Source organism: Chelonia mydas, chromosome 1 (assembly GCF_015237465.2).
Source record: "Chelonia mydas isolate rCheMyd1 chromosome 1, rCheMyd1.pri.v2, whole genome shotgun sequence".
In the NCBI taxonomy this organism is placed as follows: Eukaryota; Metazoa; Chordata; order Testudines; family Cheloniidae; genus Chelonia; species Chelonia mydas.
Window position 1 is genome coordinate 7,103,703 of NC_057849.1, and position 71,828 is coordinate 7,175,530.

Consider the following 71,828-nt stretch of genomic DNA (forward strand, 5'->3'; position numbering starts at 1 on the left):
CTCATTGTTAGAAAATATTACACCTTAGTTCCAGTCTGAATGTGTCTTGCTTCGGCTTCCAGCCACTGGATCCTGTTATTACCTTCTCTGGTAGATTGAAGTACCCGTTGTTCAATGTTTGGTCCAGATGCAGGTACTTACAGACTGTGATTAAATCACCCCTTAACCTTCTCTTCCTTATGCTAAATACATTGAGCTCCTTCAGTCTATAACTCTAAGGCTGGTTTTCTAATCCTTTAATCATTCTCATGGCTCTTCTCTGAACTGTCTTCAATTTATCAACGTCTTTCTTGAACTGTAGACAAAAGAACTGGACACAATATTACAGCAGTGGTTGCACCAGTGCCAAATATAGAGGCACTGAGCCCCGGGTTAGCACTTTAACCCTGAACCATCCTTCCTCTCTGGGGCAAGTGACTGAGTGGGGGCAGCTGGCAGCTCAGCATGCTGCGATTTCCAGAAACTCATGCAATTACACTCCTGTGACAACACTAAACAGGAATCCAAGAACAATTCCTTTTCCAGACAATAAGGCTGAGTCATGCTTTCTCCTGAATCTCCTGAGGGACAGATCCATCGGCCAGGGCACAGAGCAGTGTCACAGTGGACAAGCAATTCCACAGGAGCTCCCAGTGTGACTCAAAATGGCCTAATGTGATCCATAGGGGCATGAGACTGGAAGGGACCTCCTGGGTCAATGAGTCCAGTCCCCTGTTATGGCAGGCGACCCCGCCATATCACCCAGTGCATAAACCTGTCAAGCTCTATCTTCAAACGTTGTTTCCCCCCATTTCTGTTGGGCAGCTGTTCCGGAACCTCCCTACTCTAATGCTCAGAAACCAACTTCTCATTTCCAGCCTCAGTTGGCCCTTGGCCAGTTTCTCCTCATTTGTTCTTGTGCCAATGCTCTCCTTTAGCTTCAGGAGCTTGGCTCCCTCCCTGGTGTTTCCCCCTTCCCTGACCTGATGTATTTATACAGCAATCTGATCCCCAGGCAGCCTGCATTGTCTTATGCTGAACCAGCCAAATTCTTCCAGTCTCTTCCAAAAGCCAGGCCCTCCATTGCCCTGACCATCCTAGGAGCCCTTCTTTGCACCTGTTCCAGTCTGAATTCTTCTTTCTGTAATACGTGTGACCAGAATTTTACATAGTTTGCCAGAGGAAGTCTGACCAGTGTCAGTTATGAGGATCTTACTACTTCCCTATCTCGCCTCACACATTCTAGGATCTCATTTGCTTTGTTCACTCCTGCAGCACACTGGTGGCTCACAGTCATCCTGGGACTGACTAATACATCCTCCTCGGTCACTTCCAACTTACCCTTGGCTGTATAAACTGGCACGTAGTGAGTCGAACTCGGGAAGATTCAGAACTGACTTGATAACAGTGTGCAAGCCCTTTTACAGGAATGAAATACCAGGTACTAATGGGCTCTTTAACCTTGCCGGGAAAGGTATAACAAGGACCAATGGCTGGAAACTGAAGCCAGAGAAATTAAATTTGGTAATGAGAGACACATATTTTTGACTGTGTTGGTCATTAACCAGGGGAACAAACTCTCAAAGCACGTTGTGGATTCTCCTGATATCTCCAAACCAATATTACATGCCTTCCTAAAAGATACGCTTTAGAGGAACAGAAGTGATACTTTAGTCAGATACAAGTCATTGGGCTCAGTATGGGGGTAAACTGGGAGAAAGTCTCCAGGAGGTCAGACTCGATAATCTAATGGTCCCTTCTTTCCTCAACTTCTATAAATTTCTATTTTGGATGCAATTGGAGAATGTAAGCATTCAGAATAGCAACTATCACTCAACAAGAATATATGCTGGCCTAGAAGACTCAAGACTGTCACAGTGAAACCAGGATTTATGGTCTCTTTACCCTGTAAACCAGATCCTTTCCTGTCATGAGAGGAATCTCACAATGTAATCATGACAGGTGTGGAGAAAGTACATAGAGAAGTGTTATTTATTCCTTCTCATAACACAAGAACTAGGGTCACCAAATGAAACTAATAGGCAGCAGGTTTAAAACAGCAAAAGGAAGTATCTCTTCACACAACGCACAGCTACCCTATGGAACTCCTTGCCAGAGTATTTACTGAAGGTCATTATTTTAACAGGGATCAAAAAAGAACTAGATAAATTAGTGGAGGAGAGGTCCTTCAATGCCTATTAGCCAGGATGGGCAGGGATGGTATTTCTGGCTTATGTTTCCCAGAAGCTGGCAGTGGACGACAGGAGAAGGATCACTTGATGATTCCCTGTTTGTACATTCCCTCTGGGGCACCTGGCATTGGCCACTATTGGAAGACAGGATACTGGGTTCCCTAGAGCATCGTCCCATCTGTCTTTCCTTTTCGGGTGGAACCAGCCTTTGCTGAAACCTGTGTGAGCCTGGGCACAGCCACCATAGTGCTCAGCCGCGTCTGTGTTACAGGCCTAGGTGTGAAGCTGACCTTTGCCCTCAGACTGCTTTTCTTAACCAGACAATCAAAGAGGAGGCCCCCGAGGCCATTGATCCATAGTTTGGCAGTGAGACCCATTTAGTCTCAATGGCTTACAATCACTAGTTCTGTGACTGTGCTGAACCTCCCTGCGACACTCCAACATTACCCTCAGAAATCCACTACTTAACCTTCACTCTCGCCCCCACATCTGCCACACACACTAAGGGGCTGGAGTCAGGGGACTTCCCAGAAGCCAGCTGTCACAGGAGGCTGTAGTAAGAGGCCTTTTATAGACAAATGTCAGAGGTGTTGCTCTGTGGAACCCTGACACCGCCCTGATCTTAGGGTCTCAGAGTATCGAACTGCATCAAATGTATTTATCCTCCCACCAGCGCTGTGAGGCAGGGCAAGACTCTATCCACCTGTGCAGAGATATCCAATGGCTTGGCCACAGTCACGCATGGCCTGGGAATCAAACGCAGCTGTCTGGAGTGGCAGAGCCGTGCCCAGACAACAGGACCAGCCTTCCAGACACCTGAGTGGTGACAGGCCTGGTTGCATTCTCTGCTGTGCCAGCAGACCTCCCCTCGGCGCTGTATAGAGTGGGGATGGCCATGTGCCAGTTTCAGGGGTTTGATTCACTGGACTGTTTTCTCCCTCCCTCAGCAGAGTTTAGAGCAGCCTGGGGGATGGGATGACATCTGCCCGTTGGTAAAGGCTTCCAAGAGCACAGCCCACTTTGGCCAAGTCCCTGAGGATGGAACCACCCCAGAGTGCTCCCTTGGGGTCTGAGGTGGCCCTACAGGAACCCTGCCCATCCCTCTATGGTCCTTGCAATCACTTACTGTCAGCCTCGGATACTTAAAACAAGAGCCCCCTTTGTGGGGTTGCATTTATTTAGTCTTCTCCAAAACACAAGGTCTCTTACCCTCCAACCCCAGCCTTCTCCTTCACTCAGGATCACCCCCACGGTCCTGATTACTGCAGACAGCGTTGGTTCAGACTTGGATCTGTTTTTATAATGAACAGAATGACTGAATTTCCTACGATTGAAAGAACATACATGAAGCAGAAGGGGATAGAAATCCAGAGGTGGATGTCTTCCAGCCCAGGTATCCCAGTGAGAAGGGGTATTACAGAGTTGAATTTAGTGTCATTGACAGCCGACATAATGTATTGGGCAGGTCTGGGGACTTTTGAACTTTTCTTCATGAAAAGAAATAGAAGAGGTGACTAGGTGATAGTTAGCGAGAAATCTTTCTGCTCTCAGTCCAAGTCGAGAGATTCTCAGGATCTCTAGGGAAAATCAGCAAAAACATTCTCTTGGATTTATGCCCCCAGTAGGAAGGTAGGCACTGCTGGACTGATCAGACCTACAGTCTGTCTAGCCAAGTCTCCAGTAGGCGTTACGAGATTCCACAAAGAAAAGTGGAAGAAGCCCTGCAGTAGAGAACTAAGAGAAACTCTGATCCCAGGAAAAGTTTCTCCCTGACACCCACTAGTTAGACATATTTTGTCATGTAAATCAAGAAGGTTTAAAGTCCTTACAAGACATTTTTTAAAAAAATTCTCAGTACTGTAATAAATACAAAGTAATGACAAATGCAAAGTAATGCACATTGGAAAAAAATATCACCAAGTCCACACAGTGTGCAGCGGCAGTCAAAAAAAAAAAAGCAAATGGGATGTTAGGAATCATTCAAAAAGGGATAGAGAATAAGATGGAGAAGATCTTATTGCAGTAATATAAATCTCTGGTGCTCCCACATCTTGAATACTGCATACAGATGTGGTCCCTTCATCTCAAAAAAGATATACTGGCATTAGAAAAGGTTCAGAAAAGGGCAACTAAAATGATTTGGGGTTTGGAACGGGTCCCATATGAGAAGAGATTAAAGAGGCTAGGCCTTTTCAGCTTGGAAAAGAGGAGACTGTGGAGAAAGTGAAAAAGGAGAAAGGAAAACGTTCACTTGTTCCCATAATATAAGAACTAGGCGCCACCAAATCAAATTAAGGGGCAGCAGGTTTAAAACAAAGAAAAGGAAGTTCTTCTTCACTCAGTCAACCTGTGCAACTCCTTGCCTGAGGAGCTTGTGAAGGCTGGGACTATAACAGGGTTTAACATGAATCCATTCATGGAGGTTAAGTCCATTAATGGCTATTAGCCAGGATGGGTAAGGAATGGTGTCCCTAGCCTCTGTTTGTCAGAGGATGGAGATGGATGGCAGGAGAGATATCACTTGATCATTACCTGTTCGGTTCACTCCCTCTGGGGCACCTGGCATTGGCCACTGTTGGTAGACAGGATACTGGGATGGATGGACCTTTGGTCAGACCCAGTAAGGCCATTCCTATGTTCTTATGTAACTGGATTTGCTGATTACCCACTTAAACATCCCATCCCTCTTTGAAGCCTGAGACGCTCTTGGCCACATTGACATCTTGTGGCTGCGAGTTCCATAGCCTACTTGAGCTCTATGTAATTTTACAATTCTGACCTTCATACAGACACTCTTTCTGGCCATCCACTTCTGAGTTGGCCCATTGTATCATGATGCCCATAAACACAAGGCAAGTGCATGGCGAAGACGGTCATTTTATTTATCTGCCCTGCATTGAAGCTATCTATAAACATGTTTCATTGCCTCACAGATATACGTTTTATTTTCTCCACTCCTGAGACTTCAAATTATTGCACTCTCTCTTTCCAGCACATGGGATAAATTCTTAGTGCCAGGTTCTTAATTCAATAATCATGACTTCTACTGGGTTGCTCCAGATTTACATGTGTAAATTCAGTCACAACCGGGCTCTGTTAACTTCCCTTACCATATGCTCCCGGTGATACACTCTGACCCCCAAGAATCCCCCCAAGGGAAGCTGAAGTGCTTTGCCTGGCCAATGTTAACTGAAGCCTGAGCATTCGATCTTCCTCACAGGACCTGCATCCTCTCCCCATGCTCGGGTCTATAGATACTTGGCAAGTTACAAGCTAACACAGGCAGTTACTTCAGCTGGGTGGGAGAAGAATTGGCATCACAAATGGGTGAATATGCAAACACTACGTTTGCACTAATATCCATTTACACATCTGTAGTTTAGCACACACCTGTCAACCCATTCCTTCCCCTCTGATCTTCTTTCAGACCTGATTTCTCAGCTTACAGTGGGACTTAAAATGTAGGGTTTGTCATCTAGATTTCTTCAGAATCTGAAAAGATTGCAGTGTTTCAGCCCTCATTCAGTCCCTTGTCAGCAAACAGAAGTCTAGTAGCTCCTTTGTCCCTGGGTTAATAGCTGACTGGTTCTCCTCAGGTTCTCTTCTGTCAGTCTGTAGCCCGTATCCAGAGTGGTAACAAGCCTTGGAGTCAGGATAGAAAATATTCATTCCCTGAGCTCTGACTCACTCGTACATCGTAACCCCAGCACCGGTTATTCATCTACGATGAGGGTTTGCAGGAAGTGGATTTCAAAGTCAAATGCATGAGTATTCATGGAAATGAAACTTTATTTGCCACGTGAAAGTAGTTAATTGCTCTCTCTCTCGCTTGCACTTTGACTGTCTCTGTACTGTATTCGTAAAATACATGGCATCTGGGAACAGCACTGTGACAGACATGGAGCTGAGCTGCCATAATGAATGTGTATGTTAAACCCAGTTCTTGGGATGTTTGCTGCAGAGCTATATTGGGTTAACATTTGGGATGTTTATGTTATGACTCTATTGGGTGAAACCGACATGGATCTTCCTAGTTTCATAGCAGGCTGCTGGAAAACAAGCAAGAAGGGAAGCAATAGCTCAGGAAAAGCCATCACTCAGCCACCACCCCAGGGAGGACAAGAGACAACACAGAAGCTACAAGCTGGGAAGAGCCCGTTTCTGAGTTCCAGCCGCATTCCACAGCTTGTTTGGCCAGTTCTGTCAGTCTGTGCAGAGGTGGGGCAGCTGTTGTGAGAATCTCTTCAGACTGACAGGCACAGACACCGCTGGGAAGTCTGAAGGCCCTCAGCCTGCCTCGGTCCCCATCAGAGCAGAAGGGCTTGGGGTCAGAGATCTGTACAGATTGCTGTATTAAAACCCTCTGATTCTCCCATCTTCCACTTTCTTCCTGCTGTTTGGATTCAACAGTATTTTCGTTCTGGAAGGCTGGTTGGTCACTCGTCTCATCACTGGACACAGACTCCCAGAGGGGAGAACCACAGACACTCGGACCTGCTCGGCAAGCACAGTCGACCCGCAGTGTGTTGTAGCCCAGGGCCTAGACTGAGGGTGGGAGAATCGTGGGATTCCACCCCATGAGAGGGAAGACTACAAGGCCTGACATCTGGCCCTCAAAGACCAGATCAGGGACAGAGATATTGGAAGCCCTGTAACTCTGAGGGGTAGGCTATACTTGTTCTTCTTAAACTTTAAGTTTCAAAGGAAATAGGCGAAGCTTGGTTTCCCTAAGTTTTTATTCTTTGTGTATTAGGTTTTGATTTTAAGTTTAAGTTAGTCAAGTAAACCCTAAATTTGCTTCAATAGCTTGTAGCATTTGTGTCTTCTACGCACTGCATCTCTCACTCAAGAATTGAGAAACCTGAACCGTGTGGCGGTTCAATGACAAGACGGGACACAGCTTTTAGCAAGCAAGCGGCTTGTCTGCTAACCAGCTTCTGCCTGTCAGCTTTCCACCCTCTCCTTTATTCTTTTCTCTCCCCCCGCGCGTTACGTTCTCCAACAGATAAAAAGAATACACTGGCTTTGTTTAACATTCTTATTTACCAATTTCTATCTACCGCATTCCTTGCTCTCGGGTCTTGAGCCCAGTCCTGGGAGGCTTCCCACAGTTCATGTCATCTGGGCGAGATTCCAAGGTTCATTCCCTTGAGAGGAGCTGTGTGTGCACTGTTCCTACGCAACACTCCGGGTGTGCCCTGAATGTTGCCAAGCGCATGAACCTTGTATGAATCCTACAGAACCGCAAGGCTGTTCCTGTGTCTCTTACCACCAGGTTATCAAGGAAGGGTGTGAGTATATTAACCAAAGCTTTGTTGCATTTAATACCATATTATCATATGTATCATCTGAATAGCAGTAATTCAATTGTAACTTTGAAACTCTGAATATTTTACCATTTAGTTATATTATTGATTTTAAGAAAAAATCTTTAAGGCTATATCTGCCTCAGCGTGAGTTTCCCGTCATACCCCGAGGGTCCTTTGTAAATTCTGTGGAGCCTGATTTGGGACAAGAGCTTTTATCTTTTGATCAAACAGATTGGCAAGCCTAAAATCCATACTATTAATATTTGTAATTAATTAGTATTAATATTATTAATCAAATTCAATTCAATTACCTTAAATAAAAATTGATGAATTATATTAATATTATTCATGCACCCTAAATCAGGCTACAACTGAGATGATTTGGGAACTAGTCACTGGTCTTGCGTGGGGTTTCTTCTCACTCAGCCCCTGGCAGAATCGTCCCAGAGCACACGGCACCTCTAGAAATGGGACCCCTTGAAAAATCCTGACTCGGGGCATCGGGGTTTGAACACTTTGAAATTGTTTTCAATGTGAGACTTCTGTGTTGCTTGAACAGTCCACCATGAACAATGGGCAGATGTGGGGGAGGGGTTCCCAAGCTACCTAGCGCTGCCTGCCCTTCAGCCCCGTCACTGAGTGACCCCGACAGCGCAGCTGAGTTCTCTGCCGCTGCACAGAACATCTGCCAATGGAAACAGCTCCCAGCCTTTCCCCTTCACTTCACATTTTAAAGACAGTGAAACCTGCCAACGTACCCAGTCCCTGCTCGGCGTGGAGCTGCTGACACCAGAGGTCTTCACCCAAAAGGACACGGAGTCATCGGAGAGGGGGCACAGGCAGCAGGCAGTCTCTGTTCAGACCGGGAGGCAGGTGTCTTTATGAAGATGCCGGCACAGTCCCCTGGGGGCCACTTGGCCATCAGGGAACCTCAGCTGCTTGGTTTCATGCGCATCAGCTTTAACCCCGTCATGGCCAATGGCAAACTGCAGGAGGCCAAATGACAGGGGATTTGTGGTGATGCTACCCAACTGGACTGCAGTGCCAGCCCTGCTGCGGGCTCTGCTCCTGGACCCCGGGCTTGTCATCACGGTTTATCCCTGAGTGCTGAGTACTCAGCACTGGTGAGGCCACACCTGGAGTATTGCCTCCAGTTTTGGTCCCCCTACTACAGAAGGGATGTGGACAAATTGAAGAGTGTCCAGAGGAGGGAAATGAAAATGATTAGGGGGCTGGGGCACATGACTTATGAGGAGAGGCAGAGGGAACTGGGGTTATTTAGTCTGCAGAAGAGAAGAGTGAGGGGGGATTTGATATCAGCCTTCGAATACCTGAAGGGGGGTTCCAAAGAGGATGGACCTCGGCTGTTCTCAGTGGTGGCAGCTGACAAAACAAGAAGCAATGGTCTCAAGTTGCAGTTGGGGAGGTCTAGGTTGGATATTAGTAAACACTATTTCACTCGGAGGGAGGTGAAGCACTGGCATGGGTTACCTAGAGAGGTGGTGGAATCTCCATCCTTGGAGGTTTTTAAGGCCTGGCTTGACAAAGCCCTGGCTTTCATGATTGAGTTGGTGTTGGTCCTGCTTTGAGCAGGGGATTGGACTAGACAACCTCCTGAGTTGCTTCCAACCCTAATATTCTATGATTCTATGATAATTCTCATAGATTGGTGAGGCATGATTTCCCTTTACAAAAACCATCTTTACTCTTCCCCCCCAAATTATATTCATCTAAATGTAGGACAATTTTGTTCTTTACTAGAGTTGCAACCAGTTTCCCACTTCTGAAATTAGTCTTACTAGCCTGTAATTGCTTAGATCACCCCTGCAGCCCTTTTTAAGAATTGCCATCAAAATTAGCTACCCTCCAGTCTTTTGGTACAGAAGCTAAGTGATAGGTTCCAAACCATAGTTAGTAGTTCTGCAATTTCACATCTGAGTGTGTGGTAGGGTGCCCATTGGTCCCACTCTGGCTTGTACAGTCCCTTAGTTAAGTCCTGTCACAGCTGACCTGACATTTTTTTCCAAAAGAGGCTTTTGTCCCATATGCTCTTGCTGACTTCGTAAGCGCTAACAGGAGAAATGTCCATTCCGGTCAAAACGGTGGGGAGCAGAGGAATGTTCGTTGGAGATGAATGGAGACGCCAGCTCCCCGCATGGGGTAGGCAGAGCTGGAGGCATGGTTCCAGCCACAGGTGAGAAGACAGGGTTCCAGCCACAGGAGACAGCCTTGCACAGGTGGGGACGGGGGTGGCCTCTGGCGAGCAGCTGGGTGTCTCCTGTTTTTCCTTAGGAAATATGGTCACCCTAAAGGACTGCCCAGTGTGGGAGTGCTGCCACCCAGGGGTGTGTCCTATAGCACAAGGGACAGAGGCTCATGCTGGGCTGGAAAACAGACACCGTAAATAACTGAGATTCAAACTGAAATGTTCCCCTTTCACCTATTTATTCAGGAGGAGTTGTCATCGGAAACGGATCATTTTTCTGTGAAAAAGCTCAGCTGCCATGATGCTGCCCAGCTGCAGCTGCCTGCATCCCCAAGAGAAATTGGAAGCTTTTCATCTGCCTGGTCCTTATAACGTCAATGATGGTTGTACTGACGGAATCTATGGCTGCACTCTGGGTATGGAAATGTCAGAACCTCCTGACCAGTCTATGGCTGGGGTACTGTGCCCCTCAGCTACTCTCCCCAGCCCTCCCATCTCTGTGTAGCCCCCTCACCCTGTACAACGCCCCTTCAGCAGATCCTGCGGGCAGTGGCTGCTCTGACAGGCCCTGGTAGCACAGGGAGAAGGGAAGGAAAGCCCTCCACAGACCAATCCGAGGGAAATTTCCCTGTACGGAGCCTTGTGGAATCTCCCTTCCATGGCCTGCACCCTGGGTTTGTAATGCAGGAGAGGGGGCTCCCGGGGAGAAATCAGGTCCCATATTATTATTCTATTTTAGTTTATTTCAGCACCATCACACCTCTGACAGCACCATCAGTGCCACTTGGCCACCCTCGAGGTAGCCATGTGACAAATCGGAACCATATGAAGAGTGATGACCAGGAGTGGATTAACCATGAAACAAACCGTGTGGTGACATGGATCCCCCAACAACAGGAGGGGGTCACAAAATGCAGGAGAAATCTCATCTGACAACCTGTCCCCGAGTCCTGGCTGGCGGCGTAGCAGGCCTCAGGCAGGCAGACTGCTTGCATGTTGCGACTGGTGGCCCCATGCCACGCCCAGTAGCAGCCGACTGCTGGCCCGTCTCTGTGCACCCCTGGAGTGGAGTGGGAGGTGTGACGGTGCCCTCCCTAAGGCTTTATGGAAATATGCTTATAAATATCTATGACATAACTTGAATATATTCTATGCTGCATATGCCGTGTAATATATCTACGTAAAGGTTATGCTCTATTGAATATATTAATCCTATTTGTATGCATGTCTCATTTCTGTATTCGAAGTTATCAATATTGGCCATGTACTGGCTTGATTTCTAAATAACCTTAGTAGAGCATTTGGTCAGTCCCTGGAGAAAGGAATTCGCAAAGTTAAGTGCCCAATCAAGAAGCACTTAAGGAACAATGCATCTTGGAAGGCTCCAGTCCACATAAGAAGTCTTCCTGGAGATATTCAAGATGCCATGTGGGCAATGGCTACTGCCTGTAAAAACTGAGAGTCATGCATGGACATGTGACTGGCCCAGGTGACTCCAGAACTCCATCTTGGAGCTGGACTCTGCATAGGCGAGAGGAGGGGTTCTCCACCCACAAGAGAAAGTCGAGTTAAGCCCGTGGGAGACTCCTCCATTTTGTTTTCTGCTGGCTAAGGACATAGCGTCTCCACCCCCAAGGATACCTGAATGCAACTGGAACAAAGGACAGTAACTACAGGGGGTGTGAGTGCTTGCTGGACCCAGACTAGAAGGAGGCTGGTCTGTAAAAGAGAGCTTACGGGAACTGCTGAGGTTTTTGTCTGTATTCTGTTTGATTCGACACAGACTTGCCTGTTTTATTTTATTTTCCATGGTAATTCACTTTGTTCTGTCTGTTACTACTTGGAACCACTTAAATCCTACTTTCTGTATTTAATAAAATCACCTTTTACTTACTAATTAACCCAGAGTATGTATTAATACCTGGGGGGGGGCGGTGCAAACAGCTGTACATATCTGTTTATCAGTGCTTAAGAGGGCGAACAATCTATGAGTCTATTTACGGTTTGGACCCCACTGGGACTTGGGCATCTGAGTGTTAAAGGCAGGATCACTTCTGTAAGGTGCTTTCAGTTAAGCCTACAGCTCTTAGGGGATGTAGTTCAGGCCTGGGTCTGGGTTTGCAGCTGGCTAGCAGGTTTGGCTCAAACCAGGCAGGGCACTGAAGTCCTCAGCTGCCAGGGCAGGAAAGCAGGATCAGAAGTCGTCTTGCACATCAGGTGACAGCTCTGAGGGGGTTTCTGTGATCCAACCCGTCACAGGAGGCATTTCTATGTGCTCCCCCTGCCCCGCAGACCCACTCACCCGCTCCCCTCCAGGGGCACACAGAGATGTTCCAGCAGTCGCACAGCAGGCCGGGGTGTAACGATGTTGTCTCTGGCGGGACAAAACTGAGAGTGTCAATTCAGGACAAATTGCTTCGAGCAGGGCAGTCACAGCCCAAAGCTGGGGGTCCTTTACATCTAAGGCACGCCAAACCAGCAAACAGAGAGGACTTTGGTTTTACCCCACTGGCTAACCAGAAGTCACACAAGCAATTCCCTTAGACACTGCAGTTTCCCAGTATCATCACCAGTGACACTCGTTATGGGGGTGAATGGTTATGAAAACCAATGCCCCCGTAAAAGAAAAAAGGTTTCCCCAATCCCAAAGACCCAGGTCAATATACAAGTCAGATCTTACCCACAAATCACGCTGTTGCCAATTCTTTAGAAAGTAAAACCTAAAGGTTTATTCATAAAAAGAAAGAAATATATAGATGAGAGCTAAAATTGGTAAATGGAATCAATTACAGACAGTTCTTGGTTCAGCCTTTGCAGCAGTGATGGAATAAACTGCAAGTTCAAATCAAGTCTCTGGAGTCCATCCACAGCTGGGATGGGTCATTCAGTCCATTCTTCAGAGCTTCAGTTTGTAGCACAGTTCCTCCAGAGGCAAGAAGCAGGATTGAAGACAAAATGGAGGAATTTCCAGGGCCTTTTATAATCTCTGCCATGTGGAAGGACACCCCTTTGTTCTGACTGTGGAAATCACAGCAGCAAGATGGAGTTTGGAGTCACATGTCCATGCATGACTCAGTTCTTTGCAGGCCAATGCCATTGTTTACATGATAGTTTGAACGTTCCCAGCAAAACTCAGGTGTGGTTTGGAGTCCCTCAAAGTCCATTGTGAGTTAAGTGTTTCTTGATTGGGCACTTAATCTGCAGAGTCCCTTCTCAGGAAGCTGCCAAATGCTTCACTTATGCTACATATTGAGATACAAGTACGTAGCCAATATTCATAACTTCAACTACAAAATGATACCCACATACAGATAGCATTATCATAACCAGCAAATCATAACCTTTTCATAGACCCCTCATATGACAACCTTTGTACAATATTTGCTGCAAATATATAACAGTGGTTGCAACAATGATCTATACGGTCACAGTTTTTGTCAATAATATCACACAGGGCTAAGGGGGCTCCCTCCCCACTCTGCCTCCCTCCCTCCACCCCGCTCCCAGAAGCGGCGGGCATGTCCCTCCAGCCCCTGGGGCCAGGGGGGTGTCACTGTGTGCTGCCCTCACCCCGAGCGCTAACTCCACAGCTCCTATTGGCCAGGAACTGCTGCAAATGGGAGCTGCTGGGGTGGCGCCTGTTGCCACCGCCACGGCCTAGAAGCTGCTGCCAGAGGGGTGTGAATGCCAGTCACTTTGGGAGCCGCGCCACCCTAGGTAAGTGCCACGCCCCTGACCCCCTCCCGCACCATAAGGCCCTGGCCCAGCCCAGAACCCACACCCATCACCCAAACTTCCTCCCACAGTCCGACGCCCTCACGGCCTCCCATACCCCAACCCCCCTCCCATACCCCAACCCTGCCTCAGGCCAGAGCCTGCACCCCAACCCCCTGCCGCAGGACAGAACCTGCACCCAAACTTCCTCCCAGAACCCAACCCCCCACACCCCCTCCCATATCCAACTCCCAGCCCCAGGCCAAAGCCTGCACCCCAACCCCCTGCCCCAGGACAGAACCTGCATCCAAACTTCCTCACAGAACCCGACCCCACACACCCCGTCCCATACCCCAACCCCCTGCCCCAGGCCAAAGCCTGCACCCCGCACCCAAACGTCCTCCCGGAGCCCAACCCCCACACCTCTTCCCACACCCCAACCCCCTGCCTCAGCCCAGAAACCGCACCTAAACGTCCTCCCAGAACCTGACTCCCCACACCCCCTCCCATACCCCAACCCTCTGCCCCAGGCCAGAACCTGCATCCCGCACCCTGACGATCTCCCAGAGCCTGACCCCCACACCCCCTCCCACACCCCAACCTCTTTCCCCAGGCCAGAGCATGCACCCCACAACCAAACGTACTCCCAGAACCTGACCCCCACAGCGCCACCCATACCCCAACCCCCTGCCCCAGGCCAGAGCCTGCACCCTGCACCCACACCCCCTCCCACACCCCAACCCCCTGCGCCAATCAAGGTACCTCACTTTATTTTCATTTACTTCCTATTACTTATAGTAGAGGAGGAGGAGGAAGAAAAACAGAATGAAAAATGGGAGGGGCAGATAAGAGAGAATGTTCTTTTCTTGGCTGGGTCCCAAAAAGGTGGTGGGGGGGAACCCAAAAACAAACCTACGCATGGGGCCCCACTAACTCTAAATCCCCCACTGGTAACGACAAGCCCGGATTCCAGGAATACAGCCTGTGGCAGGGCTGGAGCTGCCGTCCAGTTGGGCAGCATCACCGGGCGTCCCCTGTGAATTAGCCTCCGGCAGTTTGCCTTTGGTCACGGCAAGGGTTAAAGCTGGTGCGTACAAAGCCAGGCAGCTGACATTCCCTGATGGCCAAGTGGCCCCAGAGGGACTGTGCCGGCACGCTTCATAAAGACAGTTGCCTCCCTATCTGAACAGAGACTGCCTGCTGCTGATGCAACCGCTCCGATGACTCCTTGTCCTTTAGGGTGAAGACCTCTGGTGTCAGCGGCTCCCTTCTAGCAGGAATTGGGTACGTTGGCAGGTTTCACTGTCTTTAAAACGTGAAGTGGAGGGGAAAGGCTGGAAGCTGTTTCCATTGGCAGATGTTCTGTGCAGTGGCAGAGGACACAGCTGGGCTGTCGGGTGACTCAGTGAGGGGTTTGGAAGACAGGCAGCACTAGGCAGCTTGGGAACCGTGCTCCACGGTGGGCTGTTCAAGCGACACACAAATCTGACATTCTAAGTGAGCTCAGACTATGCCCTGCATCAGGATTTCTCAAGGGGTCCTATTTCTAGAGGTGCCGTGTGCTCTGGGCCCGATCCTGCTTGGGGCTGAACGAGAGGAGATCACACCGATTATCAGTGACTAGTTCCCAAATCGCCTCAGGTTTATTTGCTCCTGGAATTTTATTCAGTAAATGCATTTTGAAAGGTTTTATTGTCTGGCTCAATTGTGAATGCAGGAATTCAGAACTGCAGATTCTCCGCGTACAGGCTGCAGACTGACAGAACAGAACCTGAGGAGACCCAGTCAGCTGTGAACCCAGGGACAGGGGAGCTACTAGACTTTTGCTTGCTGACAAGCGACTGAATGAGGGTTGAGACACTGAGATCTTTTCAGATTCTGAAGAAATCCAGATGACAGACTCTCCATTTTAAGTCCCATTCTATCCTGAGAAATCATAGAATATTAGGGTTGGAAGAGACCTCAGGAGGTCATCTAGTCCCAGCCCCTGCTCAAAGCAGGACCAATTCCCAACTAAATCATCCCAGCCAAGGCTTTGTCAAGCCAGGCCTTAAAAACCTCAAAGGAAGGAGATTCCATCATCTCCCTAGATAACCCATGCCAGTGCTTCACCACCTTCCTCGTGAAACATTGTGTGTATGAAAGTACAGATGTGTAAATGTTATGTCAAAACTTCTCATTGTAATACAAATACTACAAATCAAACTTTCTTGACATGCCTTTATATTGAAAGCCAGCAGTAGAGTTGTTGGAATCTCTACAGGAAAGAGTAGTGGAAACTTTACTGCTTAATGGCTTTTGCTTTAGAAAGTATTCGGAAATACTCCACATACTGGTTGCAATGGGTTTCTGCTATGGACTCTGTCCAGTGAACAGTTGTATGATACTGTCTCCTGGTAACTGACCAGAAGCTGTTTCTAACACTTACATTCAGGGTCATGAACACAATCCCTCTGCAAATCTCTCTTTCAGCAGTAGAGAGCTGAGGTGCAGGAAAGAGGAGTGTTATAGAGGTTGTATGAACTTTACAAATATCACCTCTTACATGAGCATGACAGAAGTAACTTGGACACTCGACTGGATATTAGGGGAATCCTAGTGTTTGCAGATGTCACCCATGTCTGACGCCAACCCCTCCCCCATCCAGCTGAAGTAACTGTCCATGTTAGCTTATAACTTGCCAGATAACTACAATCCCTTGCATGGGGAGAGGATGCAGGTCCTATGAGGATGAAGAGAAGGCTGTGGGATGATCCACATCTCTGGATTCAGACAACACTATTCAGGCAAAGCACTTCAGCTTCTCTTGGAGGGATTCTTGGGGCTCAGATTGTATCACCGGGAGCATTTGGTAAGGGAAAGTTCATAGTTCCCAGTTCTGATCAAATTTACACATTTAAATTGAGAGTGATGCAGTTGAAGTCAGTATTATTGAAGTAAGATCCTGGCCCTAAGAATTTATCCCATATACCTTAAGAGACAGTGGCATAATTTGGACTCTCAGGAGGTGAAAATATATACAATATACATATATATATATATAATGAGGCAATGAAACAGGTTTATGAATAGCTTCTATACAGGGCAGATAAATACAATGACCATTTTCACCATGGACTTGCCATGTATTTACACACATGTCATGATACAATGGGTCATACTCAGAAGTTAAGAGCCAGAAAGGGTGTCTCTGCGAAGGTCACAACTGTAAAATAACAGCGTTCAAGTAGGCTGCGGAACTCAAAGCCACAAGATATCAATGGGGCAAAGAGCTTAAAACCTCTCAAAGAGTGACTGGATGTGTATATGGGTAACCAGAAAATACAATTCCAGTATTGAGGATTGTTTTAAAAAGTCTAGGCAGGGCCCACAACCTTCCTGATTTATACCGAAAAATGTCTTACTAGTGGGTGTCGAGGGAAACTTTTCCTGGGAGCAGGTCATCTCATAGCTGCCTATTATAGGGCTTCTTCCACCTTCCGCTGAAGCATCGAGAACTGGTCACTGGATACTGAGCTAGATGGACTGCAGGTCCAGTCTGGCAGTGCCTATCTTCTTATCCGTGGTGTAAATCCAAGACTATGTCTTTACCGATCTTCCTTGAGATCCTGGGAGTCTCTAGGATTGCACAGAGAGCAGAATGATGTCTCATTAAATATCACCTTGTCACCTCTTCTTTTTCCTTTCAGGAAGGAAAGTCCAAAACTCCTGGGACCTGTCCTGTACATTATGTCAGCTGTCAATGACACCAAACTCAACTCTGCAATGTTCCTTCTCACCGGGATACCTGGGCAGGAAGACGTCACTCTCTGGATCTCTATCCCCTTCTGCTTCATTTATGTTTTTTCAATATTGGGAAATTCAACCATTCTGTTCATTATAAAAACAGATCCAAGCCTCCATGAGCCCATGTACATTTTCCTTTCCATGTTGGCCATCACAGACCTTGGCTTATCGATATCCACCACACCGACAATACTGGGTATGTACTTGTTTAACTCTAGGGAGATCAGCCTCGATGCCTGTTTTGCCCAGCTGTTCTTCATCCAATCATTTGTATTAACTGAATCCTCCATACTCTTGTTGATGGCGTTTGACCGCTTTGTTGCAATCTCTAACCCACTGAGATATGCTTCCATCTTAACCCTGCCGAGAATACTCAAGATGGGATTGGTATGTGTGCTAAGAGGGGTGGCCGTATCATTCCCATTCCCCTTTCTCCTGAAACGGTTCCAATACTGTCGAGTCAATGTCCTCTCCCATTCCTACTGCCTGCACCAGGATGTCATGAAGCTGGCTTGTTCGGATATCACAGTCAACTACATCTATGGCTTGTTTCTTATGGTCTCAATCGGGGGGTTGGATTCACTGCTCATCTTCCTCTCTTATGTGATGATCCTCAAAACAGTTCTGAGCGTTGCATCCCACACGCAGTGCCTCAGGGCCCTGAACACCTGTGTCTCCCACCTCTGTGCCATCCTGCTCTTCTACATACCAGATATCGGCTTGTCTTTGACACACAGATTGGGGAATGACTCTTCTACCTTACTACAGATTGTCCTGGGCTACATCTACCTGCTTGTCCCACCCCTGATGAACCCAATCGTGTACAGTGTGAATAGCAAACACCTTCGTGGGAGAATAATCAGAGCGTTCATCAAGTGAAAGGTCAATGCTGGCTCCAGTGCTGCTGACCTGGGAGATGAGAAACATGGGCCACCTATTCCTTGCTGGACCCTTACATCTGAGATGACATGAGCTACTGATCTCCACTCTGTAGAGAGAGGTTCAGACAGTGTTTAAGGCCTGAAGCAATGGGAGAGGGGCTGGTGAGGGAGGACAGCTCACTGGGGGATGGAGACCAAGGCAGTCAGCAGCATTTACAAAGGGCTTGTCTACGCTGCCAAGTTTTGTCAATGAAACTTATGTCGACACGAAAAAAGCAAAGTCACCAAAGCGAGTCTACATTTGCTCCCTCTGTCAACAGATTGTGTCCACATTTGGGGCACCATTGTCGACAGCGTGAGCGATGCATTGTGAGTATGTATCCCACAGTGCCTGGGGTGACACCATTGTGACGTTGCACCCTATAATGCTTTCTGGAAATATGCTCATGAATGTAAATATGACATAACTGGGATATGTTTGATTCTACGTATGCCATGTAACATAGCCCTGTAAAGGTTCTGATCTACTGAATATATTCATCCTATTTGTATGCATGTGTCATTATTGTGTTTGAAGTTATGAATAGTGGCTGTGTACTTGTTTGATTTTAAGTAGCCTTTGTAAGGCATTTGGTCAGCTTCTTAAGAAAGGAATTTGCAAGTTAAGTGCCCAATCAAGAAACACTTAATTGACAATGGAACCTTGGAAGACTCCAATCAACATAAGAAGTCTACTTGTGATGTTCAAGGTAGCATGTGAAGAATGGCTGCCACCTGTAAAGTTCTGAGTCATGCATGGACATGTGACTTGCCCATGTGACTCCAAAACTGCAGCTTGTAGCTGGATTCTGCATAGGAGAGAGAAGGGGTTTCCACCCACAAGAGAGAATCTATTTAAGCCTGGGGGAGACCCCTCCATTTTGTCTTCAGCTGGCTCAAGAGATAGCCTTTCCATCCCCAAAGGATACCTGAAAGAAACTGGAACAAAGGACAGGAACCACAGGGGTGTGATTGATTGCTGGACCCAGACTAGAAGGAGGCTAGTCTGTCAAAGAAACCTACTGGAACATCTCTGAGGTTGAGATTTCATCTGTAATCATTTTCTTACTGTACTAGGTTTAGACTTGCGTGCTTTATTTTATTTTGCTTGGTAATTCACTTTGTTCTCTCTGTTATGACTTGGAACCATTTAAATCCTACTTTCTGTATTTAATAAAATCATTGTTAACTTGTTAATTAACCCAGATTGTGTATTAATACCTGGTGGGGGAGGGGGGGTATTTGAAATACAGATATATAGTCCATGTTGATAACTTCAGGTACAAAAATGAAACATGCACACAAATAGGATAATAATATTCAGCAAATCCAGTGACACATCACAAGACCTATCTTATACCAGATGCATCATAATTATGTTATAATCATGTCATAATCATACCACTATTATGAATATGGGGTGTAGCGTCACAACCTCCTTTACTGACACCTCGATGTGGGACTCAATTTGTCTCCTAAAAAGAGGGACTCGGGTGTAGGAATCTCCCTCACATCCTCTGCAGTGAACACCAATGCAAAGAATTCATTTAGCCTCTCCGTAATGGCCTCATCTTCCTTGAGTGCTCCTTTAGCACCTCAGTCATCCAGTGGCCCCTCTCAAGGTTCCTTCCCCACTCTGAACTCTAGGGTACAGATGTGGGGACCTGCAGGAAAGCCTCCTCAGCTTACTTTTACCAGCTTAGGTTAAAACTTCCCCAAGGTACAAACTATTTTACCCTTGGACTTCCACTGCCACCACCAAACTTTATCTGGGTTCCTGAAAAAACCTAGTTTGGACACGTCTTTCCCCCCAAAATCCTCCCACCCCTTGCACCCCACTTCCTGGGGAAGGTTTGGTAAAATCCTCACCAATTTGCATAGGTGACCACAGACCCAAACCCTTGGATCTTAGAACAATGAAAAAGCATTCAGTTTCCTTACAAGAAGACTTTTCATAGAAGTAAAAAGAAAAGAATCACCTCTGTAAAATCAGGATGGTAAATACCTTACAGGGTAATTAGATTCAAAACATAGAGAATCCCTCTAGGCAAAAGCTTAAGTTACAAAAAAGACACATAGACAGGAATAGTCATTCTATTCGGCACAGCTATTTTCTCAAGCATTTCAAGAAATCATAATCTAACACATACCTAGCTAGATTACTTACTAAGTTCTAAGACTCCATTCCTGTTCTGTCTCCAGCAAAAGCATCACATAGACAGACACAGGCCCTTTGTTTTTTTCCCTCCTCCCAGCTTTTGAAAGTATCTTGTCTCCTCATTGGTCATTTTGGTCAGGTGCTAGCGAGGTTACCTTTAGCTTCTTAACCCTTTACAGGTGAGAGGATTTTTCCTCTGGCCCGGAGGGATTTTAAAGGGGTTTACCCTTCCCTTTATATTTATGACAGCCCCACTCATTGTTTGGCAGGCTTCCTGCTTCTGATGTATTATAAAATATTGTTCCTAATTTTTATAACTTTTTCTAGTTTCCCTTCACATCTTTTGAACTACTTGCGCAGTATTGCCGAGCCCAATTCAAAAACTATGAGCCACACCCCAGAAAATCATCACATGGTTCAAAATAATGAGATTTAGAAATATACTTAGGAGAGCCCCGTTACGCCACAGACCTCCGGACATAACAGTGACTAGCTCGCACAGCTACTTGGTACCTGAGACACAACTCAGTCTCTCCCCTTCTTCAGCCAAGAGACATGCAAACACTGGGTAAGCAAGGCTATGTACATTCTGAATAGAAAGAGGCATGACCCAAAACCAGCTACAACTCTCTGTTGGACCCAAACAACCCCCTACCCCGATCCAGCTACCCCCAAACTGGGTGATAATGGAAATTTGGATGCAGAGTGTGAGGTCTATCACCAGCACTAGAGCGGCTCTCACTGATCATGGAGCAGCTGGGGGTCAGGAACAAAGTGAGGGGCAGCCCAGCAGGGCTCTGTTTACCCAGACAACACTCTCTAGACCCTTCACTCTCTGAAACCACGGCCTGATTCTCCCTCTTACTGCCGAGCTGCAGGAGGGGCCCAGAACTCCCTCATCAAAAGGTGCTGTGCTAATGACAGGCCTCATCACCACGGGGTGTTGGGAAGAGTTCAGGTTCTCCACCCAATACTCCAAATCATCCTTATGAGGCATAGAGCTCAAATCTCTCTAAAGCTCTTAGCTCCGGCCCCAATTATTGTAGCGTCTGAGCACCTGTCAAACTGTGACATATTTATCAGTACAACATCCCAAGCGGCAGGGCAGAGCTACTAACACTACTGGGCAGATCCCAAAGCCAGAAGGCACCATTGCTATCTCGTAGTCTGACCGCCTTTATAGCACATGGCAGAGACCTGCACCAAAATAAGTCCTTGAGCAGAGCTGTTAGAACCACATCCTGACTTGATGTAACAATTGTCAGTGACGGCAAATCTACTACGGCCCTTGGTAAATTGTTCCAATGCTTAATTACCCTCATTGTTAGAAAACATTACACCTTAGTTCCAGTCTGAATGTGTCTTGCTTTGGCTCCAGCCACTGGATCCTGTTATAACCTTCTCTGGTAGATTGAAGAGCCCATTGTTAAATGTTTGGTCCACATACAGGCACTTACAGACTGTGATTAAATCACCCCTTTACCTTCTCTTCCTTATGCTAAATGCATTCAGCTACTTCAGTCTATCACTCTAAGCCCTGGTCTAAACTTGGAGTTGAGGTCGAATTTAGCAGCGTTAAATCGATTTAACCCTGCACCCGTCCACACAAAGAAGCCCTTTTTTTCCACTAAAAAGGCTCTTAAAATCGATTTCCTTACTCCACCCCCGACAAGGGAATTAGTGCTGAAATCGGCCTTGCAGGGTCGAATTTGGGGTATTGTGGATACAATTAGAAGGCATTGGCCTCCGGGAGCTATCCCAGAGTGCTCCATTGTGACAGCTCTGGACAGTACTCTCAACTCAGATGCACTGGCCAGGTAGACAGGAAAAGGCCCGCGAACTTTTGAATTTCAATTTCCTGTTTGGCCAGCGTGGCACGCTGCATGTGAGTGCAGAGCTCATCAGCAGAGGTGACCATGCAGAGCTCATCAGCAGAGGTGACCATGATGGAGTCCCAGAATTGCAAAAGAGCTCCAACAAGGAGCGAATGGGAGGTACGGGATCTGATTGCTGTATGGGGAGAGGAACTCCTTTCCAGTTTTGAAATGCCAAAACATTTGTCAAAATCTCCCAGGGCATGAAGGACAGAGGACATAACAGGGACCCGAAGCAGCGCCGAGTGAAACTTAAGGAGCTGAGGCAAGCCTACCAGAAAACCAGAGAGGCAAACGGCCGCTCCGGGTCAGAGCCCCAAACATGCCACTTCTATGATGAGCTGCATGCCATTTTAGGGGGTTCAGACACCACTACCCCAGCCTTGTTGTTTGACTCCTTCAATGGAGATGGAGGCAACATGGAATCAGGTTTTGGGGACAAAGAAGATGATGATGATGAAGTTGTAGATAGCTCACAGCAAGCAAGCGGAGAAACCGGTTTTCCCGACAGCCAGGAACTGTTTCTCACCCTGGACCTGGAGCCAGTAGCCCCCGAACCCACCCAAGGCTGCCTCTCAGACCCGCCAGGCACAGAAGGGACCTCTGGTGAGTGTACCTTTTAAAATACTATACATGGTTTAAAAGCAAGCATGTTTAATGATTAATTTGCCCTGGCCTTTGCGGCTCTCTTGGATGTACTCCCAAAGCCTTTGCAAAAGGTTTCTGGGGAGGGCAGCCTTATTCCGTTCACCATGGTAGGACACTTTACCACACCAGGCCAGTAGCACCTACTCGGGAATCATTGTAGAACAAAGCATTGCAGGGTATGTTTGCTGGCATTCAAACAACATCCGTTCTTTATCTCTCTGTGTTATCCTCAGGAGAGTGATATCATTCATGATCACTTGGTTGAAATAGGGTGCTTTTCTTAAGGGGACATTCAGAGGTGCCTATTCCTGTTGGGCTGTTTGCCTGTGGCTGAACAGAAATGTTCCCTGCTGTTAGCCACGGGGAGGGGGAAGGGGCTAGCCACACGCTGGTGGGAGGCAAAATGCGACCTTGGAACGGAAGCACATGTGCTGTGTATGTAATGTTAACAGCAAGGTTTACCCTGAAAGAGTGTACCCATTGTTCTATAAAGTGTGTCTTTTTAAATACCACTGTCCCTTTTTTTTCTCCACCAGCTGCATGTGTTTCAAGGATCACAGGATCTTTTCCTTCCCAGAGGCTAGTGAAGAGTAGAAGGTGAAAAAAAAGCACTCGTGATGAAATGTTCTCTGAGCTCATGCTGTCCTCCCACACTGACAGAGCACAGACGAATGCGTGGAGGCATACAATGTCAGAGTGCAGGAAAGCACAATATAACCGGGAGGAGAGATGGCGGGCTGAGGAGAGTAAGTGTCGGGCTGAAGAGAGGGCTGAAGCTGAAAGGTGGCGGCAGCGTGATGAGAGGAGGCAGGAGTCAATGCTGAGGCTGCTGGAGGATCAAACTAATATGCTCCAGCATATGGCTGAGCTTCAGGAAAGGCAGCAGGAGCACAGACTGCCGCTACAGCCCCTGTGTAACCAACCGCCCTCCTCCCCAAGTTCCATAGCCTCCTCACCCAGACGCCCAAGAAAGCGGTGGGGGGGCCTCCGGCCACCCAGCCACTCCACCCCAGAGGATTGCCCAAGCAACAGAAGCCTGGCATTCAATACATTTTAAAGTTTTATACTTTTAAAGTGCTGTGTGGCCTTGTCCTTCCCTCCTCCACCACCCCTCCCGGGCTACCTTGGCAGTTATCCCCCTATTTGTGTGATGAATTAATAAAGGATGCATGAATGTGAAGCAACAATGTCTTTATTGCCTCTGCAAGCGGTGATTGAAGGGAGGAGGGGAGGGTGGTTAGCTTACAGGGAAGTAGAGTGAACCAAGGGGCAGGGGGTTTCATCAAGGAGAAGAAAACAGAACTTTCACACCGCAGCCTAGACAGTCATGAAACTGTTTTTCAAAGCTTTTCTGATGCGCACCGCACCCTCCTGTGCTCTTCTAAGTGCCCTGGTGTCTGGCTGCCCGTAACCAGCAGCCAGGCGATTTGCTTCAGTCTCCCACTCCACCATAAATGTCTCCTTCTTACTCTCACAGATATTGTGGAGCACACAGTAAGCAGTAATAACAGTGGGAAGATTGGTTTGGCTGAGGCCTAACCCAGTCAGTAAACTGCGCCAGCGCGCTTTTAAATGTCCAAATGTACATTCTACCACCATTCTGCACTTGCTCAGCCTGTAGTTGAACATCTGCTGACTACTGTCCAGGCTGCCTTTGTACGTCTTCATGAGCCAGGGGATTAAGGGGTAGGCTGGGTCCCCAAGGATAACTATAGGCATTTCAACATCCCCAACGGTTATTTTCTGGTCTGGGAAGAAAGTCCCTTCCTGCAGCTTTTGAAACAGACCAGAGTTCCTGAAGATGCAAGCGTCATGTACCTTTCCCGGCCATCCCACGTTGATGTTGGTGAAACATCCCTTGTGATCCACCAGTGCTTACAGCACCATTGAAAAGTACCCCTTGTGGTTCATGTACTCGCCGGCTTGGTGCTCCGGTGCCAAGATAGGGATATGGGTTCCGTCTATCGCCCCACCACAGTTAGTGAATCCCATTGCAGCAAAGCCATCCACTATGACCTGTACATTTGCCACGGTCACTACACTTGATATCAGCAGATCTTTGATTGTGTTGGCTACTTGCATCACAGCAGCCCCCCACAGTAGATTTGCCCACTCCAAATTGATTCCCAACTGACTGGTAGCTGTCTGGCTTTGCAAGCTTCCACAGGGCTATTGCCACTCGCTTCTCAACTGTGAGGGCTGCTCTCATCTTGGTATTCATGCTCTTCAGGGCAGGGGAAAGCAAGTCACCAAGTTCCAGGAAAGTGCCCTTACGCATGTGAAAGTTTCATAGCCACTGGGAATCGTCCCAGACCTGCAACACTATGCGGTCCCACCTGTCTGTGCTTGTTTCCCGGGCCCAGAATCGGCGTTCCATGTCATGAACCTGCCCCATTAGCACCATGATGCCCACATTGCCAGGGCCCATGCTTTGAGAGAAGTATGTGTCCACGTCCTCATCACTCTCGTCACCGCGCTGATGTCACCTACTCGCCCAGTTTCGCTTTGGCAGGTTCTGGTGCTGCATATACTGCTGGATAATACGCATGGTGTTTAGTGTGCTCCTAATTGCCAAAGTGATCTGAGCGGGCTCCATGCTTGCCGTAGTATGGCGTCTGCACAGGTAACTCAGGAAAAAAGGCACAAAACAATTGTTTGCCATTGCTTTCAGTTCATTCTCATGGTTCTTCTCTGAACTGTCTTCAATTTATCAATATCTTTCTTGAACTGTCGACAAATGAACTGGACACAACATTACAGCAGTGGTTGCACCAGTGCCAAATATAGAGGAAAAATAACCTTTGCTCAAATTCGAGATTCTCTTGCTTATACATCCTGGATTGCACTAGCTTTTTCATTCTTAGTGTCACACTGGGAGCTCATGTTCAGCTGATTAAAGACTCTGACCCCCAAGTCTTTTTCAGGATCACTGCTTCTTAGTTATGCAACCCCCATCTAATAGGGATGGCTAGCATCCCTTCTTCCTAGATGTTCACCTTTACATTGAGCCAGATTAAAACACATATTGCAGAGGCACAGATGGACTAAGTGAGTTGCCCAAAGTCACAGAAGAAGTCTTTGGAAGAGCATGGAACTGAAGCCACTTCTTAGGAGCCCCGGGTTCGCACTTTAACCCTGAATAATCCTTCCTCTCTGGGGCAAGTGACTGAGTGTGGGCAGCTGGCAGCTCAGCATGCTGCGATTTCCACAAACTCACGCAATTACACTCCTGTGACAAAACTAAACAGGAACCCAAGAACAATTCCTTTTCCAGACAATAAGGCTGAGTCATACTTTGTCCTGAATCTCCTGAGAGACAGATCCATCGGCCAGGGCACAGAGCAGGGTCAGAGTAGACAAGCAATTCCACAGGAGATCCCAGTGTGACTCAGAATGGCCTAATGTGATCCATAGTGACATGAGACTGGAAGGGACCTCCTGGGTCAATGAGCCCAATCCCCTGTACTGGCAGGCGACCCCGCCATATCACCCAGTGCATAAACCTCTCAAACTCTATCTTCAAACGTTGTTTCCCCCCCCCCTTTCTGTTGGGCAGCTGTTCCAGAACCTCCCTACTCTAATGCTCAGAAACCAACTTCTCATTTCCAGCCTCACTTTGCTCTTGGCCAGTTTCTCCTCATTTGTTCTTGTGCCAATGCTCTCCTTTAGCTTCAGGAGTTTGGCTCCCTCCCTGGTGTTTCCCCCTTCCCCGACCCGATGTATTTATACAGCAATCTGATCCCCAGGCAGCCTGCATTGTCTTATGCTGAACCAGCCAAATTCTTCCAGTCTCCTCCAAAAGCCGGACCCTCCATTGTCCTGAGCATCCTAGGAGCCCTTCTTTGCACCTGTTCCAGTCTGAATTCTTCTTTCTGTAATACGTGTAACCAGAATTTTACAAAGTTTGCCAGAGGAAGTCTGACCAGTGTCTGTTATAAGGATCCTACTACTTCCCTATCTCGCCTCACACATTCTAGGATCTCATTTGCTTTGTTCACTCCTGCAGCACACTGGCACACATATTTTCAACTGTGTTGGTCATTAACCAGGAAAACAAACTCTCAAAGGACGTTGTGGATTCTCCTGATGTCTCAAAACCAATATTACATGCCTTCCTAAAAGATACACTTTAGAGGAACAGAAGTGATACTTTAGTCACATACAAGTCATTGGGCTCAATATGGGGGTAAACTGGGAGAAAGTCTTCAGGAGGTCAGACTCGATAATCTAATGGTCCCTTCTTTCCTTAACTTCTATAAATGTATCCTTTATTGTCTTGAGTGAATTTCTATTTTGGATGCAACTGAAGAAAGTTGCTATTCTGAATGCTTACAATCACTCAACAAGAATATATGCTGGCCTAGAAGACTCAAGACTGTCACAGTGAAACCAGGATATATGGTCTCTTTACCATGTAAACCAGATGCTTTCCTGTCATGAGAGGAATCTCACAATTTAATCATAACGGGTGTGGAGAAAGTACACAGGGAAGTGTTATTTGTTCCTTCTCATAACACAAGAAATAGGCTCACCAAATGAAACTAATAGGCAGCAGGTTTAAAACAACAAAAGGAAGTATCTCTTCACACAACGCACAGCCACCCTATGGAACTCCTTGCCAGAGGATTTAGTGAAGGCCAGGATTATAACAGGGATCAAAAAAGAACTAGATAAATTAGTGGAGGAGAGGTCCTTCAATGCCTATTAGCCAGGATGTGCAGGGATAGTATATATCGCTTATGTTTCCCAGAAGCTGGCAGTGGACGACAGGAGAAGGATCACTTGATGATTCCCTGTTCTGTTCATTCCCTCTGGGGCACCTGGCATTGGCCACTATTGGAAGACAGGATACTGGGTTAGATGGAACATTTGTCTGACCCACTATGGCTCTTCTTGCATTCTGATGTTTTTAATTGTCCCACTGTCTGAGCTGGGAACAACATCCCATCGATGATAAAAGCTTATCAGCCAGCAGCACTGAATGGACACTTTAGACTCTTACTTGTGACCAGAGCTATACAGTCACCCTCAGCCTCCTTGAAATGAGTAGTTTTAGTAGCAAAGAGAACTGGCCCAACTTACATTCTTTTGGGAAGACAAGAAGCTCTTGGGACCCAGCCTAGTTTCCCTGTGGCTCTTAAAGCATCGTCCCATCTGTCTTTCCTTTTTGGGTGGAAGTAGCCTTTGCTGAAACCTGTGTGAGGCTAGGCGCAGCCACCATAGTGCTCAGCCGCGTCTGTGTTACAGGGCCTAGGTGTGAAGCTGACCTTTGCCCTCAGACTGCTTTCTCTCAACCAGACAATCAAAGAGGAGGCCCCCAAGGCCATTGATCCATAGTTTGGCAGTGAGACCCATTTAGCCTCAATGGCTTACAATCACTGGTTCTGTGACTGTGCTGAACCTCTCTGCGACACTCCAACATTACCCTCAGAAATCCACTACTCAACCTTCACTGTCACCCCCACATCTGCCACAGACACTAAGGGGCTGGAGTCATGGGGCTTCATAGAAGACAGCTGTCACAGGAGGCTGTGGTAAGAGGCCTTTTATAGACAAATGTCAAAGGTGTTGCTCTGTGGAACCCTGACACCACCCTGATCTTAGGGTCTCAGAGTATCGAACTGCATCGAATGTATTTATCCTCCCACCACCGCTGTGAGGCAGGGCAAGGCTATTATCCACCTGTGCAGAGATATCCAATGGCTTCGCTACAGTCATGCATGGCCTGGGAATGAAACACAGCTGACTGGACTTGCAGAGCCGTGCCCAGACAACAGGACCAGCCCTCCAGACACCTGAGTGGTGACAGGCCTGGTTGCATTCTCTGCTGCGCCAGCAGACCTCCCCCCGGCGCTGTATAGAGTGGGCATGGCCATGGGCCAGTTACAGGGGTTTGATTCACTGGCCTATTTTCTCCCTGCCTCAGCACAGTTTAGAGCAGCCTGGGGGCTGGGATGACATCTGCCCGTTGGTAACGACTTCCAAGAGCACAGCCCACTTTGGCCAAGTCCCTGCAGATGGAACCACCCCGGAATGCCACCTTGGCGTCTGAGGTGGCCCTGCAGGAACCCTGCCCATCCCTCTATGGTCCTTGCAATCACTTACTGCCAGCCTCGGATACTTAAAACAAGAGCCCCCTTTGTGGGGTTGCATTTATTTAGTCTTCTCCAAAACACAAGGTCTCTTACCCTCCAGCCCCAGCCTTCTCCTGCACTCAGGATCACCCCCACGGTCCTGATTACTACAGACAGCGTTGGTTCAGACCCTACTCCCCTTTTCCCCCTGAAGCCCTGTCCTCTGCCTCATATCTTCTCACGAACCCCAGCCTCTTGCTCCTCCACTTTCCCTAAGGCTCTGTCTCTGAGCCAGGCCAGAGTCAGGCCTACTGTAAGAGCTGCCCTGGGAGCAAAGGTTGCTGTGGGGAGCCCAAGACTCTCCACATTCCCTGACTTCTACATCCTGGGGGATAAAATGTAGAGGGTGTAGGGCACCTCACAGTGGCTCTGGCTCCCTGTGCAACTCTTAGCAAGGCCTGACTCTGGCTACCAGGGCAGAGTCTCGGGTAAAGGGGAATAGGAGAGTTGTGGTCTTCGGAGAAGAGATGGGGCAGAGGAAGGGGCTTCATGGGCAGAGGATCCAAGATGGAATTCATGGCCATGCCCATCGCTTGTCTTTTTCCTCCCCCATGTCACCAGCACTGGAGCCAGGTGATGAACTGACCCTTCACTTGACAAATGCCCTGATTATCCTCTCACGAAGGTGTTTGCTTTTCACACTGTACACAATTGGGTTCATCAGGGGCGGGACCAGCAGGTAGATGTAGCCCAGGATAATCTGAAGCAAGTGAGTAGAGCTATTTCCAAATCTGTGTATCAAAGACAGGCCAATGTCTGATATGTAGAAGAGCACGACAGCGCAGAGATGGGAGACACAGGTGTTCAGGGCCCTGAGGCACTCTCTGTGGGATGCGATACTCAGCACTGTTTTGAGGATCATCACATAAGAGAGGAAGATGAGGAAGGAGTCCAACCCAACCGTGATGACTTTAACAAACAAGCCATAGATGCTGTTCACTGAGGTGTCTGAACAAGCTGCCTTCATGATGTCCGGGTGCAGGCAGTAGGAATGGGAGAGGACATTGTCTCGACAGTATCGGAACCGTTTAAGGAGAAGGGGGAGTGGGAGTATTAGGGCCACCGATCTTACCACAGCCACCAGGCCCATCTTGGATATTCTCGGTGGAGTTAAGATGGAGGTATACCTCAGTGGGTTACAAATTGCGATGAAGCGGTCAAAGGCCATCAACAAGAGGACAAAGGACTCAATTTTTGAAAGCGAGTGGATGAAGAACATCTGGGCAAAACAAGCCTCGAGGCTGATTCTCCTAGAGTTAAACAAGTATATGCCCAGTATCGTCGGTATGGTGGTTATGGATAAGGCAAGGTCTGTGATGGCCAACATGGAAAGGAAAACGTACATGGGCTCATGGAGGCTTGGATCTGTTTTTATAATGAACAGAATGACTGAATTTCCTACGATTGAAAGAACATACATGAAGCAGAAGGGGATAGAGATCCAGAGGTGGATGTCTTCCAGCCCAGGTATCCTGGTGAGAAGGAACATTACAGAGTTGAATTTAGTGTCATTGACAGCTGACATAATGTACTGGGCAGGTCTGGGAACTTTTGAACTTTTCTTCCTGAAAAGAAATAGAAGAGGAGACTAGGTGATAGTTAGCAAGAAATCTTTCTGCTCTCAGTGCAAGTCGAGAGATTCTCAGGACTTCAAGGGAAAATCAGCAACAGCATTGTCTTGGATTTATGCCCCCAATAGGAAGGTAGGCACTGCCGGACTGGATCAGACCTACAGTCTGTCTAGCCAAGTCTCCAGTAGGCCTTACAAGATGCTGCAAAGGAAGGTGGAAGAAGCCCTGCAATAGGGAACTAAGAGATACTCTGATCCCAGGGAAAGTTTCTCCCTGACACCCACTAGTTACACATATTTTGTCATGTAAATCGGGAAGGTTTACAACACTTACATCTGTAGTATGCAAGGTCTTGGAGAAAATTTTGAAGGAGAAGGTAGTTAAGGACATTGAAGTCAATGGTAAATGGGACAAAATACAACATGGTTTTACAAAAGGTAGATCGTGCCAAACCAACCTGATCTCCTTCTTTGAGAAAGTAACACATTTTTTAAACAAAGGAAACGCAGTGGATCTAATTTACCTAGATTTCAGTAAGGTGTTTGATACCATGCCACATAGGGAATTATTAGTTAAATTGGATAAGATGGGGATCAATAGGAAAATTGAAAGTTGGATAAGGAATTGGTTAAAGGGGAGACTACAACGGGTCCTACTGAAAGGTGAACTGTCCGGCTGGAGGGAAGTTACCAGTGGAGTTCCTCAAGGATCGGTTTGGGGACCAATCTTATTTAATCTTTTATCACTGACCTCGGCACAAAAAGTGGGAGTGAGCTAATAAAGTTTGCGGATGATAGAAAGCTGGGAGGTTCTGGCAATTTAGAGAAGGACAGGGATATCCTACAGGAGGATCTGGATGACCTTGTAAACTGAAGTAATAGTAATAGGATGAAATTGAATAGTGAGAAGTGTAAGCTCATGCATTTAGGGATTAATAGCAAGAATTTTAGTTATAAGCTGGGGACGCATCAATTAGAAGTAACGGAGGAGGAGAAGGACCTTGGAGTTTTGGTTGATCATAGGATGACTATGAGCCGCCAATGTCATATGGCCGTGAAAAAAGCTAATATGGTCTTGGGATGCATCAGGAGAGGTATTTTCAGTAGGGATAAGGAGGTTTTAGTACAGTTATACAAGGCACTGGTGAGACCTCACCTGGAATACTGTGTGCAGTTCTGGTCTCCCATGTTTGAGAAGGATGAATTCAAACTGAACAGGTACAGAGAAGGGCTACTAGGATGATCCGAGGAATGGAAAACTTGTCTTATGACAGGAGACTCAAGGAGCTTGGCTTGTTTCGCCGAACTAAACGAAGGTTGAGGGGAGATATGATTCATTTCTATAAATATATCAGAGGGATAAATACTGGAGAGGGAGAGGAATTATTTAAGCTCAGTACCAATGTGGACACAAGAACAAATGGATATAAACTGGCCACCAGGAAGTTTAGACTTGAAATTAGACGAAGGTTTCTAACCATCAGAGGAGTAAAGTTTTGGAAGAGCCTTCATAGGGAAGCAATGGGGGCAAAAGATCTGTCTGCCTTTAAGATTAAACTCGATAAGTTTATGGAGGAGATGGTATGATGGGATAATACATGGTTTTGGTAATTAAATATTCATGGTAAATAGACCCAATGGCCTGTGATGGGATATTAGATGGGGTGGGATCTGAGATACCCAGGAAAGAATTTTCTGTAGTATCTGGCTGGTGAATCTTGCCCTTATGCTCAGGGTTTAGCTGATCGCCATATTTGGGGTCGGGAAGGAATTTTCCTCCAGGGCAGATTGGAAGAGACCCTGGAGGTTTTTTGCCTTCCTCTATAGCATGTGGCACGGGTCACTTGCTGGAGGATTCTCTGCTCCTCGAAGTCTTTAAACCACAATTTGAGGACTTCAATAGCTCAGACATAGGTGAGAGGTTTTTTGCAGGAGTGGTGGGTGAAATTCTGAGGCCTGCGTTGTGCAGGAGGTCAGATGAGATGATCATAATAGTCCCTTCTGACCTGGTATCTATGAATCTAAGACATTTTTTTTCAAAAATTCTCAGTACTGTAAAGGGCTACACAGTGAGGTGGCAAAGTTTGCAGATGATACTAAACTGCTCAAGATAGTTAAGACCAAGCCAGACTGTGAAGAACTTCAAAAAGACCTCACAAAACTAAGTGATTGGGCAACAAAATGGCAAATGAAATTTAAGGTGGATAAATGCAAAGTAATGCACAATGGAAAAAATATCCCCAAGTCCACGCAGTGTGCAGCGGCAGTCAAAAAAAAAAAAAAAACGGGATGTGAGGAATCAATAAAAAAGGGATAGAGAATAAGATGGAGAATATCTTATTGCTGTTATATAAATCCCTGGTGCACCCACATCTTGAACACTGCACACAGATATGGTCCCCTCATCTCAAAAAAGATATACTGGCATTAGAAAAGGTTCAGAAAAGGGCAACTAAAATGATTAGGGGTTTGGAACGGGTCCCATATGAGAAGAGATTAAAGAGGCTAGGCCTTTTCAGCTTGGAAAAGAGGAGACTGTGGAGAAAGTGAAAAAGGAAATGTTATTTACTTGCTCCCATGATATAAGAACAAGGAGCCACCAAATAAAATTAATGGGCAGTAGGTTTAAAACAAAGAAAAGGAAGTTCTTCTTCACTCAGTCAACCTGTGGAACTCCTTGCCTGAGGAGCTTGTGAAGGCTGGGACTATAACAGGGTTTAACATGAATCCATTCATGGAGGTTAAGTCCATTAATGGCTATTAGCCAGGATGGGTAAGGAATGGTGTCCCTAGCCTCTGTTTGTCAGAGGGTGGAGACGGATGGCAGGAGAGAGATCACTTGATCATTACCTGTTCGGTTCACTCCCTCTGGGGCACCTGGCATTGGCCACTCTTGGTAGACAGGATACTGGGCTGGATAGACCTTTGGTCAGACCCAGTAAGGCCATTCCTATGTTCTTATGTAATTGGATTTCTTGATTACCCATTTAAACATCCCATCCTTCTTTGAAGCCTGAGATGTTCTTGGCCACATTGATATCTTGTGGCTGCGAGTTCCATAGCCTACTTGAGCTCTATGTGATTTTACAATTCTGACCTTCATACAGAAACTCTTTCTGGCCATCCACTTCTGAGTTGGCCCATTGTATCATGATGCCCATAAACACAAGGCAAGTGCATGGTGAAGACGGTCATTTTATTTATCTGCCCTGCATTGAAGCTATTTATAAACATGTTTCATTGTCTCACAGATATATGTTTTATTTTCTCGACTCCTGAGACTTCAAATTATTGCACTCTCTCTTTCCAGCACATGGGATAAATTCTTAGTTCCAGGTTCTTAATTCAATAATTGTGACTTCTACTGAGTTGCTCCAGATTTACATGTGTAAATTCAGTCAGAACCGGGCTCTGTTAACTTTCCCTTACCATATGCTCCCGGTGATACACTCTGACCCCCAAGAATCCCCCCAAGGGAAGCTGAAGTGCTTTGCCTGGCCAATGTTAACTGAAGCCTGAGCATTCGATCTTCCTCACAGGACCTGCATCCTCTCTGCAGACACGGGTCTATAGATACTTGGCAAGTTACAAGCTAACACAGGCAGTTACTTCAGCTGGGTGGGAGAGGAATTGGCATCACAAATGCAGACACTTTTGCACTAATACCCATTTACACATCTGTAGTTTAGCACACACCTGTCGACCCATTCCTTCCCCTCTGATCTTCTTTCAGGGATGATTTCTCAGCTTACAGTGGGACTTAAAATGCACGGTTTGTCATCTAGACTTCTTCAGAATCTGAAAAGATCGCAGTGTCTCAGCCCTCTTTCAGTCCCTTGTTAGCAAACAGAAGCCGAGTAGCTCCTCTGTCCCTGGGTTAATAGCTGACTGGTTCTCCTCAGGTTCTCTTCTGTCAGTCTGTAGCCTGTATCCAGAGTGGTAACAAGCCTTGGAGTCAGGATAGAAAATATTCATTCCCTGAGCTCTGACTCACTCGTACATCGTAACCCCAGCACCGGTTATTCATCCACGATGAGGGTTTGCAGGAAGTGGATTTCAAAGACAAATGCATGAGTATTCATGGAAATGGAACTTCATTTCCCACGTGAAAGTAGTCTATTGCTCTCTCTCTCGCTTGCACTTTGACTGTCTCTCTCCTGTATTCATAAAATACATGGCATCTGGGAACAGCATTGTGACAGACATGGAGTTGAGCTGCCATAATGAATGTGTATGTTAAACCCTATTCTTGGGATGTTTGCTGCAGATATTGGGTTAACATTTGGGATGTTTATGTTATGACTCTATTGGGTGAAACCAATATGGATCTTCCTAATTTCATAGCAGGCTGCTGGAAAACAAGCAAGAAGGGAAGCAATAGCTCAAGAAGAGCCATCGCTCAGTCACCACCCCAGGGAGGTCAAGAGAAACACAGAAGCTACAAGCTGGGAAGAGCCCGTTTCTGAGTTCCAGCCGCATTCCACAGCTTGTTTTGCCAGTTCTGTCAGTCTGTGCAGAGGTGGGGCAGCTGTTGTGAGAATCTCTTCAGACTGACAGGCACAGACATCACTGGGAAATCTGAAGGCCCTCAGCCTACCTGGGTCCCTGTCAGAGCAGAAGGGCTTGGAATCAGAGATCTGTACAGATTGCTGTATTAAAACCCTCTGATTCTCCCATCTTCCACTTTCTTCCTGCTGTTCGGATTCAACAGTATTTTGGTTCTCGAAGGCTGGCTGGTCTCTCATCTCACCACTGGTCACAGACTCCCAGAGGGGAGAACCACAGACACTCGGACCTGCTCGGCAAGCACAGTCAACCGCAGTGTGTTGTAGCCCAGAGCCTAGTCTGAGGGTGGGAGAATCGTGGGATTCCACCCCATGAGAGGGAAGACTACGAGGACTGACTTCTGGCACTCAAAGACCAGAGAGGGGACAGAGATACTGGAAGCCCTGTAACTCTGAGGGGTAGCTACAGTGTAGAAATGCTGGAGCCCTCAGCCAGTCAGGACATGGAAATATGCCCTAACATTTTGTGGGTGAGGAATGAAATTTGGCCATAGGAGGAAGGATTTCCAGCAATTTGCCAGAAAAAGAGGTGACCCACCTCGACAGAGTACTCCATTTTCTGTTCTTACTTATTCTATTTCTACTCTATCTCTCTCTATCTATTCTATCGATCTGCAGTGACTGCTACTATTAGTAGGCTATACTTCTTCTTCTTAAACTTTAAGTTTCAAAGGAAATAGGCTAAGCTTGGTTTCCCTATGTTTTTATTCTTTGTCTATTAGGTTCTGATTTTAAGTTTAAGTTAGTCAAGTAAACCCTAAGTTCGCTTCAATAGCTCATAGAATTTGTGTCTTCTACGCACTGCATTCCTCACTCAAGAATTGAGAAACCTGAACTGCAAGGCTGTTCCTGTGTCTCTTACCACCAGGTTATCAAGGAAGGGTGTGAGTATATTAAGCAAAGCTTTGTTGCATATAATACCATATTATCAAATGTATCATTTGAATAGCAGTAATGCAGTTGTAACTTTGAAACTCTGAGTATTTTACCATTGACTTACTATTATTGATTTTAATAAAAAGTCTTTAAGGCTATATCTGTCTCAGCGTGAGCTTCCCGTCATACCCCGAGGGTCCTTTGTAAATTCTGTGGAGCCTGATTTGGGACAAGAACTTTTATCTTCTGATCAAAGAGATTGGCAAGCCTAAAATCCATACTATTAATATTTGTAATTAATTAGTATTAATATTATTAATCAAATTAAATTAAATTACATTACATTAAAATTGAGCAGATACGGGGGAGGGGTTCCCAAGCTACCTAGCACTGCCTGCCCTTCAGCCCCGTCACTGAGTCACCCCGACAGCCCCGCTGAGTTCTCTGCCGCTGCACAGAACATCTGCCAATGGAAACAGCTCCCAGCCTTTCCCCTTCACTTCACATTTTAAAGACAGTGAAACCTGCCAACGTACCCAGTCCCTGCTCGGCGTGGAGCTGCTGACACCAGAGGTCTTCACCCAAAAGGACACGGAGTCATCGGAGAGGGGGCACAGGCAGCAGGCAGTCTCTGTTCAGACCGGGAGGCAGGTGTCTTTATGAAGATGCCGGCACAGTCCCCTGGGGCCACTTGGCCATCAGGGAACCTCAGCTGCTTGGTTTCATGCGCATCAGCTTTAACCCCATCATGGCCAATGGCAAACTGCAGGAGGCCAAATCACAGGGGATTTGTGGTGATGCTACCCAACTGGACTGCAGTGCCAGCCCTGCTGTGGGCTCTGCTCCTGGACTCCAGGCTTGAATCACTGTTTATGCTTCCAATTAGTCTCAAGGCTACCTCGAGGGCAGCTGAGCGGTAACGATGATCATAGAATCATAGAATCACAGAAGATTCGGGTGGAAGGGACCTCTGAACTTCATCTAGTCCTATCCCCTGCTCAAAGCAGGACCAGCACCAACTAAATCATCCCAGCCAGGGCTTTGTTAAGAAAGGCCATAAAAACCTCCAAGGACGGAGATTCCACCACCTCCCTAGGTAACCCATTCCAGTGCTTCACCTCCCTCCTAGGAAAACAGTGTTTCCCAATATCCAACCTAGACCTCCCCCACTGCAACTTGAGACCATTACTCCTTATTCTGTCAGCTGCCACCACTGAGAACAGCCGAGCTCCATCCTCTTTGGAACCCCCCTTCAGGTAGTTGAAAGGTAGTATAAAATCCCCCCTCACTCTTCTCTTCTTCAGACTAAATAACCCCAGTTCCTTCAGCCTCTCCTAGTAAGGCATGTGCCCCAGCCCCCTAATCATTTTCGTTGCTTTCCGCTGGACTATCTCCAATTTGTTCACATCCCTTCTGTAGTGGGGGGAACCAAAACTGGACGCAATACTCCAGACGTGGCCTGACCAGTGATGAATAGAGAGGAATAATCACGTCCCTCCATCTGCTGGCAAGGCTCCTACTAATACAGCCCTATATGCCGTTGTCCTTCTTGGCAACAAGGGCACACTGCTGACTCATATCCAGCTTCTCATCCGCTGTAACCCCCAGGTACTTTTCTACAGAACTGCTGCTTAGCCAGTTGGTCCCCAGCCTGTAGCAGTGCATGGGATTCTTCCTTACTAAGTACAGGACTCTGCACTTGTCCTTGTTTAGCCTCATCAGATTTCTTTTGGCCCAATCCTCAAAATTTGTGTAGGTCATTCTGGGCCCTATCCCTACCCTCCAGCGTATCTACCTCTCCCGAAGATTATTGTCATCTGCAAACTTGCTGAGGGTGCAATTCATCCCATCATCCAGATCTTTAATAAAGATGTTGAACAAAACCTGCCCCAGGACCAACTCTTGGGGCATTCCGCTTCCTACTGGCTGCCAACTAGACATCGAGCCGTTGATCACTATCCATTGAGCCGGACAATCTAGCCAACTTTCTATCCACTTTATAGTCCATTCATCCAATCCATACTTCTTTAACTTGCTGACAAGAATTCTGTGGGAGACTGTATCAAAAGCTTTGCTAAAGTCAAGGAATAACACGTCCACTGCTTTCCCCATATCCACAGAGCCAGTTATCTCATCATAGAAGGCAATCAGGTTGGTCAGAATTGACTTGTCCTTGGTGAATCCATGTTGACTATTCCTGATCAGCTTCCTCTCTTCCAAGTGCTTCAGAATGGATTCCTGCAGGACCTGCTCCATGATTTTGCCAGGGACTGAAGTGATGCTGACCAGTCTGTACTTCCCCGGGTTCTCTTTCTTCCCTTTTTTCAATACAGGCACTATATTTGCCTTTTTCCAATTATCCAGGACCTCCCCCAGTCGCCACGAATTTTCAGAGATAATGGCCAATGGCCATTTCATGGGGTCAACAAGCTGGTGGACAAGGGGAATTCAGTGGATATAGTGTCCTGAGTTTTATCAGGGTCCCTCAACAAAGATTCTTAAGCAAATTAAGATGTCAGGGGATAAGAGGAAAAACAATGAGGAGTCCTTGTGGCACCTTAGAGACTAACAAATTTATTTGGGCATAAGCTTTTATGGGCTAAAACCCACTTCATCAGATGCCTGGATTGAAAAATACAGGAAGAAGAATATATATCAAAGCACATGAAAAGATGGGAGTTGCCTTACCAAGTCGGGGGGGGGGGTCAGAGCTAACGAGCCAATTCAATTAAGATGGAAGTGTTCTATTCTCAACAGTTGACAAGAAGGGGTGAATACCAAGGGAAGGAAAATGCTAATGAGGCCAATGGAATCAGGGTGGCCCATTTCCAACAGTTGACAAGAAGGAAAATTACTTTGTGTAGGGAATTTCTTCCCATGGATTGGTAACTGGTTAAAAGATAGGAAACAAAGGGTAGGGATAAATAGTCAGTTTCAGAATGGAGAGAGATAAATAGTGGTGTCCCCCGGGGTATCTGTCCTCGGACCAGTCCTATTCAACATATTCATAAATGATCTGGAAAAACGGGTAAAGAGTGAGGTGGTAAAATCTGCAGATGATACAAAACAGCTCAACATAGTTAAGTCCCAAGCAGACTGCAAAGCACTTCTGAATGGTTACGCAAAATTGTATGACTGGGCAACAAAATGGCAGATGAAATTCAATGTTGATAAATGCAAAGTAATGCACACTGGAAAACATAATCTCAACTACACATATAAGATGTTGGAGACTAAATTAGCTGTTACCACTAAAGAAAGAGATCCTGGAGTAAATGTGAAGAGTTCCCTGAAAACATCCACTCAATGTGCAGTGGCAGTCAAAAAAACCCATTTCAAAATGTTGAGAATCATGAAGAAAAGGAGAGATAAGAAGACAGAAAATATAAATCCATGGTATGCCCACATCTTGAATACTGTGTGCAGATGTGGTTACCCTATCTCAAAAAAGATATACTGGAATTGGAAAAGGTTCAGAAAAGGGCAAGAAAAAGGAATAGGTGAATGGAACAGCTGCCATGTGAGGAGAGATTAATAAGACTGGGACTTTTCAGCTGGAAAAGAGATGACCAAGGGGGGTATGACAGAGGTCTATAAAATCATGACTGGCATGGAAAAAGTAGATAAGGAAGTGTTATTTACTCCTTCTCATAACACAAGATCTGTTTGGCACCAAATGAAATCAATAGGCAGCAGGTTTAAAACAAACAAAAGGAAGTATTTTTTTCACATAACACACAGTCAACCTGTGGAACTCCTTGCCAGAGGATGTCGTGAAGGCCAGGACAATAACAGGGTTCATAAAAGAACTAGATAAATTCATGGAGGATAGGTCTATTAATAGATATTAACCAAGATTGGTAGGGATGGTGTCCCTAGCCTCCTTTTGCCAGAAGCTGGGAACTGGGAGACAGGAGTTGGGTCACTTGATGATTATCTGTTCCATGCACCACTACAGGCTGGGGACCGACTGGCTAAGCATCAAGTCTGCAGAAAAGGCTCTAGGGATTACAGGAGGGCAATGACAATGATTAGAGCGCTGGGGCTCCTGACTTATGAGGAGAGGTTGAGGGAACTGGGGTTATTTAGACTGCAGAAGAGAAGAATGAGGGGGGATTTCATAGCAGCCTTCAACTACCTGAAGGGCGGTTCCAAAGAGGATGGAGCTAGGTTGTTCTCAGTGGTGGAAGCTGACAGAACAAGGAGCAATGGTCTCAAGTTGCAGTGGGGGACTACTAGGTTGGATATTAGTAAACACTATTTCACTAGGAGGGAGGTGAAGCACTGGCATGGGTTACCTAGGGAGGTGGTGGAATCTCCATCCTTGGAGGTTTTTAAGGCCCGGCTTGACAAAGCCTTGGCTGGGATGATTTAGTTGGTGTTGGTCCTGCTTTCAGCAGGGGACTGGACTAGACAACCTCCTGAGTCTCTTCCAACCCTAATACTCTATGATTCTATCATAATTCTCATAGATTGGTGAGGCATGATTTCTCTTTACAAAAACCATGTTGACTCTTCCCCCCCCAAATTATATTCATCTATATGTCTGACAATTTTGTTCTTTACTATAGTTTTAACCAGTTTGCCCACGACTGAAATTAGTCTTACGAGCCTGTAATTGCTGGGATCACCTCTGCAGCCCTTTCTAAAAATTGGCGTCAAAATTAGCTACCCTCCAGTCTTTTGGTACAGAAACTAAGTGATAGGTTCCAAACCATAGTTAGTAGTTCTGCAATTTCACATTTGAGTGTGTGATAGACTGCCCACTGGTTGCGTTTTGGCTTGTACAGTCCCTTAGTTAAGTCCTGTCACAGCTGACTTGACATTTTTTTCCAAAAGAGCCTTTTGTCCCATATGCTCTTGCTGACTTCGTAAGCGCTAACAGGAGAAACGTCCATTCCTGTCAAAACGGTGGGGAGCAGAGGAATGTTCATTGGAGACGAATGGAGACACCAGCTCCCCGCATGGGGTAGGCAGAGCTGGAGGCAGGGAGGCAGGGTTCCAGCCACAGGTGAGAAGACAGGGTTCCAGCCACAGGAGACAGCCTTGCACAGGAGGGGCGAGGGTGGCCTCTGGCGAGCAGCTGGGTGTCTCCTGTTTTTTCTTAGGAAATATGGTCACCCTAAAGGACTGCCCACGGTGGGAGTGCTGCCACCCAAGGGTGTGTCCTATAGCACAAGAGACAGAGGCTGATGCTGGGCTGGAAAACAGACACCGTAAATAACTGAGATTCAAACTGAAATGTTCCCCTTTCACCCATTTATTCAGGAGGAGTTTTCATACGAAATGGATCATTTTTCTCTGAAAGCTCAGCTGCCATGATGCTGCCCAGCTGCAGCTGCCTGGATCCCTGAGAGAAGTTGGAGGCTTTTCATCTGCCTGGTCCTTATAACGTCAATGAAGGTTGCACTGACGGAGTCTATGGCTGCACAGTGGGTATGGAAATGTCAGAACCTTCTGAATAGTCTATGGCTGGGGTATTGTGCCCCTCAGCTACTTTACCCAGCCCTCCCATCTCTGTGCAGTCCCCTCCACCCTGTACAAAGCCCCTTCAGCAGATCCTGCGGAACCATATGAAGAGTGATGACCAGGAGTGGATTAACCATGAAACAAATATGGGTCTCCCAACAACAGGAGGGGCTCACAAAATGCAGGAGAAATCTCAGCTGACTACCTGTCCCCGCGTCCTGCTGGCGGTGTAGCAGGCCTCAGGCACGCAGCCTGCTTGCATGCTGTGGCTGGTGGCCCCATGCCACGCCCAGTAGCAGCCGACTGCTAGCACATCTCTGTGCACCCCTGGAGTGGGGTGGGAGGTGTGACGGTGCCCCCAATAAGGCTTTATGGAAATATGCTTATAAATATATAGATGACACAACTGGAATATGTTCTATGCTACATATGCCATGTAACATATCTCTGCAAAGGTTATGATCTACTGAATCTAGTCATCCTATTTGTATGCATGTCTCATTTCTGCATTGGAAGTTATGAATATTGGCCGTGTACTGGCTTGATTTCTAAATAGCCTTACTATAGCATTTGGTCAGTCCCTAGAGAAAGGAATTCGCAAACTTAAGTGCCCAATCAAGAAGCACGTAAGGAACAATGCATCTTGGAAGGCTCCAATCCACAGAAGAAGTCTTCCTGGAGACATTCAAGATGCCATGTGGGCAATGGCTTCTGTCTGTCAAAATAGTGAGTCATGCATGGAGATGTGAATGGCCCAGGTGACTCCAGAACTCCATCTTGGAGCTGGACTCTGCATAAGAGAGAGGAGGGGGTCTCCACCCTCAAGCGAAAGTCTAATTAAGCCTGTGGGAGACCCCACCTTTTTATCTTCAGCTGCTCAAGAGATAGCCTTTCCACCCCTCAAGGATACCTGAAAGAAACTGGAACAAAGGACAGTAACTACAGGGGCTGTGAGTGCTTGCTGGACCCAGACTAGAAGGAGGCTGGTCTGTAAAAGAGAGCTTTCTGGAGCTGGTGAGGTTGTTATCAGTATTCAGTTTGATTCAACATAGACTTGCCTCTTTTATATTATTTTGCTTGGTAATTCACTTTCTTCTGCCTGTTACTACTTAGAATCACTTAAATCCTACTTTCTGTATTTAATAAAATCACTTTTTACTTATTAATTAACCCAGAGTATGTATTAATAGCTGAGGGGGGGGCAAACAGCTGTGCATATCTCTCTATCAGTGTTATAGAGGGCGAACAATTTATGAGTTTACCCTGTATAAGCTTTATACAGGGTAAAACGGATTTGTTCAGGGTTTGGACCCCATTGGGACTTGGGCATCTGAGTGTTAAAGGCAGGATCTCTTCTGTAAGGTGCTTTCAGTTAAGCCTACAGCTCTTAGGGATGCAGTTCAGGCCTGGGTCTGGGCGTGCAGCAGGCTAGCAAGTTTGGCTCAAACCAGGCAAGGCACTGACGTCCTCAGCTGTCAGGGCAGAAAAGCAGGAGCAGAAGTCGTCTTGGCACATCAGGTGGCAGCTCTCGGGGGGTTTCTCTGATCCAACCCGTCACAGGAGGCATTTCTATGTCCTCCCCCTGCCCCGCACACCCACTCCGCCGCTCCCCTCCAGGGGCACACAGAGATGTTCCAGCAGCCGCACAGCAGGCCGGGGTGTAACGATGTTGTCTCTACCGGGACTCAACTGAGAGTGTCAATTCAGGGCAAATTGCTTCGAGCAGGGCAGTCACAGCCCAAAGCTGGGGGTCCTTTACATCTAAGGCACGCCAAACCAGCAAACAGAGAGGACTTTGGTTTTACCCCAATGGCTAACCAGAAGTCACACAAGCAATTCCCTTAGACACTCCAGTTTCCCAGTATCACCACCAGTGCCACTCGTTATGGGGGTGAATGGTTATGAAAACCAATGCCCCAGTAAAAGAAAAAAGGTTCCCCTGATCCCAAAGGACCAACCCCAAGACCCAGGTCAATATACAAGTCGGATCTTACCCACAAATCACACTGTTGCCAATTCTTTAGAAACTAAAACCTAAAGGTTTATTCATAAAAAGAAAGAAATATATAGATGAGAGCTAAAATTGGTAAATGGAATCAATTACAGACAGTTCTTGGTTCAGCCTTTGCAGCAGTGATGGAATAAACTGCAGGTTCAAATCAAGTCTCTGGAGTCCATCCACAGCTGGGATGGGTCATTCAGTCCATTCTTCAGAGCTTCAGTTTGTAGCACAGTTCCTCCAGAGGCAAGAAGCAGGATTGAAGACAAAATGGAGGAATTTCCAAGGCCTTTTATATTCTCTGCCATGTGGAAGGACACTCCTCTGTTCTTACTGTGGAAATCACAGCAGCAAGATGGAGTTTGGAGTCACATATCCATGCATGACTCAGTTCTTTGCAGGCCAATGCCATTGTTTATATGATAGTTTGAACGTTCCCAGCAAAACTCAGATGTGCTTTGGAGTCTCCCAAAGTCCATTGTCAGTTAAGTGTTTCTTGATTGGGCACTTAATCTGCAGAGTCCCTTCTCAGGAAGCTGCCAAATGCTTCACTTATGCTACACATTGAGATACAAGTACGTAGCCAATATTCATAACTTCAACTACAAAATGATACACACATACAGATAGCATAATCATAACCAGAAAATCATAACCTTTTCATAGACCCCTCATATGACAACCTTTGTACAATATTTGCCGCAAATATATAACAGTGGTTGCAACAATGATCTATACGGTCACAGTTTATGTCAATAGTATCACTCAGGGCGATGGCGGCTCCCTCCGCACTCTTCCTCCCTCCCTCCACCCCGCTCCCAGAAGTGGCAGGCATGTCCCTCCAGCCCCTGGGGGTGGGAGGGTGTCACTGTGTGCTGCCCTCACCCTGAGCACAAACTCCACAGCTCCTATTGGCCAGGAACTGCTGCCAATGGTAGCTGCTGGGGTGGCGCTTGCCCCCACCCCCCAGACATAGAAGCTGCTGCCAGAGGGGTGTGAATGCCAGTCACTTTGGGAGCCGCGCCACCCTAGGTAAGTGCCACCCCCCTGACCCCTGCTGCACCGCGAGGCCCTGGCCCAGCCCAGAACCCACACCCGTCACCCAAACTTTCTCCCAGAGCCCGTCCCCCCACCCCATTCCACACCACAACCCCGTTCCCCAGCACAGAGCCCGCACCACTACCGCACCCAAACTTCTTCAGAGCCCACACTCCTCACCCACTCCTGCACCCCAAGCCCCTGCCCCAGCCCAGATCCTGCACCAAACATCCTCCCAGAACCCGACCCCCGACACCCCCTCCCATACCCCAAACCCCTGCCCCAGGCCAGAGCCTGCACTCCGCACTCAAACGTCCTCCCAGAACTGACCCCTCGCACCCCTCCCACACCCCAAATCCCTGCCCCAGCCCAGAACCCACACCCGTCACCCAAACTTCCTCCCAGAACCCGATCCCCCACACCTCCTCCCATACCCCAACCCCCTGCCCAAGGCCAGAACCTGCACTACGCATTGAAACGTCCTCCCAGAACCTGACCCCTCGCATCCCTCCCACACCCCAACTCCCAGCCCCAGCCCAGATCCTGCACTCCAACCCCCTGCCCCAGCCCAGAACCCACACCCAAACTTCCTCCCAGAACCTGACCCCCCACAGCCCTTCCCATACCCCAACCCCCTGCCCCAGGTCAGAGCCTGCACCCTGTAACCAATCGATCTCCCGGAGCCCGACCCCCACACCCCCTCCCACACCCAACCCCCTGCCCCAGGCCAGAGCCTGCACCCTGCACCCACACCGCCTCCCACACCCCAGCTCCCTGTGCCAATCAAGGTACCTCACTTTATTTTCATTTACTTCCTATTACTTATAACAGAGGAGGAGGAGGAAGAAAAACAGAATGAAAAATGGGAGGGGCAGATAAGAGAGAATGTTCTTTTCTTGGCTGGGTCCCAAAGGGCGGGGGAGCCCAAAAATAAAGCGACGCATGGGGTCCCACTAACTCTAAATCCCCCACTGGTAACGACAAGCCCGGACTCCAGGAATAGAGCCTGTGACAGGGCTGGAGCTGCCGTCCAGTTGGGCAGCATCACCGGGCGTCCCCTGTGAATTGGCCTCCAGCAGTTTGCCATTGGTCATGACAGGGGTTAAAGCTGGTGCATACAAAGCCAGGCAGCTGACATTCCCTGATGGCCAAGTGGCCCCCGAGGGACTGTGCCGGCACGCTTCATAAAGACAGTTGCCTCCCTATCTGAACAGAGACTGCCTGCTGCTGATGCAACCGCTCCGATGACTCCTTGTCCTTTAGGGTGAAGACCTCTGGTGTCAGCGGCTCCCTTCAAGCAGGAAATGGGTACGTTGGCAGGTTTCACTATCTTTAAAACGTGAAGTGGAGGGGAAAGGCTGGAAGCTGTTTCCATTGGCAGATGTTCTGTGCAGTGGCAGAGGACACAGCTGGGCTGTCGGGGTGACTCAGTGAGGGGTTTGGAAGACAGGCAGCGCTAGGCAGCTTGTGAATCGTGCTCCACGGTGGGCTGCTCAAGCTACACAGAAATCTGACATTCAAAGTGAGCTCAGACTACGAAAATTCCAATGCCCTTCATCAGGATTTCTCAAGGGGTCCTATGTCTAGGGCGTATGTCTGTTTCCTGAATGGCTGAGGGCTCTAGAATCTCTGCCCTGTAGAAACCCCTCAGAGTTACAGGGCTCCTGGCATCTCTGACCTCTCTCTGGATTCCTAGTGCCATTTTCAAAATTTTACTCTCTGGCTTAATTGTGAATGCAGGAATTCAGAGCTGCAGATACTCTTGATATAGGCTACAGACTGACAGAACAGAACCTGAGGAGACCCAGTCAGCTGTGAACCCATAGACAGGGGAGCTACTAGACTTTTGTTTGCTGACAAGCGACTGAATGAGGGTTGAGACACTGCGATCTTTTCAGATTCTGAAGAAATCCACATCACAGACGCTCCATTTTAAGTCCCACTGTATCCTGAGAAATCATAGAATATTAGGGTTGGAAGGGACCTCAGGAGGTCATCTAGTCCCACCCTCTGCTCAAAGCAGGACCAGTCCCCAACTAAATCATCCCAGCCAAGGCTTTGTCAAACCAGGCCTTAAAAACTTCAAAGGATGGAGATTCCACCACCTCCCTAGGTAACCCATACCAGTGCTTCACCACCCTCCTCGTGAAATATTGTGTGTATTAAGGAACAGATGTGCAAATGTTATGTCAAAACTTCTCATTGTAATACAAATATTACAAATCAAACTTTCATGCCTGTATATTGAAAGCCAGCAGTGGAGTTGTTGGAATCTCTACAGGAAAGAGTAGTGGAAACTTTACTGCTTAATGGCTTTTGCTTTAGAAAATATTTCGGAAATACTCCACATACTGGTTGCAAAGGGTTTCTGCTATGAGCTCTTTGTTCAGTGAACAGTAGTATGATACTGTCTCCTGGTAACTGACCAGAAGCTGTTTCTAACACTTACATTCAGGGTCACGTACACAATCCCTCTGCAAATCTCTGTTTCAATAGTAGAGAGCTGAGGTGCAGGAAAGAGGAGTGTTATAGGGGTTGTATGAAATTTACAAATATCACCTCTTACATGAGCATGGCAGAAGTAACTTGGACACTCAACTGGATATTAGGAGAATCCTAGTGTTTGCACACGTCACCCATGTCTGAGGCCAACCCCTTCCCCAGGTCCAGTGCCTATCTTCTTATCCGTGGTGTAAATCCAAGACTATGTTTTTGCTGATCTTCCTTGAGCTCCTGGGAGTCTCTAGGATTGCACAGAGAGCAGAATGATGTCTCATTAAATACCACCTTGTCACCTGTTCTTTTACCTTTCAGGAAGGAAAGTCCAAAACTCTTGGGACCTCCCGTGTACAGTATGTCAGATGTCAATGACACCAGACTCAAATCTGCAATGTTCCTTCTCACCGGGATACCTGGGCAGGAAGACGTCCATCCCTGGATCTCTATCCCCTTCTGCTTCATTTATGTTTTTTCATTATTGGGAAACTCAACCATTCTGTTCATTATAAAAACAGATCCAAGCCTCCATGAGCCCATGTACATTTTCCTTTCCATGTTGGCCATCACAGACCTTGGCTTATCGATATCCACCATACCGACAATACTGGGTATGTACTTGTTTAACTCTAGGGAGATCAGCCTCGATGCCTGTTTTGCCCAGCTGTTCTTCATCCACTCATTTGCAATCATTGAATCCTCCATACTCTTGTTGATGGCGTTTGACCGCTTTGTCGCGACTTCTAACCCACTGAGATATGCTTCCATCTTAACCCTGCCGAGAATATCCAAGATGGGACTGGTATGCGTGCTAAGAGGGGTGGCCGTATCATTCCCATTCCCCTTTCTCCTGAAACGGTTCCAATACTGTCGAGTCAATGTCCTCTCCCATTCCTACTGCCTGCACCAGGATGTCATGAAGCTGGCTTGTTCGGATATCACAGTCAACTACATCTATGGCTTGTTTCTTATGGTCTCCATCGTGGGGTTGGATTCACTGCTCATCTTCTTCTCTTATGTGATGATCCTCAAAACAGTTCTGAGTGTTGCATCCCACACGGAGTGCCTCAGGGCCCTGAACACCTGTGTCTCCCACCTCTGTGCCGTCCTGCTCTTCTACACACCAGATATTGGCTTGTCTTTGACACACAGATTGGGGAAGGGCTCTTCTCCCTTACTACAGATTGTCCTGGGCTACATCTACCTCCTCGTCCCACCCCTGATGAACCCAATCGTGTACAGTGTGAAAAGCAAACACCTTCGTGGGAGGATAATCAGAGTGTTCGTCAAGTGAAAGGTCAACGCTGGCTCCAGTGCTGCTGACCTGGGAGATGAAAGACATGGGCCACCTATTCCTTGCTGGACTCTTACATCTGAGACGACATGAGCTACTGATCTCCACTCTGTAGAGAGAGGTTCAGACAGTGTTTAAGGCCTGGAGCAATGGGAGAGGGGCTGGTGAGGAAGGACAGCTCACTGCGGGATGGAGACCAAGGCAGTCAGCAGCATTTACAAAGGGCTTGTCTACACTACCAAGTTTTGTCAATGAAACTTATGTCGACAAGAAAAAATCGACAAAAGCAAAGTCGCCAAAGCGAGTCTACATTTGCTCCCTCTGTCAAAAGATTGTGTCCACATTCGGGGCACCATTGTCGACAGCGTGACTGATTCACTGTGAGTATGTATTCCACAGTGCCTGGGGTGACACCATTCTGATGTTGCACCCTATCATGTTTTTTGGAAGTATGCTCATGAATGTAAATATGACATAATTGGAATATGTTTGATTCTACCTATGCCATGTAACATAGCCCTGTAAAGGTTCTGATCTACTGAATATATTCATCCTATTTGTATGCATGTGTCATTATTGTGTTTGAAGTTATGTACAGTGGCTGTGTACTTGTTTGATTTTAAGTAGCCTTCGTAAGGCATTTGGTCAGCTTCTTAAGAAAGGAATTTGCAAGTTGAGTGCACAATCAAGAAACACTTAATTGACAATGGAACCTTGGAAGACTCCAATCCACATAAGAAGTCTACTTGTGATGTTCAAGGTAGCATGTGAACAATGGCTGCCACCTGTAAAGTTCTGAGTCATACATGGACATGTGATTTGCCCATGTGACTCCAAAACTGCAGCTTGTAGCTGGATTCTGCATAGGAGAGAGATGGGGTTTCCACCCACAAGAGAAAATCTATTTAAGCCTGGGGGAGACCCCTCCATTTTGTCTTCAGCTGGCTCAAGAGATAGCCTTTCCACCCCCAAAGGATACTTGAAAGAAACTGGAACAAAGAACAATAACCACAGGGGTGTGAGTGATTGCTGGACCCAGACTAGAAGGAGGCTAGTCTGTCAAAGAAACTTACTGGAACATCTCTGAGGTTGAGATTTCATCCTTAATCATTTTCTTATTGTACTAGGTTTAGACTTGCGTGCTTTATTTTATTTTGCTTGGTAATTCACTTTGTTCTCTCTGTTATTACTTGGAACCACTTAAACCCTACTTTCTCTATTTAATAATATCACTTTTTACTTATTAATTAATTAATTAATAATTAATACCCAGATTATGTATTAATACCAGGTGGGGTGGAAACAGTTGTGCATATCTCTCTGTCAGTGTTATAGAGGGTGAACAATTTATGAGTTTACCTGTATAAGCTTTATACAGGATAAAATGGATTTATTTAGGGTTTGGACCCCATTGGGACTTGGGCATCTGAGTGTTAAAGAGAGGAACACTTCTGTAAGCTGCTTTCAATTGAGCTTACAGCTGTTAGGCTACGTGGTTTAGACCTGGGTCTGGGTTTGTAGCAGGCTAGTGGGTTTGGCTCAAACCAGGCAGGGCACTGAAGTCCTAAGGTGACTGGGCAAAAAAGCAGGAGCAGAAGTAGTCTTGGCACATCAGGTGGCAACCCCCAGGGGGTTTCTGTGATCCAACCCATCACAGCACATATGATATGTTAAGGCAGGATTCCTAAGTTCGTACCCTTTTAAACTTAATGGTACACCACAGCTTGGAAAAACCCAAAATAACCGGTTAGGACAGAAGAGTGGCTGAAATTCTCACAGGAAGGCTAAGCGTTTCTACGGTCCAGTGTCTTGCTTTTTCATTGTTGTACCTGAAAGGCTCGTTGTTGGTGTTACCCAGAGTAAGCACATTTGAAATACAGATGTATAGTCCATATTGATAACTTCAGGTACAAAAATGAAACATGCACACAAATAGAATAATAATATTCAGCAAATCCTAACTTTTCCAGTGACACATCCCAAGACATATCTTATACCAGATGCATCATAATTATGTCATAATCATGTCATAATCACACCATTATCATGAATATGGGGTGTAGCGTCACAACCTCCTTTACTGACACCTCGATGTGGGACTCAATTTGTCTCCTAAAAAGAGGGACCCGTGTGTGAGAATCTCCCTCACATCCTCTGCAGTGAACACCAATGCAAAGAATTCATTTAGCCTCTCCGTAATGGCCTCATATTCCTTGAGTGCTCCTTTAGCACCTCAGTCATCCAGTGGCCCCACTCATTCTTTGGCAGGCTTCCTGATTCGTATGTACTTTAAAAAATTGTTCCTAATTTTTATGACTTTTCCTAGTTTCCCTTCACATCTTTTCAACTACTTGTGCTGTATTGCCGAGCCCAATTCAAAAACTATGAGCCACACCCCAGAAAATCATGAGATGGTTCAAAATAATGAGATTTAAACATATACTTATGAGAGCCCCCGACTGTAAGTAACAGGGTTACGCCACAGAGCTCCGGACATAACAGTGACTGGCTCTCACAGCCACTTGGTACTTGAGACACAACTCAGTCTCTCCCCTTCTTCAGCCATGAGACATGCAAACACTGCTTAAGCAAGGCTCTGTACATTCTGAATAGAAAGAGGCATGACCCAAATCCAGCTACAACTCTCTGTTGGACCCAAACAGCCCCCTCCCCCTGATCCAGCTACCCCCCAACTGGGTGATAATAACGCGATGTGATGGAGAGGCTGCCGAGACTCATCAAGACTTGGATCGCTACCCTTTCCTGCTTCTCCACGTGGGCACCAATGATACTGCCAAGAATGACCTTGAGTGGATCACTGCGGACTACGTGGCTCTGGGAAGAAGGATAAAGGAGTTTGAGGCACAAGTGCTGTTCTCGTCCATCCTCCCCGTGGAAGGAAAAGGCTGGGTAGGGACCGTCGAATCGTGGAAGTCAACGAATGGCTACGCAGGTGGTGTCGGAGAGAAGGCTTTGGAATCTTTGATCATGGGATGGTGTTCCATGAAGGAGGAGTGCTAGGCAGAGATGGGCTCCACCTAACAAAGAGAGGGAAAAGCATCTTTGCAAGCAGGCTGGCTAACCTAGTGAGGAGAAATTTAAACTAGGTTCACCGGGGGAAGGAGACCAAAGCCCTGAGGTAAGTGGGAAAGAGGGATACCGGGAGGAAGCACAGGCAGGAACGTCTGTGAGGGGAGGGCTCCTACCTCATACTGAGAATGGGGGGCGATCAGCAGGTTATCTCAAGTGCCTATATACAAATGCACAAAGCCTTGGAAACAAGCAGGGAGAACTGGAGGTCCTGGTGATGTCAAGGAATTATGACGTGACTGGAATAACAGAGACTTGGTGGGATAACTCACATGACTGGAGTACTGTCATGGATGGTTATAAACTGTTCAGGAAGGACAGGCAGGGCAGAAAAGGTGTGGGAGTAGCACTGTATGTAAGGGAGCAGTATGACTGCTCAGAGCTCTGGTATGAAATTGCAGAAAAACCTGAGTGTCTCTGGATTAAGTTTAGAAGTGTGAGCAACAAGAGTGATGTAGTGGTGGGAGTCTGCTATAGACCACCGGACCAGGGGGATGAGGTGGATGAGGCTTTCTTCTGGCAACTCGCAGAAGCTACTAGATCGCACGCCCTGGTTCTCATGGGCGACTTTAATCTTCCTGATATCTGCTGGGAGAGCACTACAGCGGTGCATAGACAATCCAAGAAGTTATTGGAAAATGTAGGGGACGATTTCCTGGTGCAAGTGCTAGAGGAGCCAACTAGGGGGGGAGCTTTTCTTGACCTGCTGCTCACAAACCGGGAAGAATTAGTGGGGGAAGCAAAAGTGGATGGGAATCTGGGAGGCAGTGACCATGAGTTGGTTGAGTTCAGGATCCTGACACAAGGAAGAAAGGTAAGCAGCAGAATACGGACCCTGGACTTCAGGAAAGCAGACTTCGACTCCCTCAGGGAACTGATGGGTAGGATCACCTGGGGGAATAACATGAAGGGGAAAGGAGTCCAGGAGAGCTGGCTGTATTTCAAGGAATCCCTATTGAGGTGACAGGGACAAACCATCCCAATGTGTCGAAAGAATAGTAAATATGGCAGGCAACCAGCTTGGCTTAAAGGTGAAATCCTTGCGGATCTTAAACATAAAAAAGAAGCTTACAAGAAGTGGAAGATTGGACAAATGACCAGGGAAGAGAATAAAAATATTGCTCGGGCATGTAGGAATGAAATCAGGAGGGCCAAATCACACCTGGAGCTGCAGCTAGCAAGAGATGTTAAGAGTAACAAGAAGGGTTTCTTCAGGTATGTTGGCAACAAGAAGAAAGCCAAGGAAAGTTTTGGCCCCTTACTGAATGAGGGAGGCAACCTAGTGACAGAGGATGTGGGAAAAGCTAATGTACTCAATGCGTTCTTGCCAAAGTCCAGCGAAGGGCAACAAAAATGATTAGGGAACTGGAACACATGACTTATGAGGAGAGGCTGAGGGAACTGGGATTGTTTAGTCTGCAGAAGAGAAGAATGAGGGGGGATTTGATAGCTGCTTTCAACTACCTGAGAGGTGGTTCCAAAGCAGATGGTTCTAGACTATTCTCAGTGGTAGAAGAGGACAGGACAAGGAGTAATGGTCTCAAGTTGCAGTGGGGGAGGTTTAGGTTGGATATTAGGAAAAGCTTTTTCACTAGGAGGGTGGTGAAACACTAGAATGCGTTACCTAGGGAGGTGGTAGAATCTCCTTCCTTAGAAGTTTTTAATGTCAGGCTTGACAAAGCCCAGGCTGGGATGATTTAATTGGGGATTGGTCCTGCTTTGAGCAGGGGGTTGGACTAGATGACCTCCTGAGGTCCCTTCCAACCCTGATATTCTATGTTTCTATGATTCTAATGGAAATTTGGATGCAGAGTGTGAGGTATATCACCAGCACTAGAGCGGCTCTCACTGATCATGGAGCAGCTGGGGGTCAGGAACAAAGTGAGGGGCAGCCCAGCAGGGCTCTGTTTGCCCAGGCAACACTCTCCAGACCCTTCACTCTCTGAAACTACGTCCTGATTCTCCCTCTTACTGCCGAGCTGCAGGAGGGGCCCAGAACTCCCTCATCAAAAGGTGCTGTGCTAATGACAGGCCTCATCACCACGGGGTGTTGGGAAGAGTTCAGGTTCTCCACCCAATACTCCAAATCATCCTTATGAGGCATATAGCTCAAATCTCTCTAAAGCTCTTAGCTCCGACCCAATTATTGTAGCGTCTGAGCACCTGTCAAACTGTGACATATTTATCAGTACAACACCCCATGCGGCACGGCAGAGCTACTAACACTACTGGGCAGATCCCAAAGCCAGAAGGCACCATTGCTATCTCGTAGTCTGACCGCCTTTATAGAACATGACATAGACCTGCACCAAAATAGGTCCTTGAGCAGAGCTGTTAGAACTACATCCTGACTTGATGTAACAATTGTCAGTGATCGCAAATCTACTACGGCCCTTGGTAAATTGTTCCAATGGTTAATTACCCCCATTGTTAGAAAATATTACACCTTAGTTCCAATCTGAATGTGTCTAGCTTTGCCTTCCAGCCACAGGATCCTGTTATAACCTTCTCTGGTAGATTGAAGAGCACATTGTTCAATGTATGGTCCACATGCAGATACTTACAGACTGTGATTAAATCACCCCTTCACCTTCTCTTCCTCATGCTAAATACATGGAGCTCCTTAAGTCTATCACTTTAAGGCTGGTTTTCTAATCCTTTAATCATTCTCATGGCTCTTCTCTGAACTGTCTTCAATTTATCAACGTCTTTCTTGAACTGTAGACAGAAGAACTGGACACAATTTTACAGCAGTGGTTGCACCAGTGCCAAATATAGAGGAAAATAACCTTTGCTCAAATTTGAGATTCTCTTGCTTGTACATCCTGGATTGCACTAGCTTTTTCATTCTTAGTGTAACACTAGGAGCTCATGTTCAACTGAGTTAAGACTCTGACCCCCCAAGTCATTTTCAGGATCACTGCTTCCCAGTTATGCAACCCCCATCTAATAGGGATGGCTAGCATCCCTTCTTCCTAGATGTACACCTTTACATTGAGCCAGATTAAAACACATATTGCAGAGGCACAGATGGACTAAGTGAGTTGCCCAAAGTCACAGAAGAAGTCTTTGGAAGAGCATGGAACTGAAGCCACTTCTTAGGAGCCCCGGTTAGCACTTTAATCCTGAACTATCCTTCCTCTCTGGGGCAAGTGACTGAGTGGGGGCAGCTGGCAGCTCAGCGTGCTGCGATTACCAGAAACTCATGCAATTACACTCCTGTGACAACACAAGAACAATTCCTTTTCCAGACAATGAGGATGAGTCATGCTTTCTCCTGAATCTCCTGAGGGACAGATCCATCGGCCAGGGCACAGAGCAGGGTCATAGTGGACAAGCAATTCCACAGGAGCTCCCAGTGTGACTCAAAATGAGCTAATGTGATCCATAGGGACATGAGACTGGAAGGGACCTCCTGGGTCAATGAGCCCAATCCCCTGTACTGGCAGGCGACCCTGCCATATCACCCAGTGCATTAACCTGTCAAGCTCTATCTTCAAACGTTGTTTCCCCCACTTTCTGTTGGGCAGCTGTTCCAGAACATCCCTACTCTAATGCTCAGAAACCAGCTTCTCATTTCCAGCCTCAGTTGGCTCTTGGCAAGTTTGTCCTCATTTGTTCTTGTGCCAATGCTCTCCTTTAGCTTCAGGAGCTTGGCTCCCTCCCTGGTGTTTCCCCCTTCCCCGACCTGATGTATTTATACAGCAATCTGATCCCCATGCAGCCTGCATTGTCTTATGCTGAACCAGCCAAATTCTTCCAGTCTCCTCCAAAAGCCAGGCCCTCCGTTGCCCTGACCATCCTATGAGCCCTTCTTTGCACCTGTTCCAGTCTGAATTCTTCTTTCTGTAATACGCGTGACCAGAATTTTACATAGTTTGCCAGAGGAAGTCTGACCAGTGTCAGTTATGAGGATCTTACTACTTCCCTATCTCGCCTCACACATTCTAGGATTTCATTTGCTTTGTTCACTCCTGCAGCACACTGGTGGCTCACAGTCATCCTGGGACTGACTAATACATCCTCCTCGGTCACTTCCAACCTACCCTTGGCTGCATAAACTGGCACGTAGTGAGTCGAACTCGGGAAGATTCAGAACTGACTTGATAATAGTGTGCAAGCCCTTTTACAGGAATGAAATACCAGGTACTAATGGGCTCTTTAACCTTACCGGGAAAGGTATAACAAGGACCAATGGCTGGAAACCGAAGAAAGAGAAATTAAATTTGGAAATGAGACACACATATTTTTGACTGTGTTGGTCATTAACCAGGGGAACAAACTCTCAAAGGACGTTGTGGATTCTCCTGATATCTCCAAACCAATATTACATGCCTTCCTAAAAGATACGCTTTAGAGGAACAGAAGTGATACTTTAGTCAGATAAAGTCATTGGGCTCAATATGGGGGTGAACTGGGAGAAAGTCTCCAGGAGGTCAGACTCGATAATCTAATGGTCCCTTCTTTCCTTAACTTCTCTAAATCTATCATTTATTGTCTTGAGTGAATTTCTATTTTGGATGCAGCTGGAGAATGTAAGCATTCAGAATAGCAACTATCACTCAACAAGAATATATGCTGGCCTAGAAGACTCAAGACTGTCACAGTGAAACCAGGATATATGGTCTCTTTACCCTGTAAACCAGATGCTTTCCTGTCGTGAGAGGAATCTAACAATTTAATCATGACAGGTGTGCAGAAAGTACATAGGGAAGTGTTATTTACTCCTTCTCATAACACAAGAATTAGGGTCACCAGATGAAACTAATAGGCAGCAGGTTTAAAACAACAAAAGGAAGTATCTCTTCACACAACGCACAGCCACCCTATGGAACTCCTTGCCAGAGGATTTAGTGAAGGCCAGGATTATAACAGGGATCAAAAAAGAACTAGATAAATCAGTGGAGGAGAGGTCCTTCAATGCCTATTAGCCAGGATGGGCAGGGATGGTATCTCTCGCTTACGTTTCCCAGAAGCTGGCAGTGGACGACAGGAGAAGGATCACTTGATGATTCCCTGTTCTGTTCATTCCCTCTGGGGCACCTGGCATTGGCCACAATTGGAAGACAGGATACTGGGTTAGATGGAACATTTGTCTGACCCACTATGGCTCTTCTTGCATTCTGATGTTTTTAATTGTCCCACTGTTTGAGCTGGGAACAACATCCCATCGATGATAAAAGCTTATCACCCAGCAGCACTGAATGGACACTTGAGACTCTTACTTGCGACCAGAGCTATACAGTCACCCCCAGCCTCCTTGAAATGAGTAGCTTTAGTAGCAAACAGAACTGGCTCAACTTACATTGTTTTGGGAAGACAAGAAGCTCTTGGGACCCAGCCTAGTTTCCCTGTGGCTCTTAGAGCATCGTCCCATCTGTCTTTCCTTTTCAGGTGGAAGCAGCCTTTGCTGAAACGTGTGAGCCTGGGCGCAGCCACCATAGTGCTCAGCCACGTCTATGTTACAGGGCCTAGGTGTGAAGCTGACCTTTGTCCTCAGACTGCTTTCTCTCAACCAGACAATCAAAGAGGAGGCCCCCAAGGCCATTGATCCATAGTTTGGCAGTGAGACCCATTTAGCCTCAATGGCTTACAATCACTGGTTCTGTGACTGTGCTGAAGCTCCCTGCGACACTCCAACATTACCCTCAGAAATCCACTACTTAACCTTCACTGTCACCCCCACATCTGCCACACACACTAAAGGGCAGAGTCATGGGGCTTCCCAGAAGCCAGCTGTCACAGGAGGCTGTGGTAAGAGGCCTTTTATAGACAAATGTCAGAGGTGTTGCTCTGTGGAACCCTGACACCGTCCTGATCTTAGGGTCTCAGAGTATCGAACTGCATCGAATGTATTTATCCTCCCACCACCGCTGTGAGGCAGGGCAAGGCTATTATCCACCTGTGCAGAGATATCCAATGGCTTGGCCACAGTCACGCATGGCCTGGCAATCAAACCCAGCTGTCTGGAGTTGCAGAGCCGTGCCCCGACAACAGGACCAGCCTTCCAGAAACCTGAGTGGTGACAGGCCTGGTTGCATTCTCTGCTGCGCCAGCAGACCTCCCCCCGGTGCTGTATAGAGTGGGCATGGCCATGGGCCTATTTCAGGGGGTTGATTCACTGGCCTGTTTTCTCCCTGCCTCAGCACAGTTTAGAGCAGCCTGGGGGCTGGGATGACATCTGCCCGTTAGTAACGGCTTCCAAGAGCACAGCCCACTTTGGCCAAATCCCTGCGGATGGAACCACCCCAGAATGCCACCTTGGCGTCTGAGGTGGCCCTGCAAGAACCCTGCCCATCCCTCTACGGTCCTTGCAATCACTTACTCTCAGCCTCGGATACTTAAAACAAGAGCCCCCTTTGTGGGGTTGCATTTATTTAGTCTTCTCCAAAACACAAGGTCTCTTACCCTCCAGCCCCAGCCTTCTCCTGCACTCAGGATCACCCCCACGGTCCTGATTACTACAATCAGCATTGGTTCAGACCCTACTCCCCTTTTTCCCCTGAAGCCCTATCCTCTGACCTATATCTTCTCACTAAGCCCAGCCTCTTGCTCCTCCACTTTCCCTAAGGCTCTGCCTCTGAGCCAGGCCAGAGTCGGACTACTGTAAGAGCTGCCCTGGGAGCAAAGGTTGCTGTGGGGAGCCCAAGACTCTCCACATTCCCTGACTTCTACATCCTGGGGGATAAAATGTAGAGGGGGTAGGGCACCTCACAGTGGCTCTGGTTCCCTGTGCAACTCTTAGCATGGCCAGGTGCTGGCTAAGGGGAAGAGTCTCGGGTAAAGGGGAATAGGAAAGGTGTGGTCTTCGGAGAAGAGATGGGGCAGAGGAAAGGGCTTCATGGGCAGAGGATCCAAGATGGAATTCGTGGCCATGCCCATCGCTCGTCTTTTTCCTTCCCCATGTCACCAGCACTGGAGCCAGGTGATGAACTGACCCTTCACTTGACAAATGCCCTGATTATCCTCTCACGAAGGTGTTTGCTTTTCACACTGTACACAATTGGGTTCACCAGGGGCGGGACCAGCAGGTAGATGTAGCCCAGGATAATCTGAAGCAAGTGAGTAGAGCTATTTCCAAATCTGTGTATCAAAGACAGGCCAATGTCTGATATGTAGAAGAGCACGACAGCGCAGAGATGGGAGACACAGGTGTTCAGGGCCCTGAGGCACTCCCTGTGGGATGCGATACTCAGCACTGTTTTGAGGATCATCACATAAGAGAGGAAGATGAGGAACGAGTCCAACCCAACCGTGATGACTTTGACAAACAAGCCATAGATGCTGTTCACTGAGAAGTCTGAACAAGCCGCCTTCATGATGTCCTGGTGCAGGCAGTAGGAATGGGAGAGGACATTGTCTCTACAGTATCGGAACTGTTTCAGGAGAATGGGGAGTGGGAGTATTAGGGCCACCGATCTTACCACAGCCACCAGGCCCATCATGGATATTCTCGATGGAGTTAAGATGGAGGTATATCTCAGTGGGTTACAAATTGCTATGAAGCGGTCAAAGGCCATGAACAAGAGGACAAAGGACTCAATTTTTGAAAGCGAGTGGATGAAAAACAACTGGGTAAAACAGGCATTGAGGCTGATTCTCCTAGAGTTAAACAAGTATATGCCCAGTATCGTCGGTATGGTGACAATGGATAAGCCAAGGTCCGTGACGGCCAACATGGAAAGGAAAATGTACATGGGCTCATGGAGGCTAGGATCTGTTTTTATAATGAACAGAATGACTGAATTTCCTACAATTGAAAGAACATACATGAAGCAGAAGGGGATAGAGATCCAGAGGTGGATGTCTTCCAGCCCAGGTATCCCAGTGAGAAGGAATATTACAGAGTTGAATTTAGTGTCATTGACAACCGACATAATGTATTGGGCAGTTCTCGGGACTTTTGAACTTTTCTTCCTGAAAAGAAATAGAACAGGAGACTAGGTGATAGTTAACGAGAAATCTTTCTGCTCTCAGTGCAAATTGAGAGATTCTCAGGACCTCAAGGGAAAATCAGCAAAAAACATTGTCTTGGCTTTATGACCCAGTAGGAAGGTAGGCACTGCCGGACTGGATCAGACCTACAGTCTATCTAGCCAAGTCTCCAGTAGGTATTATGAGATGCTGCAAAGGAAGATGGAAAAAGCCCTGCAATTGGGAACTAAGAGATACTCTGATCCCAGGGAAAGTTTCTTCCTGACATCCACTAGTTAGACATATTTTGTCATGTAAATCAGGAAGGTTTAGAGTACTTACATCTGTAGTATGCAAGGTCTTGGAGAAAATTTTGAAGGAGAAGATAGTTAAGGACATTGAAGTCAATGGTAAATGGGACAAAATACAACATGGTTTTACAAAAGGTAGATCGTGCCAAACCAACCTGATCTCCTTCTTTGAGAAAGTAACACATTTTTTAGACAAAGAAAACGCAGTGGATCTAATTTACCTAGATTTCAGTAAGGCATTTGATACCATGCCACATAGGGAATTATTAGTTAAATTGGATATGATGGGGATCAAAAGGAAAATTTAAAGGTGGATAAGGAATTGGTTAAAGGGGAGACTACAATGGGTCCTACTGAGAGGTGAACTGTCCGGCTGGAGGGAGGTTACCAGTGGAGTTCCTCAAGGATCGGTTTGGGGACCAATCTTATTTAATCTTTTTATTACTGACCTCGGCACAAAAAGTGGGAGTGTGCTAATAAAGTTTGCGGATGATAGAAAGCTAGGAGGTATTGCCAATTTAGAGAAGGACAGGGATATCCTACAGGAGGATCTGGATGACCTTGTAAACTGGAGTAATAGTAATAGGATGAAATTGAATAGTGAGAAGTGTAAGGTCATGCATTTAGGGATTAATGACAAGAATTTTCATTATAAGCTGGAGATGCATCAATTAGAAGTAATGGAGGAGGAGAAGGACCTTGGAGTATTGGTTGATCATAGGAGGACTATGAGCCGGCAATGTCATATGGCCGTGAAAAAAGCTCATGCGGTCTTGAGATGCATCAGGAGAGGTATTTTCAGTAGGGATAAGGAGGTTTTAGTACAGTTATACAAGGCACTGGTTAGACCTCACCTGGAATACTGTGTGCAGTTCTGGTCTCCCATGTTTAAGAAGGATGAATTCAAACTGAACAGGTACAGAGAAGGGCTACTAGGATGATCCGAGGAATGGAAAACTTGTCTTATGAAAGGAGACTCAAGGAGCTTGGCTTGTTTCGCCGAACTAAAAGAAGGTTGAGGGGAGATATGATTGCTCTCTATAAATATATCAGAGGGATAAATACCGGAGAGGGAGATGATTTATTTAAGCTCAGTACCAATGTGGACACAAGAACAAATGGATATAAACTGGCCACCAGGAAGTTTAGACAAAAATTAGACGAATGTTTCTAACCATCAGAGGAGTAAAGTTTTGGAATAGCCTTCCAAGGGAAGAAGTTGGGGCAAAATATGTATCTGGCTTTAAGATTAAACTTGATATATTTATGGAGGAGATGGTATGATGGGATAACATGGTTTTGGTAATTAAATATTCATGGTAAATAGACCCAATGGCCTGTGATGGGATATTAGATTGGGTGGGATCTGAGATACCCAGGAAAGAATTTTCTGTAGAATCTGGCTGGTGAATCTTGCCCTTATCCTCAGGGTTTAGCTGATCGCCATATTTGGGGTCTGGAAGGAATTTTCCTCCAGGGCAGATTGGAAGAGGCCCTGGAGGTTTTTCGCCTTCCTCTGTAGCATGGGGCACGGGTCACTTGCTGGAGGATTCTCTGCTCCTTGAAGTCTTTAAACCACGATTTGATGACTTCAATAGCTCAGATATAGGTGAGAGGTTTTTTCTGTGGCCTGTGTTCTGCAGGAGGTCAGACGAGATGATCATAATGGTCCCTTCTGACCTAAATATCTATGAATCTAAGACATTTTTTTCAAAAATTCTCAGTACTGTAATAAATGTTAAATTTTCAGAATGGAGAGGGGTAACTAGTGGTGTTCCCCAAGGGTCTGTCCTACGACCAATCCTATTCAACTTCTTCACAAATGATCTGGAGAAAGGGGTAAACAGTGAGGTGGCAAAGTTTGCAGATGATATGAAACTGCTCCAGATAGTTAAGACCAAACCAGACTGTGAAGAACTTCAAAAAGATCTCACAAAACTAAGTGATTGGGCAACAAAACGGCAAATGGAATTTAAGGTGGATAAATGCAAAGTAATGCACATTGGAAAAAATATCCCCAAGTCCACGCAGTGTGCAGCGCCAGTCAAAAAAAAAGCAAACAGGATGTGAGGAATCATTAAAAAGGGATAGAGAGTAAGATGGAGAATATCTTATTGCTGTTATATAAATCCCTGGTGCACCCACATCTTGAATACTGCACACAGATATGGTCCCCTCATCTCAAAAAAGATATACTGGCATTAGAAGAGGTTCAGAAAAGGGAACTAAAATGATTAGGGGTTTGGAACGGGTCCCATATGAGAAGAGATTAAAGAGGCTTGGACATTTCAGATTGGAAAAGAGGAGACTGTGGAGAAAGTGAAAAAGGAAACGTTATTTACTTGCTCCCATAATATAAGAACAAGGAGCCACCAAATGAAATTAATGGGCAGCAGATTTAAAACAAAGAAAAGGAAGTTCTTCTTCACTCAGTCAACCTGTGGAACTCCTTACCTGAGGAGCTTGTGAAGGCTGGGACTATAACAGGGTTTAAAAGAGAACTGGATCCATTCATGGAGGTTAAGTCCATTAATGGCTATTAGCCAGGATGGGTAAGGAATGGTGTCCCTAGCCTCTGTTTGTCAGAGGGTGGAAATGGATGGCAGGAGAGAGATCACTTGATCGTTACCTGTTCGGTTCACTCCCTCTGGGGCACCTGGCATTGGCCACTGTTGGTAGACAGGATACTGGGCTGGATGGACCTTTGGTCTGACCCAGGAAGGCCATTCCTATGTTCTTATGTAATTGGATTTCCTGATTACCCATTTAAACATCCCATCCCTCTTTGAAGCCTGAGACGTTCTTGGCCACATTGATATCTTGTGGCTGCGAGTTCCATAGCCTACTTGAGCTCTATGTGATTTTACAATTCTGACCTTCATACAGACACTCTTTCTGGCCATCCACTTCTGAGTTGGCCCATTGTATCATGATGCCCATAAACACATGGCAAGTGCATGGGGAAGATGGCCATTTTATTTATCTGCCCTGCATTGAAGCTATTTATAAACGTGTTTCATTTCCTCACAGATATACATTTTATTTTCTCCACTCCTGAGACTTCAAATTATTGCACTCTCTCTTTCCAGCACATGGGATAAATTCTTAGTTCCAGGTTCTTAATTCAATAATTGTGACTTCTACTGAGTTGCTCCAGATTTACATGTGTAAATTCAGTCAGAACCGGGCTCTGTTAACTTTCCCTTACCACATGCTCCCGGAGATACACTCTGATCCCCAAGAATCCCCCCAAGGGAAGCTGAAGTGCTTTGCCTGGCCAATGTTAACTGAAGCCTGAGCATTCGATCTTCCTCACAGGACCTGCATCCTCTCCCCATGCTCGGGTCTATAGATACTTGGGAAGTTACAAGCTAACACAGACAGTTACTTCAGCTGGGTGGGAGAGGAACTGGTGTCACAAATGGGTGAATATGCAAACACTACATTTGCACTAATACCCATTTACACATCTGTAGTTTAGCACACACCTGTCAACCCATTCCTCCCCTCTGATCTTCTTTCAGGGATGATTTCTCAGCTTACAGTGGGACTTAAAATGCTCGGTTTGTCATCTGGATTTCTTCAGAATCTGAAAAGATCGCAGTGTCTCAGCCCTCATTCAGTCCCTTGTCAGCAAACAGAAGCCGAGTAGCTCCTCTGTCGCTGGGTTAATAGCTGACTGGTTCTCCTCAGGTTCTCTTCTGTCAGTCTGTAGCCCATATCCAGAGTGGTAACAAGCCTTGGAGTCAGGATAGAAAATATTCATTCCCTGAGCTCTGACTCACTCGTACATCGTAACCCCAGCACCGGTTATTCATCCACGATGAGTGTTTGTAGGAAGTGGATTTCAAAGTCAAATGCATGAGTATTCATGGAAATGGAATTTTATTTCCCAATGAAAGTAGTCTATTGCTCTCTCTCTCACTTGCACTTTGACTGTCTCTGGCCTGTATTCATAAACTTTGTGGCATCTGCGAACAGCATTGTGAAAGACATGGAGCTGAGCTGCCATAATGAAGGTGTATGTTAAACCCAGTGCTTGGGATGGTTTCAGAGTAGCAGCCGTGTTAGTCTGTATTCGCAAAAAGAAAAGGAGTACTTGTGGCACCTTAGAGACTAACCAATTTATTTGAGCATAAGCTTTTGTTAGCTACAGCTCACTTCATCGGATGCATAAAAGTGGAAAATGCAGTGAGGATGTTTTTATACACACAGATCATGACAAAATGGGTGTTTATCACTTCAAAAGGTTTTCTCTTCCCCCACCCCACTCTCCTGCTGGTAATAGCTTATCTAAAGTGATCACTCTTCTTACAATGGGTATGATAATCAAGGTGGGCCATTTCCAGCACAAATCCAGGTTTTCTACCAATGTGATATATGCCATCATGTGCCAGCAATGCCCCTCTGCCATGTACATGGTCAAACTGGACAGTCTCTACGTAAAAGAATAAATGGACACAAATCAGATGTCAAGAATTATAACATTTATAAACCAGTCGGAGAACACTTCAATCTCTCTGCTCACGCGATTACAGACATGAAAGTTGCGATATTACAAGAGAAAAACTTCAAATCCAGACTCCAGCAAGAGACTGCTGAATTGGAATTCATTTGCAAATTGGATACAATTAACTTAGGCTTGAATAGAGACTGGGAGTGGCTAAGTCATTATGCAAGGTAACCTATTTCCCCTTGTCTTTTCCTACCCCCGCCTTCCTCAGATGTTCTTGTAAAACCCTGGATTTGTGCTGGAAATGGCCCACCTTGATTATCATACGCATTGTAAGGAGAGTGATCACTTTAGATAAGCTATTACCAGCAGGAGAGTGGGGTGGAGGGAGAGAAAACCTTTTGAAGTGATAAACACCCATTTTGTCATGATCTGTGTGTATAAAAACATCCTCACTGCATTTTCCACTTTTATGCATCCGATGAAGTGAGCTGTAGCTCACAAAAGCTTATGCTCAAATAAATTGGTTAGTCTCTAAGGTGCCACAAGTACTCCTTTTCCTTTAATTCTTGGGATGTTTGCTGTAGAGCAATATTGGGTTAACATTTGGAATGTTTATATTATGGCTCTATTGGGTGAAACCAATATGGATCTTCCTAATTTCATAGCAGGCTGCTGGAAAACAAGCAAGAAGGGAAGCAATAGCTCAAGAAGAGCCATCGCTCAGTCACCACCCCAGGGAGGTCAAGAGAAACACAGAAGCTAAAAGCTGGAAGAGCCCGTTTCTGAGTTCCAGCCGCATTCCACAGCTTGTTTTTGCCGTTCTGTCAGTCTGTCCAGAGGTGGGGCAGCTGTTGTGAGAATCTCTTCAGACTGACAGGCACAGACACTGCTGGGAAGTCTGAAGGCCCTCAGCCTGCCTGGGTCCCCGTCAGAGCAGAAGGGCTTGGGGTCAGAGATCTGTACAGATTGCTGTTTTAAAACCCTCTGGTTCTCCCATGTTCCACTTTCTTCCTGCTGTTCGGATTCAACAGTATTTTGGTTCTGGAAGGCTGGCTGGTCTCTCATCTCACCACTGGTCACAGACTCCCAGAGGGGAGAACCACAGACACTCGGACCTGCTCGGCAAGCACAGTCAACCGCAGTGTGTTGTAGCCCAGAGCCTAGTCTGAGGGTGGGAGAATTGTGTGATTCCATCTCATGAAAGGGAAGACTACAAGGCCTGACATCTGGCACTCAAAGACCAGAGCGGGGACAGAGATACTGGAAGCCCTGTAACTCTGAGGGGTAGCTACAGTGTAGAAATGCTGAGCCCTCAGACAGTCAGGAAATGGAAATATAATAAAACCTTTGAAAATGCATTTGATGGTTACATTTCCCTTCAAAAGTAAACCTGTGTAGCCTATAGGACTAACCTGCTTGCTTGCATATATATATATATATATATGTCTTTTCTTATAGGTTAAGTATTTGATGTACTGTAATAGGTTTATAGATTTATATTCAAGTAAGTTTGGCTGTAATGCAAGAGACCTACAAGCCATATCCTCTATGTTAAGCTAAGGCAAAATTAGTATATCTATATTAAGAGCTTTTACCCAGAAAAGTAAAGCTGACCTATACTTTGTTACCTAAATAGATAAGTACCCACGCGTATATCTATGACCTTTTATCTAGACCGATAGACAATGGAGAATGGCATAGGGGTTTTTTCAGTGTTGTACCCACATACTTAACAGGTACACCACAAGGAAACTTATGTGCAGATGTACCTGTCATCAATACACACAAACATATAAGCCTATGGGGTAAGAGTATCCTAACATTTTGTGGGGGAGGAATGAAATTTGGGCATAGGAGGAAGGATTTCCATCACTTTGCCCAAAAAAGAGGTGACCCACCTCGACAGAGTACTCCATTTTCTATTCTTACTTATTCAATTTCTACTCTATCTCTCTCTATCTATTCTATCTATCTACGATGACTGCTACTATTAGTAGGCTATACTTCTTCTTCTTAAACTTTAAGTTTCAAAGGAAATAGGTGAAGCTTGGTATCCCTAAGTTTTTATTCTTTGTTTATTAGGTTTTGATTTTAAGTTTAAGTTAGTCAAGTAAACCCTAAGTTCGCTTCAATAGCTCATAGCATTTGTGTCTTCTACGCACTGCATTCCTCACTCAAGTATTGAGAAACCTGAACCGCAAGGCTGTTCCTGTGTCTCTTACCATCAGGCTATCAAGGAAGGGTGTGAGTATATTAACCAAAGCTTTGTTGCATATAATACTTTATTATCATATGTATTTTCTGAATAGCAGTAATGCAATTGTAACTTTCAGAGTAACAACCGTGTTAGTCTGTATTCGCAAAAAGAAAAGGAGGACTTGTGGCACCTTAGAGACTAACCAATTTATTTGAGCATAAGCTTTCGTGAGCTACAGTTCACTTCATCGGATGCATTGGTTAGTCTGTAAAGTGCCACAAGTACTCCTTTTTTAATTGTAACTTTGAAACTCTGAGTATTTTACCATTGACTTACTATTATTGATTTTAATAAAAAGTCTTTTAATAAAAAGGCTATATCTGTCTCAGCGTGAGCTTCCCGTCATACTCCGAGGGTCCTTTGTAAATTCTGTGGAGCCTGATTTGGGACAAGAACTTTTATCTTCTGATCAAACAGATTGGCAAACCTAAAATCCATACTATTAATATTCGTAATTAATTAGTATTAATATTATTAATCAAATTACATTACATTAAAATTGATGAATTATATTAATATTATTCGTGCACCCTAAATCAGGCTACAACTGAGATGATTTGGGAACTAGTCACTGGTCTTGCGTGGGGTTTCTTCTCACTCAGCCCCTGGCAGAATCGTCCCAGAGCACACGGCACCTTTAGAAATGGGACCCTTGAAAAATCCTGACTTGGGGCATCGGGGTTTGAACACCTTGAAGTTGCTTTCAATGTGAGACGTCTGTGTTGCTTGAACAGTCCACCATGAACAATGAGCAGATGTGGGGGAGGGGTTCCCAAGCTACCTAGCACTGCCTGCCCTTCAGCCCCCTCACTGAGTCACCCCGACAGCCCAGCTGAGTTCTCTGCCGCTGCACAGAACATCTGCCAATGGAAACAGCTTCCAGCCTTTCCCCTCCACTTCACGTTTTAAAGACAGTGAAACCTGCCAACATACCCAGTCCCTGCTCGGCGTGAAGCTGCTGACACCAGAGGTCTTCACCCAATAGGACACGGAGTCATCAGAGAGGTGGCACAGGCGGCAGGCAGTCTCTGTTCAGACGGGGAGGCAGGTGTCTTTATGAAGATGCCGGCACAGTCCCCTGGGGGCCACTTGGCCATCAGGGAACCTCAGCTGCTTGGTTTCATGCGCATCAGCTTTAACCCCGTCATGGCCAATGGCAAACTGCAGGAGGCCAAATGACAGGGGATTTGTGGTGATGCTACCCAACTGGACTGCAGTGCCAGCCCTGCTGCGGGCTCTGCTCCTGGACTCCGGGCTTGTCATCACGGTTTATGGTTCCAATTAGTCGCTTGAGGGCAGCTGAGCGGTAATGATGATCATAGAATCACAGAACCATAGAAGATTCGGGTTGGAAGGAACCTCTGAAGGTCATCTAGTCCTATCCCCTGCTCAAAGCAGGAATAACACCAACTAAATCATCCCAGCCAGAGCTTTGTTAAGCCAGGCCTTAAAAACCTCCAAGGATGGAGATTCCAACACCTCCCTAGGTAACCCATGCCAGTGCTTCACCTCCCTCCTAGTAAAACAGTGTTTCCCAATATCCAACCTAGACCTCCCCCACTGCAACTTGAGACCATTGCTTCTTGTTCTGTCAGCTGCCACCACTGAGAACAGCCGAGCTCCATCCTCTTTGGAACCCCCCTTCAGGTAGTTGAAAGGTAGTATAAAATCCCCCCTCACTCTTCTCTTCTTCAGACTAAATAACCCCAGTTCCTTCAGCCTCTCCTAGTAAGGCATGTGCCCCAGCCCCCTAATCATTTTCGTTGCTTTCCGCTGGACTATCTCCAATTTGTTCACATCCCTTCTGTAGTGGGGGGAACCAAAACTGGACACAATACTCCAGACGTGGCCTGACCAGTGATGAATAGAGAGGAATAATCACGTCCCTCCATCTGCTGGCAAGGCTCCTACTAATACAGCCCTATATGCCGTTGTCCTTCTTGGCAACAAGGGCACACTGCTGACTCATATCCAGCTTCTCGTCCGCTGTAACCCCCAGGTACTTTTCTACAGAACTGCTGCTTAGCCAGTTGGTCCCCAGCCTGTAGCAGTGCATGGGATTCTTCCTTACTAAGTACAGGACTCTGCACTTGTCCTTGTTTAGCCTCATCAGATTTCTTTTGGCCCAATCCTCAAAATTTGTGTAGGTCATTCTGGGCCCTATCCCTACCCTCCAGCGTATCTACCTCTCCCGAAGATTATTGTCATCTGCAAACTTGCTGAGGGTGCAATTCATCCCATCATCCAGATCTTTAATAAAGATGTTGAACAAAACCTGCCCCAGGACCGACTCTTGGGGCATTCCACTTCCTACTGGCTGCCAACTAGACATCGAGCCGTTGATCACTATCCATTGAGCCGGACAATCTAGCCAACTTTCTATCCACTTTATAGTCCATTCATCCAATCCATACTTCTTTAACTTGCTGACAAGAATTCTGTGGGAGACTGTATCAAAAGCTTTGCTAAAGTCAAGGAATAACACGTCCACTGCTTTCCCCATATCCACAGAGCCAGTTATCTCATCATAGAAGGCAATCAGGTAGGTCAGAATTGACTTGTCCTTGGTGAATCCATGTTGACTATTCCTGATCAGCTTCCTCTCCTCCAAGTGCTTCAAAATGGATTCCTGCAGGACCTACTCCATGATATTGCCAGGGACTGAAGTGATGCTGACCAGTCTGTACTTCCCCAGGTTCTCTTTCTTCTCTTTTTTTAAATACGGCATTATATTTGCCTTTTTCTAATCATCCGGGACCTCCCGCAATCGCCAGGAATTTTCAGAGATAATGGCCAATGGCCATTTCATGGGGTCAACAAGCTGGTGGATAAGGGGCATTCAGTGGATATAGTGTCCTGAGTTTTATCAGGGTCCCTCAACGAGGAGTCCTTGTGGCACCTTAGAGACTAACAAATGTATTTGGGCATAAGCTTTTATGGGCTAAAACCCACTTCATCAGATGCCTGGAGTGAAAAATACAGTAAGCAGAATATATATCAAGGCACATGAAAAGATTGAGTTTCCTTACCAAGTGTGTGTGGGGGGGAGGGTCAGTGCTAACGAGACAATTCAATTAAGGTGGAAGAGTTCTATTCTCAACAGTTGACAAGAAGGGGTGAATACCAAGGGAAGGAAAATGCTAATGAAGCCAGTGGAATCAGGGTGGCCCATTTCCAACTGTTGACAGGAAGGAAAATCCTTTGTGTAGGGAAATTCTTCTCATGGATTGGTAACTGGTTAAAAGATAGGAAACAAAGGGTAGGGATAAATAGTCAGTTTCAGAATGGAAAGAGGTAAATAGTGGTGTCCCCCAGTGGTCTGTCCTCGGACCAGTCCTATTCGACATCTTCATAAATGATCTGGAAAAAGGGGTAAAGGGTGAGGTGATAAAATTTGCAGATGATACAAAGCAGCTCAATACAGTTACGTCGCAAGCAGAGTGCGAAGCACTTCTCAATGATTTCACAAAATTGCATGACTGGGCAACAAAATGGCAGATGAAATTCAATGTTGATAAATACGAAGTAATGCACACTGGAAAACATAATCCCAACTACACATATAAGATGTTGGAGACTAAATTAGCTGTTACCACTAAAGAAAGAGATCCTGGAGTAATTGTTCCGTGAAAACACCCACACAAAGTGCAGCGGCAGTCAAACAAAACCATATCAAAATGTTGAGAATCATGAAGAAAAGGAGAGATAAAAAGACAGAAAATATAAATCCATGGTATGCCCACATCTTGAATACTGTGTGCAGATGTGGTTACCCTATCTCAAAAAAGATATATTGGAATTGGAAAAGGTTCAGAAAAGGGCAAGAAAAAGGAATACGTGAATGGAACCGCTGCCATGTGAGGAGAGATTAATAAGGTTGGGACTTTTCAGCTGGAAAAGAGACGACTAAGGGGGGTATGACAGAGGTCTATAAAATCATGACTGGCATGGAACATGTAGATAGGGAAATGTTATTTACTCCTTCTCATAACACAAGAACTAGGTTGGCAGCAAATGAAATCAATAGGCAGCAGGTTTAAAACAAACAAAAGGAAGTATTTTTTTCACATAACACACAGTCAACCTGTGGAACTCCTTTCCAGAGGATGTCGTGAAGGCCAGGACAATTACAGGGTTCAAAAAAGAACTAGATAAATTCATGGAGGATAAGTCTATCAATGGATATTGACCAGGATTGGTAGGGATGATATCCCTAGCTTTCTTTTGCCAGAAGCTAGGAATTGGGAGACAGGAGATGGGTCACTTGATGATTATCTGTTCCATGCACTGCTACAGGCTGGGGACCGATGGGCTAAGCATAAATTCCGCAGAAAAGGATCTGGGGATTACAGTGGACGAGAAGCTGGATATGAGTCAGCAGTGTGCCCTTGTAGCCAAGAAGGCCAACTGACTATTGGGCTTTATTAGTCGGAGCATTGCGAGGAGATCGAGGGAAGTGATTATTCCCCTCTATTTGGCACTGGTGAGACCACACCTGCAGTATTGCCTCCAGTTTTGGTCCCCCCACTACAGAAGGGAAGTGGACAAATTGAAGAGTGTCCAGAAGAGGGCAAGGAAAATGATTAGGGGGCTGGGGCACATGACTTATGAGGAGAGGCAGAGGGAACTGGGGTTATTTAGTCTGCAGAAGAGAAGAGTGAGGGGGGATATGATAGCAGCCTTCGAATACCTGAAGGGAGGTTCCAAAGAGGATGGAGCTCAGTTGTTCTCAGTGGTGGCAGCTGACAGAACAAGAAGCAATGGTCTCAAGTAGCAGTGGGGGAGGTCTACGTTGAATATTAGGAAACACTATTTCACTAGGAGGGAGATGAAGCACTGGCATGGGTTACCTAGGGAGGTGGTGGAATCTCCATCCTTGGAGGTTTTTAAGGCTTGGCTTGACAAAGCCCTGGCTGGCATGATTTAGTTGGTGTTGATCCTGCTTTGAGCAGGGGAGTGGACAAGACAACCTCCTGAGTCGCTTCCAACCCTAATATTCTATGATTCTATGATCATCCTAGTAAATTGGTGAGGCATGTTTTCCCTTTACAAAAACCATGTTTACTATTCCCCCCCCGCAAATTATATTCATCTAAATGTCTGAAAATTTTGTTCTTTACTACAGTTGCAACCAGTTTGCCCACTTCTGAAATTAGTCTTACCAGCCTGTAATTGCTTAGATCACCCCTGAAGCCCTTTTTAAGAATTGCCATCAAAATTAGCTACCCTCCAGTCTTTTAGTACAGAAGCTAAGTGATAGGTTCCAAACCATAGTTAGTAGTTCTGCAATATCACATCTGAGTGTGTGGTAGGGTGCCCATTGGTCCCACTCTGGCTTGTACAGTCCCTTAGTTAAGTCCTGTCACAGCTGACCTGACATTTTTTTCCAAAAGAGCCTTTTGTCCCATATGCTCTTGCTGACTTCGTAAGCGCTAACAGGAGAAACGTCCATTCCTGTCAAAACGGTGGGGAGCAGAGGAATGTTCGTTGGAGACGAATGGAGATGCCAGCTCCCTGCATGGGGTAGGCAGAGCTGGAGGCAGGGAGGCAGGGTTCCAGCCACAGGAGACAGC

At 46.5% G+C, this 71,828-nt stretch overlaps 4 protein-coding genes and 1 long non-coding RNA gene across 5 annotated transcripts; 3 read left to right on the forward strand and 2 right to left on the reverse strand.

The window, feature by feature from the left end:
• The first annotated feature begins 17,129 nt into the window (after positions 1–17,129).
• On the forward strand, positions 17,130–18,065 carry LOC119565174 (olfactory receptor 51G2-like). Its single transcript, XM_037889629.1, has one exon. The coding sequence runs from the start codon at positions 17,130–17,132 to the stop codon at positions 18,063–18,065; it is 936 nt and encodes a 311-aa protein (XP_037745557.1).
• An 11,444-nt stretch (positions 18,066–29,509) lies between these two features.
• On the reverse strand, positions 29,510–30,445 carry LOC102938389 (olfactory receptor 51G2). Its single transcript, XM_007056037.2, has one exon. The coding sequence runs from the start codon at positions 30,443–30,445 to the stop codon at positions 29,510–29,512; it is 936 nt and encodes a 311-aa protein (XP_007056099.2).
• A 9,351-nt stretch (positions 30,446–39,796) lies between these two features.
• LOC122462637 lies at positions 39,797–56,414 on the forward strand. The gene is made up of 3 exons (XR_006285322.1): positions 39,797–39,847; positions 40,113–40,114; positions 56,317–56,414. It is a non-coding gene; the product is annotated as an uncharacterized LOC122462637 (long non-coding RNA).
• Positions 47,292–48,227, forward strand: LOC119565175 (olfactory receptor 51G2-like). The gene has a single exon (XM_037889630.1). It carries the CDS (start codon positions 47,292–47,294, stop codon positions 48,225–48,227), a length of 936 nt encoding a protein of 311 aa, XP_037745558.1.
• Positions 56,415–58,258: 1,844 nt separating the features above from the next.
• On the reverse strand, positions 58,259–59,194 carry LOC119565176 (olfactory receptor 51G2-like). The gene has a single exon (XM_037889631.2). It carries the CDS (start codon positions 59,192–59,194, stop codon positions 58,259–58,261), a length of 936 nt encoding a protein of 311 aa, XP_037745559.1.
• Between the last annotated feature and the right edge of the window lie 12,634 nt (positions 59,195–71,828).

Excerpts from the sequence above, each read along its gene's own strand:
- LOC119565174 (XM_037889629.1), top strand. The coding sequence starts at position 17,130 with ATGTCAGCTGTCAATGACACCAAACTCAACTCTGCAATGTTCCTTCTC.
- LOC102938389 (XM_007056037.2), bottom strand. The coding sequence starts at position 30,445 with ATGTCAGCTGTCAATGACACTAAATTCAACTCTGTAATGTTCCTTCTC.
- LOC119565175 (XM_037889630.1), top strand. The coding sequence starts at position 47,292 with ATGTCAGATGTCAATGACACCAGACTCAAATCTGCAATGTTCCTTCTC.
- LOC119565176 (XM_037889631.2), bottom strand. The coding sequence starts at position 59,194 with ATGTCGGTTGTCAATGACACTAAATTCAACTCTGTAATATTCCTTCTC.